The following is a 72,089-nucleotide window of genomic DNA, read 5'->3' as shown; positions in this document are numbered from 1 at the left end:
ATGTCCTAGGGAGGATAAAGTAAGCACCTTGTACAAAGAGAATAGGAATAATTGTGCAACCTATGGAATAGGAGAGAGAGCAACACACATTTTGAAAACTAAAAAGAAGTTCAGTGTAGCTGTATGGGATGTACTCTGTGTGGTGTCTGTGGGGACCTGAACAGCAGCAGGCAGCATCCAGAAATGAAAAATTAGAAATCTGAGATTAACTTATGAAGATAATAAGGAGGCTTTGAAAGCCATGATAGCAAATTTGAAATTATTTCCAGCATCACAAAAATGTCATGACACATTTTTAAAGGGGAGTGTGTGTATGTATTGAGGGCAGGGTGATCAAATTTTTATTTTAGAAATATTGCTGAAGATGCTCCTGAAAGAGATGGAGAGGGTCCCTGAAGTTAGAAGGTCTTGTACTAACCCAGGACAAAGTCACAGTCGAAGTCTTAGCAGGACTGTGATGAGTGGGGTCCAGGCATGGGACTTGAAATCCTAGGCAGTTGCCTTTTCTTTAATCATCTTTATTAGAAGGAGGCATGTGGCCCCACCTGAATTTATATCTTTAGGCTTAAGAAAAATTTATCCTGATGTAGAAATAGACTAGCTGTCTAGAAATTCCCAGGATACTTTTTATGCACACAAACTCATAGGTATTCACTCCAGTATATGATTTATAAACAAGTTTTAACTTGATATTTTGTGGAATAAGCAAGAGTATTTTAAGAGAAGTCAAAATGTCCTGCTTCTGTTTCCACCCTATTATTGAATTGCTGCCAACCTCAGAAAAAATTCAAATCCTTTCTGGGCTCCTGTTATCATTTTGGGGAGATTAGACAAATTGGATTTGATAGTCTAGGTTAAATTAAATAAAATTGGCAATATTTGATCGATTTCAGTTTATAAAACTAGCAAATGTATATGGCTCTGCTTACTATTTTTCTTTTCATTTAAAAAAATTCCACATGTAATTTTTCAAAATGTAGAGAACCCCAAGTTTTTACTCTGAAGGTTAGTGGAAAACAAAGCCAACATGCTTTTGTATTTACTGAAAAATGATTGCTGAAGACATATCTAAATATCTATAAATTAAAAGTATGTTTTGCAATTACAAATAACTCATAACACCAGCTCTTTACTTCTGCCACAATTGCATATGCCTTAGGCACATCTCTAAGGATAGGATATTGTTTAATAAACATGTACTATATTCATAATTAGAGGAATGAAAAGTTAAAATTAATTTCTTGGACATTTTTTTCCTTTTTGTAATCTTATCAATGTGAAGCCCCATGTTCATTATTTCTTACAATAAAAGCATTCCTGAATGCCTTAGGTAATTGACCTAAAATGATGATAATTTTCTCTTTGCCTGAGAAAATTACTTTTAATTTTAAATTTCTTCTTAATCTTATGGGAATTCTTCACCTTGGCAATTCACTTGTTTTTTATTTTCCATTTTAATTAGTCTCAATTTAATTACAATTGATTGAGCTGAAATATCAAACATAAACTACATGCATGAATAGAAAAATCTCATTTTCTCAGTAGGCATCAACTTACATGTTAGAGAGAAATATACAAGGAACTCCTTTGCATGTGCTTGCGTACATGAACTTCCACGCTTATTTTCCAGAGATTTTAATAAATAGATTTTTTGGAATAACTATAACATCATCCCTGGAGCCTAAGTTACTCTTCCTCACTCTTCTTTTGCAGACAGAAAGCAAGAGCAAGAGAGAGAGAGAAAACTTACAGGTGATTCTTATATATGATCAAAGTTAAGAAGCAGAAATTCTATACATTTACTCTCTGTCATTAATTTCCTCCTCCATTTCTTAGTCTAATTACAATATATTGATATAGTTAAGCACCTTTTAAAAAACATAACTGCAATTAGACAGTGTTAGAAAATTAGGTTTAATTTTTTTTTCCCCAGTTGATTATCAGAATAGCTGTCATTTATCCTTATTCCATGTTCATCCAGTTTTCCCTGTTGTATAAATGAGATTTAAGAGATTAATGCCAAAATAATATTTTAAAGAGGAAGTCTTATTAAACATTGCCACGTGGGAGACATAAATCCAGGGCAATTCTATCAGGACAGCAACCTCTCTTTATTCCCTATCCTGCCTCAATACCAATTTATCCACTTAGTGTTCATTCCCAATTGTGAAAGAATATTTTAAGTTTTATTATAATAGTTTTTATAAGATTCCCAAGTGATAAGAGTATAAAATTTTTAGTAAATTACAGTATATGTGAATATTAGCATTTAATATCTGGTTAAAACAAAAGTACAACTATGAAATTATAATTAAAATTGCAGCTGACTTTCATACTATTAGGCAGTGAACATTCTTAATATACAATATATTTTTAAATTCTTATAAATATGATCAGTTTTCAATTAAACACTTTAAAAATTTCAGAAATGATTAAACAATCTGCTAAAATGAAAAACATTATGAATCAAAAAAATATAGTACAACAGAATTTGAGTTGAATGTGTATTTTTCTGTAAGTGATGTATTTTGTATTATGTAAGTATAAAATAAGGGGCTTATTATAAATTACCTTTTCCACTGTCATGTGTCTAAGTTAATGTCATGCATTTTATAATGTTTCCTTTGGAAGTATATGTCTGTGTGTTTTTTTTTTTTAAAGTATGGCCAACTAGCTTTTGAGAACTCTTCAACTGAATGGTCCTTAAATATTTTACTTGTTTTCAACAACAGGCAAGCAGAGAGCCAAATAATGAATGAACTCTCATTCACAATTGCCACAAAAAGAATAAAAGACTTAGAAATACAGTTAACAAGGGAAGTGAAGGACATTTTCAAGGAGAACTATAAGCCACTGCTTAAAGAAATTCGAGATGATACAAACAAATAGAAAATAATTCTGTGCTCATGGATGGAAAGAATATGGTGAAAATGGCCATATTGCCCAAAGGAATTTATAGCTTCAATGCTATTCTGATTAAACTATCATTAACATTCTTCACAAAATTAGAAAAAAATTGTTTAAAAATTTATATGGAACCAAAGACAATCCTAAGCAAAAGGATCAAAGCTGGAGGCAACATACTACCCAACTTCAAGGTGTGTTACAAGGCTACAGTAACCAAAATAGCATGGTACTGGTACAAGAAAAGACACATAAATAAAGAAAACAGAAATAAGAGAACCCAGAAATAAGACTGCACACCTGTAACTACCTGATCTTCAACAACCCTGACAAAAACATGTAATGTGGGAAAGGATTCCCTATTTAATAAATGATTCTGCCTAACTAACATGGCAAAACCCCACCTCTACTAAAAATACAAAAAATTTAGCCAGGCATGGTGGTGTGCTCCTCTAATCCCAGCTTCTGGAAACTGAGGCAGAAGGATTACTTGAACCCAGGACACAGAGGTTGCAGTGAGTGGAGATAGCATCACTTCTCTCTAGTCTGGGAGAAAAAGCAAGATTCTGTTTCAAATAAATAAATAAATGGTTCCAGAGAACTGGCTTGCTAAATGCAAAAAAATGAAACTGGACCCTTTTCTTCCACCCTATGCAAAAATCAATCAAGATACATTAAAGACTTAAATGTAAAACTCAAAACTATAAAGACCCTAGAAAAAATTTGTACAATGTCATTAAGGACATAGGCGGGGCAAAAATTTCATTATATAGACACAAAAAACAATTGTAATAAAAGCAAAAATTGACAAATGGGATTTAATTAAATTAAAGAGCTTCTGCACAGCAAAAGTAACTATCATGAGAATGAACAGAAAACCTGCAGAATGGGAAAAAATGTTTGCAGTCTATCCATCTGACAAAAGTCTAATATTCAGCATCTATAAATAATTTAAACAAATTTGCAATAAAAAAAACAAACAACCCTATTAAAAAGTGGGCATGGACATGAACAGACACTTCTCAAAATAAGACAAACATGTAGCCAGTAAACATGAAAAAAAGCTCAACATCACTGCTGACTAGAGAAATGCAAATGAATACCACAATGAGGTGCCATCTCATACCAGCCAGAATAGCAATTTAAAAAGTCAAGAAAAAACAGATGCTGGCAAGGTTATGAAGAAAAAAAAAACACTTATACTGTTGGTAAGAATCTATATTAGTTTACCCACTGTGAAAGACATTGTGTGTGGCAATTCCTCAAAGGCCTATAGGCAGAAATAGCATTTGAACCAGCAATCCCATCACTGGTATACACTCAGGGGAATATAAATCATTCTATTATAAAGATACATGCATGTGTATGTTCTTGCAGCACTATTCACAATAGCAAAGACATGAAACCTACCTATATACCCATCAGGGATAGAGTAAATAGAGAAAATGTGTTACATATAAACCATGGAATACTATGCAGCCATAAAAAGGAAAGAGATTGTATCCTTTGTACTAACACCAATGGAGTTGGAAACCACTATGCTCAGCAAACATACACAGGAAGAGAAAACCAAATACTGCATTTTCTTACTTACAAATGGGATCTGAACAATGAGAACACATGAACACATGGGGGTAAACAACACACACTGGGGCCCTTCAGAGGGTGGTGGTTGGGAGGTGGGAGGGGGTCAAAAAGAATAGCTAATAGATGCTGGGTTTGATACCTAGGTAATGGGATGATCTGTGCTGCAAATCACCATGGCACAGGTTTATCTATGTAACAAACCTGCACATGCTGCAATGTACCCCTGAACTTAAAAGTTGGAAGAAAAACAAACAAAAACATTGTAAGTAGGTCCTTTTTAGAAAAAGGCATTCATTTTAAAAATTATGTGTTGAGACATATGTTTCTGGCATGAGGGATTCAACAGAACAAATCCTACCCTTCTAGTACTCTTTGTTTAGTAGAAACAAATAAAAACTTAATTTTGCAAATTTTCTACAGTAGTAGATTGTTTGAAAAGTAATTATAAGACAGAAAATAGAGTTCTGGTTGCCAGGGGCAAATACATCAAATAAATCTAACCAAAAATAGCATAATCTATACAAAGAAAACTATAGAATGCTGGTGAAAGAAATAAAAATCACAAAAGGAAAAGATATTTCATGCTCATAGAATGGAACAAAGTTAATATTGTTAAAATAAAGAAACTACCTGAAATAATGTACAGATTCAATGTATTACATATCAAAATAATAATACTCCTCACAGAAATTATCAATAAAGTTCTAAAATTTACCTGGAATTACAAAATACTCCAGATAGCCAAAATAATCCTGAGAAAAAGAAACAAACCTGGTAGCATCAAACCAACTAACATCAAAATTTACTACAAATCTATATAATAATCAAAACAGCTGGTACTGTCATCAAACAGATACATAGACCAATGGGACAGAATAGAGGACTTAAATAAAAATCTATGCATTTACAGCCAAGTCTTCTTTGACAAAGCCACCAAGAAAAATGTAGAGAATCAAAACATACAAAAGGCATAGGAAAGCTATGTATATTGATTAACGACACTGAGGATAACCTGGGGAATTTTATTATATTCACTTTACCACCTACCATTTCAATCAATAAGAAATTTTTGCATTACCTTTTCCAAAGCCAAAACTATGGCTTCGGAAAAAAAAAAAGTAACAAAAACCAACAAACATCAAAAAATTAAAGAAAAACCAAGAATGTGCTGATAAATGATACAAAATTATTTTAATGAATAATTCATTGAAAAATATTTTCACAATGACACTATTATAGACTCATTAGTACATAATCCTTAAGTTGTCTTAATTTTGATCATGACATATTGTTATTAGTAATCGTGGTGATTCAATGCACCATAGCATTCATTTAAAAAATATATAGTCATCTTATTAGTTGTATATATATTTTTGATAAAGAATGTTGATCAAATTCTAAAAATGAGACAAAAATAGTCAAACAAAAATTATACACTTTTAGTAAATAAGAGATAGATGCATAATTAATTACTCTCTGAATTGCAATTGCCATGCAAAAATGTTACTTTTTGTGTCTCCTCACATCTCTAGGACTGCCCCAGTATCAGCCCCAGCTACACTGCACAACTTCCTGTGAGCCCAATCATTGTGACACTGCTTTACCTCTACTTCTTACCATCAATGTCTTGCTTTTTTAAAAATTTCACAGTCTTTTCCAAAGTCTAGGGAGCCTTCTTGATCAACACTGAAGGACAGCTTAGAAGCACAGGAAAGTTAAGATTTCCAGGGCAATCCTCAACTAACAGAGGAGAGGAGCCAGTGAATGTAGGTCCAGGTCTTTTCTTTAGGATGAACAATTCTTAGGGGCATTCTTTATGTTTCCAAATAATTTTCCAAGAATTGAGATATTCTTTACAAGGCAAACAATCCCCAAAATGCAATCCACTATTAGCTTTGTATTATGCCTTTTCTCAGTTTTTCTGTTTCCTCATTCCTATATGGGATCACCTTGCAAATTCAAACAAATAGGTGATGTGGAACTTAAATATCCACGCAAATCTTTGTCTCAGAAATTATTTTCAGGGAATCCAAATAAAATAAGTGGCAACAAACTAGCCTTAGGAAAGAGATCATCAATATGGAATTCTGAAACTAGATCTCTTTGGCTAGGTGACATGTTCCTATTATTATTGGTAAGTGAGTAGTGATGTCTCCTTTATTATTTCAAAATTACAAAGACTTTACATTTTAGTCCTTTGACTCATATATGGAAGAAAAGTTTTGGGTTGTCTAGAAACTATAACAGTTCAACAGTTTTAGAGCAACAGGAATTATAAATATTGTAGAATGAGATAACTTTTGTCAACGTACCTTAAAAGCCTTGAAGAAAGCAAATGGCAGATTCATATCAGCCAACTAGTAACTCAAAGTTGGCAGTGGAATGCAGAATCTCTCCATGACAGTTTACAGAGTCTCTTGTCTTTTACAGTCATAAGGCAGATTATTAAAACCAGGCATGCAACTTTGCACATTCATTGTCTGGAGACATTAGAAATACTAATCTGAGGCAGATGTTCCTGTTCTCCTAGGAGGACAAGAAGATGATGCTTGTCCTCCTAAACTTTGTCCCTAACTCTCCAGATATATTAGCAGGAGCACAAAAAAAGTGTGTAGGAGCGAATTTTTAGAATTTTTGACCAGAAGTGGGAGGTATGGCTCAGATAATCATTTTCCTGAGAATTCAAACAAGGTTCAGGCAAGATCACCAGGGGAGGAATTTTTAAAATGTTGCTGCTGATATGGCTTTTAGTAGATGTGTTGGAGATGCTGTTCCCATTTCACAAAGGCTATCAGAATGCACTATTGATTAGGACGTCCAATGTCTCGATGACTGTTGTCATGGCTTGGCCAAATTTGTTAGTAAGAAAAAAGTGACAAGAAACTAGTCTGCTAAGTGACAATGGGACAATGCAATTCTAACTATCTCAGACTAGGTGGTAACATCTAGTTATTAGATTTAATGTGGGTATGGTAACTGGATTTAACAGCAATGCCAGAGGGAGAAGCAGGATGTCTTTTATGTAAGAGTTTTTTTTATGATACAAAACAGACTGTGATTTTCCTACGGGTGAAATGAATAGCCAATCAGGGTGTTTCTGGTTTTACAATCAGCACAAATCCTGAACTGGCAAGCAGAAGACTGGAATTAGCTGCTGTGATGAAAAATCACAATCTCTCACCCATCTACCCAGTCTAAGCTGGTTCTCAGAACCAGAGTCCATCTGTTGAAGTGGAGTCATAATAACCTTGAGGAAGGACTCTACGATAACAGCACAAGTACCAATAATAAATATTAAGAACCTAGAGCCATGCACCATAGTGACTGCCTACAAGGTAAATAAGACTATCCAGAGCTCTTAAGAGCTGCTGGATTTGAAGTCTGAGATTATATAGATACAAGCATATCCAAATTCCCTCTTGGGCTAGATGGAGTGCTCATGAAGAACAACTACTTAACAGACACATTATTGAAGTCAGATTCCAGTCCATAGTTATCGCCCAAGATGCTGAGTGCATAATTGAGATAGATAGACTTAGTTATTCGGAGAGCCTACACACTGGTTACCTGATTTCTGTAATAGTAATATGTACTCATAGGAGTCACTATGTATTGCATATTAAAAATGATCAAATATAAATCCTTGAAATTTCCCTAACCCTTTCCTAGCCAGGACAATAAGTCAGAAACAATATTTAATTCCAGAATTGAATTACAGAGATTGACACTACTTTCAAACAATTAATGAATTGGTGGTGGTAGTGATTCCCTTTATTCCCTTGTTCAACTTATCTGTAAGATCCCTGGAAAAAAGAAAAAAAAAAAGAAAGATTTGGTAGATGACAGTGGACTACTGTAAACTTAACCAAGGGAGAGTCTAATTTATTACTCTTATACTAGATTTGGGATCTTTATTGGAACAGATCAATTTTAGTACTTTATATGTGGTGTTAGTCTGGAAAATGTTCTTTTAGATCTTTGTTAATAATAATGATTTTTAAAAACATTTTATGTATATGTGGAAGGACAGTATTACCAGGAGCATAGGAAAAGTGTGTGAACATACATTTTCTCCTAGGTCTTAGGTATATATCAACTCCTCTGCACTCTGATAGAGTACAGTCCACACAGACCTTGATCAACTCTCCATTCCGAGAAATGCTATGATAATTCAATAAATTGATGGCATTGTGCTAATTGAACCTAGTGAATAGAAAGTGGCAAGTGCTCTGAATATCTTAGCAAGCTACAACACTAACACAAGTGAGAGGAAAACTTCAGGGCCCAACAATCTCTGGCATTATGGAGGTGTCCATTCTAAGGTGAAGGTTATATTATATGCTTTGCATGGCCTACTACTAGGAAATATATACAGGATTTTGTAAATATATTTGGCTGTTGGAGGCAGCATCTATAACTTTTGGGAATGTTGCTTAAATGTTTATATTAGATTGCTTAGAAGAAAATATGATTTGAAGTGGGTCATTTGGAAAAAGAGGGCTTTGCAGCAGGATTAGGCTACAGTGAAAATGGTTCTTTCCTTTAGGATATAGTATGATGCTAGAGGTACATATGGTAGCCAAGACCCTGTGAGAAACCGCCTGTCGAAGAGTTGCAGCACAAACCACCAGGGTTCTTGAGTCAAGGCTATGTTCTCTGCAATAGATAACTCCTTGCTATTTGAAATGGTGCTTCTGATATACTACAAGACCTTAGTAGAGACTGGCTGCTGGATCTTAGAATATCAAGAGATTATGAGACAACAACTTCCATCATGAACCAAGAATCAGTCTATCCCATAATAAAAATAATGCATTTTGGATATTCTCAAAGTATATACAGAGGTGCTCATAACCTAGACCCCCATGTCACCAGACATTGTTTCATTGTAATCTCTTCCTCTGAACACAACATGACCTCATGGGGAATTCATTTTGATTAACTAGGGAAAAGTTTTGTACCTGGTTTGTGGATGGATTGATTGAATATGTTAGTGCTAGATGATAATTGGACCATTGGCACACACAACCATAATGAGAATTAGCCTTAAAAGACTTTTGTGGGCCAAGCTATGAGCATCACATTTGGCTTTCCATTTATATGGAAGAAAATTTATTGCAATTACAATATATTTAAATTCTTGATATGGATGAATGGCTGATCTGATTGCACACAGGCCTGGATAGAAAGATAAGATGTTTGAAGAAGGGACATGTGGATGAAATTAGAAAGGTAGAAATAAAAATTACACCCATCTTTGGTTTTCTTTTCCTTCAGTGTTTGCCTGAGAGCATGCATAACATTGGCCACTGGACAACTGAAACTATGTGCTCAACCTGTCAGTAGAAACTGGGATTAAGCCTTTGATAATATTCCAATTGTTATGTAAGAACAAGCAACCACTTAGAATAAGTTAGATACTGGACTCTTTCAATTGTAGAAGTGGGTCATAATTCATCTTTGCTGAAACAAACTCTTATATATGTTTTAGTCACAATGACTTTGCTAATACTATGATCTGAGGGCTTACTGAAAGCCAATTTATTTATGAAATGTCCTGCATAATATCACTTAAGGCCAAGCAATGCATTTTATGGTAGAAGAGGTATAACAATAGGCATATAATGATGGGATCTTCTGTTCAAACCATATACCATATCTATCAGCATCAGCCAGCCTAATGAGGTAATGGAATGATATACTAAGTTTTCAGCAGGGATGTCAGCTCAGGGAAGGTACAGTGCAGAGAGTTCCAGTCTCTAGGATGCAAAATATACAGTGGGTTGTTAGCATATACAGTTTGAGAAACCAAAACACTAAAAGGAATAACCAATCTTTGTATTAGTGTTCTTATGCAATAGACCTGAATCAAATAAATGAAATATGACATTGGAAGACAAAATCATACATCAGTATTTTGAAATACTAAGATGATCAATGTTCTCTCATTATAATTCTGTAAAATCAAAGCAGCTTAACCAATGTGTCCCTGGCAGTAAGAATGAATAAGCAACTATTGCATCAAAAGCTGACTAAGACTAGGCAACCATGCCTGGTTTATGTCAAAAGGTGGAAAATTCAGAATAGCTGCAACAGTGGCCAAGTTCATGGAAGAGATGGAAATATGGTAAAGAAAAGGAGATAGTAGGATATCAATTTCTGACTTGGGCCCAGTCTATAACAGCACCTACTGTGGTGTATTTATTTAACATTTTGGTATTTTCAGAGCATAGACCCAGATACCAGTTTAAAAAAGTGTAACAGAGAAGAATCTACTTTGTAGTAGCATGATCAAACTCTGAGAGCCCTCACATTTGATACTCAATATCACCTCCCAGTGGTCCTTTTCAATTTCAGCAACAATAGAGGTGGACAGCTACTGGGGAACAAAAACTTCTGTTTATTACTTAAAGACCAAAACAAATGTTTCCCTGCTTTTTGTCCTCAGGACCATTCCCAAAGCTGAGAATAGTCTGCATGAATACAGTCCACAACTAGTAAAGTTAATGCCCCCAAAGGTAACCATCAGATAATGAAAGATGGAAGTCGTTGGAGAAAAACTCTAGCCTCTGCCTTTGGATTTCTGGCAGAATTATGCTCTCATTGCCTACAAACAGTGACCTTGATAACAGAGCCTTATATTTTTCATTCTTACCTATATAACACTCTTCTCTGTCACTCCTCCTTCTTCAGAGTATTTATCAAGCTATCTGCAACTAAGTTCTTGTTTCAGGTTCTGCTTTTAAAGAAACATAAACTCATTGTTCAACACCCGCCTATGAGTGAGAACCTGCGGTGTTTGATTTTCTGTTCTTGTGTCAGTTTGCTGAGAATGTAAAATGCAATAAAAAAATAAAATAAAATGAAATAAACATAAAATAATATATCTGTGTTGTATACTGCAATCTTTTCTAATTCAAGAAGAGTAACTAACATGTAGCAGTATTCATGAACATTTTATTGAACAAATAAGGTTAAGTTACATCATTCAACACCAAAGCTAGAAGTGTACTTAATGGCCAAACGCTAAAAGTGTTTCCACTTATTTCAGAAGTGAGAGAAATATGCTTACTATTATCACTATTTTTAATATTATTTTGGAATTAATAGTAAATACAACTAAAAATATAATTGATATATAATGTTATGATATGACAAAGCATCCCAAAATATTGTCTCTTTAAATAATAAAAATTAATTGTTTCCCAGAGTCTTCAATTTGGATTATACTTTTGCTCTTCATGATGGCTGCTGAGATTAGAATATCCAAGACAGCTTCTCCACTCACAAGACGTGCTTCTGCCCTTCGCCCCCCAAGATGGAGGGGCAGAAACAGCTGGAGGTTAGTCAGGTCTTTCACCTCTCTCCATGGGTGACTTTTCTATGTGGCAGTTAGATAACCCTAGCTCATACTATGGTGGTCTCATGATGGTACATTTCTTGCATGGCAGTTGATTTCCAGAATAGAGAAAGCAAATGCTTGTTCATATGACAGAGGAATGTGTACACAGAGGAGAGAGGAATGGATGACGGCCATCTCTAAGGATTATCTATAGAAATTCTTTTTGAAAGAAGACATTTCACCATTGCTTTTTAGAAAACAAGTTGAAAAACCAAGAAATTCAAAATGTAGAATTTAAAATAACTTTTGTATGGCAGCTGGACAAATTGTATATAGAATTGTGGATGCACTTAATAAAAATATAACTAAAAGGAATATTGAAGGAGACTTTGGTTTACACATGATAGATTAAGCATAACTCATGGCATTTCTTTTGCAATTGAAATGACAGATTTAAAAACTTTCAAAGCAATCATGTTTCTTAAAATATTTGAAAGAAATAGGGGATATCAGTGGAGCAATGATATTGATAAATTTCTGAGAAAATTTGAATTATATTGATTAATAATCCACACAGGAGATCCCATGTAAGGCACATTCACAAAGTTTTAACAGCTTCATTTTATACCAAAACTCTCACATTTTGAGCACTATAGACACTATAGAGAGAAGGAAAGAGGTAAATCAAGGGGATTAATCGAAGGGACTGACAAAATTAAAATTATCCTTAGGGTAAAATCAGAGAAATACTGCCAAATGAAGTTTATCAAACTTCTTTGAGAAGTCTGCAGTTGTTATCCCAATTCAGTTTTATCGAATATGTATTACCGTTGTTTTCTCAAACCAGGGTTCCAGAGAAGAACGAATGCTGTGTTTGGTTGCTCTGTCTTACAGAGCTCATTAAATTACAACTGTTCTCTGTTTCTCCATGTCCTTTTTACCCCATGCTATTTATTTGTTAAAGAAATTATACATGTTTGTAAATGTGGATGGATTTTTATAATCTGAAATTTTTCTTTTATATTCCCATGTACTTAGCATGTTCTCAATTCATCCCTATTTCTTTTAAATAGGCTTGCAGAGACTTGATTAGATCCAAGTTATTCTCTTGCTTTTGTTGTTTTGATAAGATAAATGTATAGGTGATTCTTTGTTCTGTCATTTTTGTTTTTCCCTCCATCGGTGATATAAAGACTGGTTAGTGATTTCATGCAGTTTCACTGTGCCAACCTTTCAATGAATGGTTTATATAACATTAATGATTGTTTCCTGTATTCATTATTTATTTTTGTTAAAATATATTAATTTTCTAATTCTGGCATTCATTATGACCTTATTATTTTTGGTTCCTAAATAGGAAAAAAAAATTCTCATCAACTATTTTAATATCCTGAAACAAAACAAAGACAGAAAAATGTTTGATACTTACCCAACTTTCAGAATAGTGAGTCTGTGCTCTAGTAACCTCCCAAAGGTGATATTCTTTGAAGTGCTACTGTGAACTTATAAATAATTATATATGTAATTCTATTATATTCACTATAGTTATTCTTCTTCTTTATAGTTAAAATGTTTCATCTTTGTCAAGCAAGACCTACTTTACATTGGTTTATATATCTTATATCAATATAAGCTGATTATATATATATATATATATATATATATATGCTTATGTATCTTATACAGACCCTAATGTTTTTAATATTATTTTGCTTTCAAGCATGACATTCCCATTTTTGCAGCTAGTGCTGGACTTACAACTACGCTTGGTCCCTACAGACTGGTCGTAACACGATTTGGTAGTAAGTAGAGTAGGCTATATGGACAGTACTGTGAAATGATGTTATAAAAATCTTTAAGTCATATTTTATCATAATTTTCTTTCATTATTATTATATATCATAATTTTCTTGTTCATTTTATGCCATTTGTATCATCTCTACACCATTTTGTTTCTTATTTTTACATTCGTCAGGTTTAAGTAAAACTCTGCATTACCAGTACAACTGGTTTAATATTTGCAAAACATACAAAATTACAAAATACAGGCGCATACAAAAATACAAAATACAGGTGTAAAAAATACCATAGGAAACAGTTTCCCAATTACAAAACATATCAAAATATATAAACATGTACGAAACATTTTATTGGCCGCTGGTGCTTGGCTGTGGATCGTTGATGTCGTCATCTGAGGCAGCAGTTGGGGTTACCGGAGCTGGCTTTTTCATAAACATGGTGAGCTTTGTCTGAATTGTATGTTTCTTTTTTTCTTCATAAATTTCACGATATGGACAAAACACATCATGCACCATCCGTTCAATCCTTGCAAATCATTCTATGTTTGGGTCCGTTGCTTTGAAATGTATAAGAAGTTTATTCAGTAAAGATAAACCGCCTGACAATCCCTTAGTGGTGAACTTTCTTTCCGGCTCCTCCTCTTCTTTCTCTGCTTCTCTTCTTTCTTCTTCCGCCACTCTTTCTTCTTCCAGTTCGATTAGCTCTTCATTTGTAAGTTCTCCGGATTCTTTGTTTAGCAACTCTCCGACATCTTCCATTTCACACTCCAAAGAAAGGCCTTTAGCGAGTTTTACTATTTTTTCCCAAATCGTTTCAAGTTCATGTTCACTGTCAAATCTATCAAAATCATTAACATAGTGCTTAACACAATTTTTCCAGATGCCATTCATGCACTTTGTCGTCACAGCCTCCCAGGTGGTAGCGATATTCTTGATACACATCAAAATGTTGTAGTGTTTCCAAAAATCTACAGCAGAGCAGTCGTGGCTACCGAATGTGGTAGTAAAGTCGAACAGTCGTAAGTTGCATAGGTTGTAAGTCAATCAATACCTGTATTACAGTTGGCCTGATTATTTGTATAAAGTGTAGGAAGAATGATTATTTTTTTGCATAGGCTTTTAAAATGGCTTTGTTGGATCTTGGTTCCATAAAAGAAATCTTGGATAAGACATTTTTAAAGCTGAGGCTAGCCATGGATATGTACCATCAAATATCTATGAGGTGGGTGAATATCTCTCCCCTTAAGGTTCCAAGATAAACTTGGGGCTTCTGGGCCCCAAGAATGTCAGACAGTGACATTCTTTACTCTTTACGGGGCCCATGTAGGCAAGTTATGTGGACAGTTTTCTCAAGGGGTTTTGATCTGATCCATAAATCAAGTTTGATTCCTTAAAGGAAAGCACAACATTCCAGTCAAAGCTTTGGTAAAATAACCAGTTTGTGCAATTGTGTCCTGTAATAAATGAAAACATTATTTTTGCACTTAGGCAAATAGCTGCATTGCCATAAGTTAACAATATGCAGTTTCCAAATTCTGGAGAAATCAGCTAGAGAGAAACAAATATGTTATAAATTTTGTCTATAGATGTATATTAAATTGTTAAAAGCTGTCAGTTGCTCAAAAGAAAAGTTTCCTTGACTCTGAAAAAAAATTAAAGGATCAGCAACATTTTAAGCAAAAAGTCAAGATTACTTCAGTCTTCTATTAGTTCAGTCCGCATAGTTAATTCCTGTTCTGCCCCATATTTACAAACATTTCAGTTCTCTATGAGTCCTAAAAGATTTTCTTATATTTTGATTTTGCAGTCTCCAAAGTTGTCAGAAACTTGTATTCAAGAGGACCTGCTAGAGTTTTATAGCTGACTATAAAACCTAAAGAGGACCAAAACAAGAAAACGATTGTCCATGTCTGAGAAAAAGATTCAGGGCTGCCATAATCAAGGAAACAATTGACAAGAAAATTTGTTATATCTGTGGCACACAATGATTTAACAATTATAATTATTACTGATAATGTACAATATACATTAAGTCCTATCAGAATTGTAGTTTTCCATAATTTTGGAATGCATATCAATAACATTTATATAAATGTAGCCCAAAGAAAACCAAACACTATTTCCTATTTGACAATGTTTCCTCTACATACGTATACTTTGGATTATTTTATATCATATATAATTTGGCTTATTTGATTTTTGTTCTTTAGGAAACCTAATGTCTTAAAAGATTAATTAGGTTTTTAAAAGACATAATTTTTAATTTAATTTTTGAAAGTCTGTCAAATATCAAAACTTTAAAACATTTGAAATCACTGTTCATTGTGAAATAAGTTATTCATTTGACCAAAGTGATAACTCAAGGGTTTTTTACAAAGGCAAAAACCTTCTTTCTTTGAGAGAGTAGACTTAATTTTCTAAAATTAAGTCTAGTCTAATAAAAACAGCATGAAGCAACTGAATTTGTTTTTAGAAATTTTATAATCAATCTATAAAATTTTAATCTTGACCATAAGGTATAACCTTCGTAATACTTTTATTATCTTTATAATCTTTATTAAGAAGTCAGTTAATGTTTCAAGAAAACTTTGTTAATCTGACGTAGAAGCCCGCATTCTGGTTTCGCCAGTAGGCTGGTCTTGCATCAGTGTCCTTTGACAATAATGATTAATTTATACAGAAACTGAACTTATTATAATGGTCAAAATCAGCGCTTACGACTCTCACATGCTCACTTTTGCCATGATAGTCCCTGGGTCTGGAGTTGTTGAATTGCTTTAATTTTTGGCCCTGTGTCTCAATAATGCAGTTTATTTTGATTGGTAGTTTCCAGTGAGTCTGAAGATGAGGCTTTAACTGTTATCAATATTTCTGATTTAGCAGGACTTGGAGTTCTTTTTAGACTCAGGAGTCAAAGCTCTGTAACTCAATGTCACCAGTAATTTAAAAGCACATATAGAAAGATACATAGATTTAATAACTTTAAGTAAAATAAAATTTTTATTTCAGTTTTTTTTCTCCTTAGCAAACCAAAACTTAATAACGGCATAGGAATTGTTTCGATAAAATGTAAAATCTGTTAGGCCAGTTACATAAAGACAGAAGAAGAGAGTTTCTGTACTAAACAGAATATTATGTTTAAAGAAAACATTTCCTTTAGTCCTTTCAGAAAATATTGTTAGCATCAGACCACACCAAACAAATTGAGTGAAAAAAACATATATGAGCTGAAAATGATAATGCTCATTATTATTTTGTGCCCTTTAAAAGGGGAGAAAAAAACTGAAAATGGCATGATGCAATAAAAGTTAAACATGGGTAAAAAATTAATATCTCCTATAATTTATTAAGAGTAAATCATTTTCTTAAGAAAAATTCATTGTTCTAACCAATTATTTAGTGTATGTGTTTTGTTTTACATCTCTAAAAAGAACATAATAATTTCCCTTTGATTAATAATAACTAGATTATATGTAAGTTTATGGTTTCATTTTTAATGTAAATCCTCTTATTGTGACTTGCACAGACCCTTCGTAACATGCTTTAACTTTCTTATTTGTCCTCTTTCTTAAACAACCAGTCATTTTATTCTAGGACTAAATCTACTATATGATATTCTCAAATGAAAGTATTTCTCTTTAAGATTTCTTACCAAAAAATAACTATTTTTATAAGTTTCTTTACATCTCTCTTATTTACTGGTTCCTTTTATCTAGTTTTTACTTAGCTTTAAATAAGCAATGAATTAGGCAAAAAATGGTTAATCTTTTAAAAAGGACACACCTTTTTTTAGGAAGAATGTTTTCTAAATATATATTTAGAAATATATATTTTTATAATGTATAAAATAATTTGGGTATTTAAAGTATATAATATATTTTTATAATATATATTTTTGGTATTTATAATATATAATATGTTTCATTAAAAATATCCAAATAATGAAATATCTAGTATTAAATTTAATATAACTTTAGATTCTAAATTATGACTAGTTTATCTACATGTATTTATTGCATTACATTTATCTAATTATTTAATTTTAATCATTTATCTACTTTATTTGTGAAAACTGTGATAGTCATTATTTAAAGTTATGAAACTGCCATTGCAAAATTGTAACTGAGACAGTGAAAAAGATCTGACCTAACTCCCTCCATCTTGCTTCTAACCGCCAGGCTGATCTTGTTCATTACTAGGCCTAGGCTGAACTAACTTTGGGAGTAAATTAATTTATAGTTTAGCTTTGAAACAAAGACGATAATAGTCCCTTCTCAAAACAAACTTTACTGACTGTGGACTAGACTGCCTGAAGCCACAAGATTAGAAGTTATGTTAATCTTACTGAATACAAGATGTAACTATTGTTGTTAAACCAATATCAATGTCTTATTTATTAAATATTGCACAAGCAAAGATCATTCTGCTTTGGGCTGGGTTTATAGTTTTGTAAACCCTATATAACACCTTGTATTATTTGGCAGGGATAAGCATAAAATTGCTTGATTAAATGTAAATAACAATGTCTGCGGGCAATTTTTAAGACAATTCTAACATTACTTAACATAATTTTAAAGCTAGCTTATTTATTAAAAATTTTACTTGTTACGTTAACTTGAAAAAGCATTTGACTAGTCTTTTCCTTTTTCCTAATTACATTTAAGTGCTTTTATTTTCTTAAGCCAATTAATTACAGCGCTATTGTATTTTATTAGTAATTAAACAATGTGTACCCAACACATAAATATATACATTTATTAGGCATGCCAGCTAATAGAAATACATCTTATAGATTCATAATAAACTCTTTTTCTTAAATTTTCAGTCTTGATAACCTGTTTTACTACCCTAGGCAGTATTTAGCTAAATAGCCTTAAATGTGTATATTAAAGGAAAATATGAGAGCAAAATTTACATTATAAGGTATAGAGAGAAAAAGTCTGATGTGCTAGAGGGAAATTAAAATAGATTTAATTGCCAATTGAATATAAAACAATAGAAATTATGAACACGCACACACACACACAAAGATACTAAATCTTTTACTGCGTAACTTTAGTTATGAGATAAATACAAATTCACTGGCTTGCACGAAGAACCTGTTGAATGCAAAGAGTGGTTTTTATATTAATAGAAAAATAACAGCAGATTTAAAATAGAAAAGAAAAATAGAGAAAAAGAGAACTTAGGAAGTCTAGAGTTTGCAGGTAGACTTTAGGGCTCTTTTACTTTAATGTAAATGTGCACAAAGACCATATTACTTCCATTTTATGTAAACTCTGGCAAGTAGAAGCACCATAAAACCTATGGAGCGTTTGAAAGGGGGTAATTCTCCTTGTTTTCTCCCCATTCTTAGATTATTTGTTTCCCACTATTTTATTAAAAGGAGGAACTGAGCTGTGGCCTAGGTTTTTTGTGTGGTGGATCAATATGTGCTGCTTGTGGGCAGGACTCCACAGTGTATCAACACTGAGTCATGTCCAACCTCTTACATACCTCAGTTTCTCTCTTCAGAGGTCTATGACTTCAGAGAAGACTCAAAATACCGGGTAGTCAGCCCTTATATGCATTTCCTGGACAAGTGTTTATTTTTCTGTTGTTGTTGTTGTATATTTGCTTTGAATTATTTTTTGTTGTGGATTTTCCTGTGGGGCTGCTGTACAATGTGGGAGGTCAACCCTCTAGACACCTCCACAAGGCTCCTAGTCACCCAGCAGTGCCTTTTGGCTGGGAGGAGTAAATGCCCTTTCTCTTTGGGGCTAAGATAACTCAGTCTCTCATTTAGCTATGAAAACAACGGCTCAGTTCGTCACACCAATGCACACAGACAGCCAATTGAGATTAATTTCGGGAGAAAGTGCATTACAGGGGACTCCTTAGAATGCATCTCCAAACTAGAATTAGAATTCTTAAACAACAACTTCCTAGGAGAGAGAAAAAACAACAGACTAGACCACTTTAATTTTAACTCCTGCTCAGCCACCCCTACTTTGTAGCTCTTTTCTGCCATTATACATGCCAAGGTCAAATCCTCTCACGGTACAAGGTAATCTTTGTGACCCTCAATTCCAAAGAGTCCAGGTCATGCAATACAGGAAAACAGAGCTTTAGACTAAAGAGGAATCTGCCCGCGACTCTTGAAATTCCACAAAGAAAACAGAACACCCCAAAACCGGTGAGTGGCACCTTTTTTCTGAATTATTTAAAGGGGCTCAAGTCATTAGAAGCCTTCTCTAGATTTTTTGGTACAGCAGATGGCAAGGGAGTGAGAGGTATAGGGTGGAAGAAAAGTAAATGAAAGGACATTTTTTTTTTTAAGACAGGAAACAAACTCAGAAACTAAGTGCATTTTTTCCCTCTTTGGCAGTTGCAAGAAATTTTGTCCAAAGTAGAGAGGCTTTGTTACCCATAACTTGGAATTCTCACTCGGATTTGACTAAGTCAGTTAAAATTGGTCTAATCTGATGGGGGAAAGTTCAGAGCAAACAACAATAACAAAACCTCAACAATATGATCACTGAGTGCTCTAATGGTAAGTAGAAATTAAGACCAGCTGGTGGTTGAACTTGACCAAAGACAAAACCCCAATTCAAGCTACTTACCTAGGGAAGGATCTCAGGCTGAAGACTGCTTTCTATCATCCTATAATCAGGAAAAACAACAACAACAACAACAACTCAAACTCTTCTTCCCTGCTAAGAGTGAGCTCAAACTCCAGAAAGGAGTTACCTGCCTTCCATTGTGATGGACACAGGAAATCTTGCCTTCCTTGTTGGAAGCAAGTAAAACTCCAAAAAGAAGGGAGGTATACAGCAAAATACACTTTAGATCTTAACCAAATTTTTGGACATCAGAGATTCTCTGGAGGCTGTGCTCCCAGGCCTCAGCAAATTCTCCCCCTGGTTTGAGCCATAACGTTAGCTCATGCTGGTACCAAGCACTGATAGGAGATTTGTCAAGTCAGGGGTATCCCCACTCAGAATCCCTCTGTGGTTACCAAAATAGGAACCCCCAAAATCTGAGACAGGTCTCAGTTAATTTAGAAACATTATTTTGCCAAGGTTCCAGATGTTCACACATGACACAGTCTCAGGAGGTCCTGATGCCATGCACCCAAGGTGGCACAGCTTGGTTTTACACATTTTAGGGAGACATGGGACATCAATCAATATGTATATGTACACTTGTTCAGTCTGGAAAGATGGGGCAACTTGAGGGAGAGGCAGGACAATTCAAAGCTGAGAAGGGGCTTCCAGGTCACAGGTAGATAATAGAGGAATAGTTGCATTGTTTTGAGTTTCTGATTAGCCTCTCTAAATGAGGCAAAGAGATACAGATTCATCTCAGTGAGCAAAGGGGCGGCTGAATAGGAAGGGAGGCAGGCTTGCGCTAAGCAGTTTCTAGCTTGACTTTTCCCTTTAGCTTAGTGATTTGGGGGCCCTAAGATTTATTTTCCTTTTGCAATAGTACACTTACTGTTATCTAAGTTGCATTCATCATTGAACAATATATTTTGGAGTTAACTACTTAGTAAATTATAGAGTTTGTTCCATTTGCCAGCAGTACAGCATACTTCCTGATTTTTCATTGTTTACTCAGTTTCCTAAGCAACATAATTTATCCAACCAGTCAACCTAAATAGCATTTAGGTTGTTTATGGTCTTTTGCTACTTAAAATAATGCTGAAAAGAATGTTCATAAGTCATTTTCTATTTTTTGTCAATTTACCTTTGAATAGATTCCTAGGGTTCTGAAATAGGTTTGCTGGTTCAAAGGATAAAGGAATGTGCAATTTTGATAAACGTTGCCAAATCTCCCCTAAAGAGTGATATGCCAGTTTGCATTTCCATAGTGATATATAAATGTCTTCGTGATCTACAACTTCAACCTTTAGATTTTTAAATGCTTGAAAGATAATGAATGATAGCTAAATGAAGTTTTATTTGCTTTTCTCTTATTATTACTGAGGTTGAACATATTGTCATATGTATAAGAGCCACTGACATTTCTTTTTCTGGCATTTAGTATTCATATTATTTGCTCTCATTATCACATATTGTTGCTTTTTTCATGATTAATTTTGAAGCCCTTTATACATTTAACAGTCATTTTTTTAAAGAAGTTGCAATTTAATTTTTCAGTTGATTATTTGTCTTCCTGATCTATTTATGGTGTTTCTGAGATGAAATGTTTAGTATAATCAAATTTATACTTTCTATTACTGTACCAAATTTTAAATATTTATTAGATAAATTTTACTGCTTGTGCATTACTAAGAATCCACTCATTCACCCATTTTCATAGTAACTTCATATCTGAAATTTTATACATTTATATATTAATCTGAGATTAGAAATCTGAGATTAATCAGAGGTTAGAAATGGATCCAGTTTTTTCCCTCTAAAACTACCTAGTTATCAAAACATCAATTATCTTTTCCTCACTGATTTGAAATGCCTCATTAGCGTACACTGAATTTCCAAATATACTTTGTCTAATTCTAGAGTTTCTATCTTATTTCATTGGTATGCCTGTCAATTCTCATGTTGATACTAAACTGTTTTAACTACACAGACTTTATATTATATTTAAAAGCTTGGTATGGTTGGCGTCCCCACATTGCCTTTCTGGGTTTTCTAACTACTCTTTTAAACAATTCTTCTGAATAAAGTTTATAATCAACTTCTTCAGCTCTTAAAATCAAAGTGAAAACATTTACTGGAACTGAATAACTCATCGTTAACTTAGAGGAAATTTCTATCTGTGTTTTGTTTTGTTTGATACGTAATCTTACTCTGTTGCCAGGATGGAGTGCAGTGGCGGGATCTCACCTCACTGCAACCTCCACCTCCCAGGTTCAAGAGATTCTCCTGCTTCAGCCTCCTGAGTAGCTGGAACTATAGGTGCGCACAACCACGCCCAGCTAATTTTTGTACTTTTAGTAGACGGGTTTTCACCATGTTGGGCAGAATGGCCTTGATCTCGTGACCTCTTGATCCATTTGTCTTGGCCTCCCAAAGAGCTGGGATTACAGGTGTGAGCCACCACACCTGGCCATTTGTATCTTTTTAATATTAAGGCTTCCCATATGGAAACATGGTGTATCTCTCTCTCTTTATCTTTTTTTTTTTTTTGTGAGACAGAGTCTCACTCTGTCACCCAGGCTGGAGTGCAGTGGCATAATCTCGGCTTACTGCAACCTCCGCCTACCGGGTTCTAGTGATTTTCCTGCCTCAGCCTTCAGAGTAGCTGGGACTGCAGGAAGGAAAACTGAAGAAAATGCATTTCACTAGAGCAAAAATACCAAGACGTGGAAATCTCAAAGGAATGTTCAAATATGGGGCCAAAATAAGATTGTGCATATACTAAGTTCACAAAATCAAGAATAGTATAAGCCCATGAGTTTTAGGAATAGGAATAAAACAAAATACCCAGATATATCACTGGGATATTTCAGACCACCAAAGATCTTTTTTAAACCTTAAAAGAATCTGGTGCTTGTTGGTATTATGAATTTGATAACAAAATATAAGATTACTGAATAAGAAGCATTTTACTTGTTTGTATTAACATCGTGTTAATAATAAATCATGTCAATTGTTTTGATTAACAATTGTGTTAATGCAAAATTAATACTATTTTAGAAAAAAAATGAATCATTTATACTTCTTATTTCTAGTTACACAAATAACTGATCCTCAGCCAAGGACAAAAAGGATTCTAAGTTCAACACAACAATTCAACAAGAATTATAAAATGATAGCTACATAGCAAACATTAATAGCAGATTCATATGGAAAAGTCACTAGAATTTTTTTAAGTGTGCATAATTGTAGCCCTCTTAATGATTAATGATTAGGAAAAGGGGCAAAGAGAAGAAATCATGGGCGGGGAAGTAGGGAACAGCATTAAGCTATTTTGTACAACCGATGAAGTATGAGAAAATATAATCTGTTAGATCTCAATGCTTAAGAGACTCTCTCAATGATATGGATACATGGCTTTTTTGATAGATTGATTAAATTTGCCTGATTGTGCAGGAGGTAAATATAACATTAAAATTAAAATTTGAAATATTTAAAGTTAAAAACAATATAAAATCTTTTAAATTGATTTTCTATTCTTGGGATAAAAATAATAACAAAATATATAAATATATATATAGGTAATGTAACTATTATATACATTGAAATTATAATAGTATGGTTGACATATTTGCAAGTGGTGGATAGAAAAATAATGGGGAGTGTAAGCCTTCACGTTACCTTACAGAACACCAATCAAAGAGTAAGTTTTAAATTTTGCAGATAATAAAGCAGAGACTTTGTTTTAAAAGTAAAAACTTTATTAATAATCTTTGTGATCAAACAAAAGTGAAGAGAAGAATTAAAATTAAAGGTTTGCCGATGAAATTTGTGAAGAGAAGTTGGAGGAAACTAGTTTCTCAGTATAATTTTTTGTCTTTTATTGAGGCAAGATATTAAATACCATTTCATATTTTAGGAAGAAATCATGGTACAATAATATATTTAAGGATTTTATAACAAAAGTTGTAATATAGCCATGTATTGCTTAATGACAGGGATATGTTCTGATAAATGTGTTCTTGGTCAATGTTGTCACTGTGCAAACGCCATAGAGGATAATTACACAAAGTAGATAGGTTAGCCTATTACACACATAAGATACAGAGCATTGCCTATTGCTCCTATGCTATACATTTGTACAGCAGATTTCTGTGCTAGACAATTATAATACAATTATATTTATGTATTTTAAAATATCTAAATCTAGAAAAGATACAGTAAACATATAATATAAAAAACACGTTACACCTGTATAGGATACTTTTCGGGAATGAAGCTTGCAGGACTGGAAATACGGTGAGTGAGACACTGAGTGAGTGGTGTGTAAATGTGAAGCCCAGGACATTACTGTACACTTTATAAATACTGTACATGGAGTCAACGCTAAATTTATTTAGAAATATTTATTTCTCCAATAATAAATTAATCTTTAGTATAACATTTTTTCTTTAGAAACTTTATTTTTTAACATTTGACACTTCTGTAATAACACATCTTAACACACACACATTGTACAGGTATACAAAAATATTTTGTTTTTATTTCCTTATTATTTAAGCTTTTTTGCATTTGGAACATTTCGTATATTTTTTTAATATTTAAACTTTTTTGTTAAAAATGAATTTACTTCAGCCTAATCAGGGTCAGGATTATCCATATCACTGTCTTCCACCACCGCATCTTGTACCACTGGAAAATCTTCAAGGGCGGTAACATGAATGAAGCTGTCGTGTTTTATGACAATGATGCCTTCTTCTGGAACACCCCCTGAAGGACCTGCCTGAGGCTGCTGTACAGTTAATGTTTTTTTTTTTTAATAAGCAGAAAAGTATAACTTCTCAAAAATAACTCTAAATTGATGGAAAGTATAGCATAATAAATATATAAACCAGTAACACAGTCATTTATTATCATTATCAAGTATTATGTAATATACACAATGACATGTGTTATACTTATACAACTGGCAGTGCGGTAGGTTTGTTTATACCAGCATTGACAAAACATGTGTGTAATTCATTGAATTGAGATGTTACAATGGCTATGATATCACTAGATGATAAGAATTTTTCAGCTCCATTATTATCTTATGGGACCACTGTCCTGCACGTGGTCTGTTGTTCATTGAAATGTTTTTATACAGCATGTGACTGCACTTAAAAAAAAAAAAAAAGGTGACCATGCAGAGAGTGGCAAGGATATCAGGAAGAAAAAAGTGGATATTTGTAGAGAATAAACATACACAATTTTTATTTGTCAATTTAAAAATTCAATTAAAAATAAAAGAGTGGATGAGGGATATTGTTAAGACTGCTACAGATATATAGGGGAAAAATAAAGCTAATATGAACAAGAGTCATGTTAATAAAAATATAACCAAGTAAAGAAATTCAAGTGACAATTTGAGAATGGATTTTTTGGTATTTTTTGTTGGCGGATTCAATATAAGGGTAGAAGGGGATAGTAGATATTGCTTTCAGCACCTCAGTGGACAGGTGACATGGTGGGGGAGACAAAGGAATGAACAACAGATTTGGGGAAGGAAGACAACATGTTCAATTATAAACAGGTTTATACTGAGATCCTGTAACATATTTACTCCCATATAGTGAAGGTGGAAATTAGATACATATGTATGAAATGCAGAAAATCAAGCCTAAAATACAGATGAAAACTGAGATTTATATACATATTGATAGACTAAGATCTGCTAAGAAAAATGTGTAGGAAACAGATAAGTTTGGAGAAATTTCTGCCTCTACAAATTGAATCAAGACAGATGCCTTGCAAAAAACTTAGAAGAGGAAGCAAGGAAAATGTGGTGTCATGAAAGCGAAGGGAAGGCAATATTTTAAAGAAGAAAGAAAGATTAGTTCTAATGAGTTTCCTCAAGACCTACAGAGGTGAGGACACATATGTGTCACTTTTATTTGGCCACATATGGGTTGCCACTGCTTTAGAATTTTGTTTAATGTGGTATTATTCATAATAGTCAAAATATGGAACCAACCAAGTGTCCATCATTGAAGGAATGAATAAAAGAAATTTGGTGTATATATGTATATATACACACGCACACAGTGAAAAGGAAAAAGTTTTGCTATTTGCAACAATATGGATGGATCTGGAGAACGTTGCATTAAGCAAAATGATCCAGGCACAGATGTACAAATAACCCATGATTTCATTCATATGTGAAATATAAAAAAACCTAGACTCAAAACTGAACCCCTACCTCTAACTACATGTGAAAATTAACTAAAAGATGAATTAATGATTTAGATGCAAAATCTCAAACTACAAAAATAATAGGAGAAAATCTAGAAAATACCCTCTTAACATTGACTTTGGCAAATAATTTAGGGCTAAGTCCCTAGAAACAATTGCAACAAAAACAAAAGTTGAGAATTGGGACCTAATTCAACTATAAGAGCTTCTGCACAGCAAAATAAATTACCAAGAGAGTAAATACATAGTCTATAGATGGGAGACAGTATGTGTAGAACTATGCATCATCTAACAAAGATTTAATATCCAGAATCTATCAGGAAACTAAACAAATAAACAAGCAAACAATACAAAGTTCAATTAAAAGATGGGCAAAGGATGTGAACAGACATTTCTTAAAAGAATACATACCACATTTTCTTTATCCAGTTTATCTTTCATGGACATTTGGGTTGGTTCCAAGTCTTTGTTATTGTAAACAGTGCTGCAATAAACATACGTGTGCATGTGTCTTTATAATAGATCGATTTGTAATGATTTGGGTATATACCCAGGAACGTGATTGCTGGGTCAAATGGTATTCCTATTTCTAGAGAGCCTTGAGGAATCTCCACACTGTCTTCCACAATGGTTTAACCAATTTTCAATCCCACCAACAGCGTAAAAGCATTCCTATTTCTCCACATCTTCTCCAGCATATTATCTCCAGATTTTTTAATGATCACCACTCTAACTGGTGTGAGATGGTACTTAATGTGGTTTCGATTTGCATTTCTCTAATGAAAAATGTGGCACATATACACCATGGAATACTATGCAGTCATAAAAAAGGATGAGCTCGTGTCCTTTACAGGGACATGGATGAAGCTGGAAACGATCATTCTCAGCAAACTGACACGAGGACAAAAAACCAAACACCGCATGTTCTCATTCATAAGTGGGTGTTGAACAATGAGAACATAAGGATGCAAGGAGGGGAACATCAAACACTGGGATCTGTTGGGGGATGAGGGAGTTAGGGGAGGGATAGCAGGGGGTGAGGAGATTGGGGTGGGATAACATTAGGAGAAATACCTAACATAGGTGACGGGGGGATGAATGCAGCAAACCACCATGGCATGTGTATACCTATGTAACAATCCTGCAAGATCTGCACATGTACCCCAGAGCTTAAAGTAAAATTAAAAAAAAAAAAAGAAAAGAAAATGTGATACATTTGCACCATGAAATACCATGCAGCCATAGAAAGGAACGAGATCATATCCTTTTCAGGGACATGGATGGAGTTGGAAACCGTTATCTTCAGAAAACTAAATAGTGCAGGAACAGAAAACCAAATAGTACATGCTCTCATTTGTAAGTGGGAGCTGAATGATGAAAACACATGGACATACGCAGGGGAACAATACACACTGGGACCTGTTGTCAGGGGTGGGGGAAGAAGAGCATAAGGAAGAATAAGAAGAATAAGAATAAGGAAGAATAGCTAATAGATGCTGCATTTAATACCTACGTGATGGGATGATCTGTGCAGCAAACCCCCATGGCACACATTTACCTATGTCACAAAGCTACACATCCTACACTTGTACCCCTGACCTTAAAATAAAAGTTGAAAAGAAAATAATGGTCAAAGCCTTTCCAAATTTGATAGCTATCATTATTATGCAGCTCCAAGTAACTCAATAGAACCCAAAGCAGGATAAACTTAAAAAAAAAAGTATGCATACCAGTGGCCAACAAACATATGAAAAATTGCTTAACATCAGTAATCAGCATAGAAATGCAGATCAAAGCCACAATGAGATACCATCTTACACAAATCAGTATGGCAATTATGTAAAAAGTTAAAAAACAACAAATGTTGGTGAAACTGTAAAGAAAAAGGAATACTGTAGACTGTTAGTGGAAATACAAACTACTCCATCTACTGTGGAAAGCAGTTTAGAAATTTCTCAGAGAACTTAAAACAGAACTACCTCTCCATTTAGCAATCCCACTGCTGGGTACATACTCAAAAGAAAATAATTCATTCAATCAAAAAGACACATACATCCTCATATTCATTGCAGTGCTATTCACAATAGCAAATACATAAAATCAACCTAGGTACCCATGAACAGTGGATTGGATAAAAAAGAAATTTGGTACATATACACCATGGAATACTATGCAACCATAAAAAATAATGAAATCTCCTTTTTTGCAGCAACATGGATGAAGCTAGAGGACTTTATCTTAACTGAGCTACTGCAAGAACAGAAAACCAAATACCACGTTCTCACCTATAAGTGTGAGCAAAACATTTAATACACATGAAAGTAAAGATAGGATGGGAATAATAGAGATTGGGGACCACTAGATGAAGGAGGAGAAGAGGGAACTGGGCAGAAGAACCACCTGTTGAGAACTATGTTTGCTGCCTGAGTAATCAGTGGGTTGAACAACAAGCCTCAGTGCCACACAATTTACCTATGTAACAAACACACATGTGCACCCTTTAATCTATAATAAAAGTTGAAATTATATTTTTTAAAAATATCTACAGAGAATAATGGAGGTTACAAGAGGCTAGAGGGTAGATAGATTTAGGTAAATAAAGATATACAACATTTCAAATAGGTAGAAGGAAAGCAGTTTAGAGATTTCTCAAAGAACTTAAATAGAACTACCATTCAACTCAGCAATCCCACTTCTGGGTGTATACTCAAAGGAAAATAATTCATCCAATCATAGACCCCCAAGTAGGATAAACTTAACAAAAAGAGAAAAAGAAAAAGGAATACATACCAATGGCCAACAATAGGAGATCCAGTGTACATCATGGTGATTATATTAAATACCAACCTATTGTATACTTGAATATTGCTAAGAGGGTAGATTTTAAGTGCTCCCACCACAAAAATTTTAAGTATGCAAGAAAGTGTGTTAATAAGTTTGATTCGGTTATTTCACAATGTATACAATTATCAAAGCATCATGTTATATAGTAGAAATATGCATATATTTTTATTTACCAATAACTAATTAAATACATATCAATGGGCATTTAAGGCAAATGTCATATTTAAGTGGCATGCAAAATGAAAAGTAAAAGTAGTATTGCTTATCTACATGTAGATGTTTCAGAAATTTGTCCTTTACCTGTAAATGTAAAATTAGAGGCTCTATAGGAAAATTGCATTTAATTTTTGGTATTGGCAATTTTAGCTGTCTATATTTTTCTTTATCAATAGCTTATTATTTTATGAATCTCTTATGTTGTGTATAATTTATTTGGAAACTCCCTTATATTTTAATTTAATAATTTTCATTTTTGTGCTGAGTCTAGAATCTTGATTTGTATATAGATTTGTTTATTTTATGTCAAGTCTAAATATCCACTCAGGACATCCATTGTATGTCATAGTGAGTATGGTTAAAAACAACATATTGCCTATGCTTGTTTATGTTTATTATTTGATTACTTAAATAATATTTAAATATTCATATATTTTATTTTATCTTTTTAAACATACTAATTATTGCTAATGTTTCAACTCCTAACTGAATCACATTAAATACATTATTATTTTATCTGCTAACTCTCATATTTACAACAACTGCAGGTCTGCTTGCATTATTTTTATTGTATTGTTTTTCTGTAATATCATTTCTGTCTCTTAGCATGCCTAGTGTGTGCTTATTAATTAGATGTTAGAAGGTATATTTTTCCCCATTTAAAAATTCCCCATTTAAATTTAAACTTAAATTAAATTTAATATTAAGTTCATGTGCAGGATATGCAGGTTTGTTCCATAGGTAAACACGTGACATGGTGATTTCTGCATCTATCAACCCACCGCTTACATATTAGAACCAGTATGTATTAGCTATTTTTCCAGATGCTCTCCCTCCTGCGCCCCACCCCCCCCACAACAGGCCCCAGTGTGTGTTGTTTCCCTCCCTGTATCTATGTGTTCACATTGTTCAACTCCCAATTACAGGTGAGAACATGCCCTTTGGTTTTCTGTTCCTGCATTAGTTTGCTGAGGATAATGGCTTCTAGCTCCACCCATGTCCCTGCCAAGGACATGATCTTGCTCCTTTGTATGGCTGCATAGTATTCCATGGTGCTCCAACACACATATGAAAAAAAGCTGAACATTACTGATCGTTAGAGAAATGCAAATCAAAACCAAAATAAGATACCATCTCATGCCAGTCGGAATGGTGATTATTAAAAAGCCAAGAAACAACAGATGCTGGCAAGGTAGTGGAACAATAGGAGCACTTTTATACTGTTGGTGGGATTAAAAATTAGTTCAACCATTGTGGAAGACAGTGTGATGATTTCTCAAATACCGAGAACCAGAAATATTGTTTGACCCAGCAATCCCATTACTGAGTATATACTCAAAGGAATTTAAATCATTGTATTATAAAGATATATGCACACGTGTGTTCATTGCAATGGTATTCACAATAGCAAGGACATGGAGTCAACTCAAATGCCCATCAGTGGTAGACTGAATGAAGAAAATGTGGCCCATTTTTCTTCTGTTATGCAGCCAGACTAAGGACTGATTATCTTGATCCAACTAGGGATAGAATTTATTCAAATATAGATTGTAACTCTGGGAAGTTTGTGTCAGCTCCATTTCGCCTCTGTTCCTAGGGCATAGCTCTCATGGCCTTCACTAAGATGTTTATATATTTATTGCCTACATCTTCTCACCCCTGGCTAGTCCTGAATTCTAACACTTGTTTCCTCAGAACAGCTAGATCGGGGCAGCCTACTATTTGCTGTAATTATCTGTAGCCCCCTACATAGTTGCTTCTCTTTCTATCCCATGAAACGTCATAATTAATCACACCCCTGTGGCGAGGACCAGCCAAAGCGGGTTGTTATTCATTACTTTTTATCAGGCTCTGGTCCTTCCTACGGTCAATTTTGTCCATTTCTATCTTTGGTCAATTTCTGTCCTCATTAGGCCACAAAATAGTCTGCTAGCTAACTTGTTCCCTCTTCAGCTCTCTTCCAGGACAAAACATTAATTCTCAGCCTTTGATATTGTGTCATCATTTGGCAAACGCCAGCAGAGAAACTAAAATTTCAAAAAGTGAGTGTTATCACAAAGGAACTACAGTCAGTGAAAAAAGTTCAATCCCTAAAAAATACATAGTGTTTATTCCTTTTAATAACACTTACAAAATAACAAAATTTTTTCAAAGGTTAATTGTTGCCATCTGTGAGAGATGTTGGAGAATAACTATATGGCAATAGAAGAAAAGAAAGAGGGAGACTATTAGTGGAATTTCTTTGTATGTGGATTGTGGTGGTGGTGTATATGTTCATGTAACCACATTACATAGGACTATACATACACATTTGTGTGTACAAATGATTACATGTGAATTTATGAAGTCTGAATAAACTCTATGTATTTTGCTAGTGGGAATTTTATGGTTATATTGTTTTATAATAATGCAGATGTTACCAGTTGGAGAACCTGGGTGAAAAGTACATATGACATCTCTATATTTTTTGCAACTTCTTGTGAATCTACATTTATTTCAAAATAAAAATTTTTTAAATTGGCATCCTTCTCTCTCATATTTTTAAAAGTCTTTGTTGGTTATTTTTCATATAAATACTCTTTAAATTATATTTACATATAGAACTCATTTTTGTTGAATTTGTTTTCATCTTTCTACAAAAGTTCACAATATCATTTAATGTTGAATACATGGGGTGCTATATTGTTTATATTTGTATCTTTTAAAGTATCATTATTGTATTAACTGGATCCTCTGTGAATCTATTTCTATTTTGTCTGTCAATCTATCTATTTATCTATCTCATCTATCATCCATCAACTAGTTATCTATCTAGTAGCTAGTTTTCAATAAATTTTGTAAAATGTATAGATTATTGAATGACAGTGAGTTTCTCCAGAGCTTACAATCATAGGATGGGGAGTATCATCTCTTGGGGTAAGAACAAAATCCCTTAGATATTAGAATGGTTTATGCTTCTTGAAAGTTCACCATTACCCAGTGAAATACTATTCTTTTTTATTATTAATTTCATGAGGAGATTGTCATTAGCAAAAATATATTTTAAATGCTTCTTGGCATGATGATAATGAAGAAAAAATTGATAATCGCCGCTCTAGAGAAGAGCTATGTTTGCTATTGTCGGGCAGCTAACAAGAGCAGCGCTCTCAAAATGTGGTCTGGCAACCCATGAGGAAACAGATATCTGTCAAGAGGGCCACTGGCCTCAAATGATTGTCACAATAATACCAAGATGGATTTTGACATTTTGCACTCATTTTCTCATGAGTGTACAGCGGCATTTTCATTAAACTACATGAAATGTGATTTCACAACATGTCAAATGCAGGAGAAAATAAAGCCTAGCAGTCATCTATTACACCAGACTTTAAAGATATTTCAACCAATGTAAAACAATGCACTACCTCTCACTTGTGCTTTTTGAAATTATTTTTCCTAATAAAGTATGTTATTTATATTAATATGTGGTGGGTTTCTTGTTGTTATGTGTAAATAAGTTAATTATCTTTTAAAATTTATGTTTTAGTTTCTAATATAAATGTTGATAGATATCTATCAAATAAGAAAAGCTCTTTGGTGTACTAAACAATGTTTAAGAGAATAAAATATATTCTTCTGTTGAGGGGCAAACACCTAGATTAATGATGGCTTGATGACTTTGATGCACTGATAACGTACTCATCTATTTTGAGAGTCACTGAGGTAGCTACAGCAGCAATTCCAGACCAACTATAGCCAGTCAGAAATTCTGTTCTCATGAAACTTTTTTTTTTTTTTTTTTTTTTTTTGTCCTAGGAAAAATGCTCTATTTCTGGTTCACATTCACTCCTATAGTATTATCTATCAGAGTTTCCACTGCAAGTTGAGGAAGTGTGGTGTGGCTCTGCCTCTTTGATGGACCCTGATCTCCTTTTTTGTCCTCATGGATCTACTGAAATATCTACGCCTCAGAATCTTACTGCCTTTGAATTGGGAAAGACGTAACTCTAAAATAGTGATCTCACCTGATATGGTTTGGCTGTGTCCCCAACCATATCTCATTTTGAATTGTAGCTCCCTTCTTTCTGCATGTTGTGGGAGGGTTCTGGTGGGAGGCAAGGGAATCACAGGGCGGTTTCCTCTGTAGCAGTCTCATGGTGTGAATAAGTTTCACGAGAGCTGATAGATTTATAAGGGGTTTCCCCTCTCTCTTGGTTCTCTTTCTCTCTTTGCATGCTGCCCTGGAAGACATGACATTTTTCTCCTCCGTACACCGTGGTTATAAGGCTTCCCCAGCCATGTGGCACATTGAGTAAATTAAGCCTCTTTCCTTTATAAGGTACCCAGTCTCGGGTATGTCTTTATAAGAAGAGACTAATACATCATCTATCTAGGACTCTCTTCTGTTTGAAACCTTAGTCCCATGTTTTGTTTAATTTGAATTATAAATGATATGGTTTCAAAATAAGAAACATCTGAGTTTGAATTATAAGTGATAGGTTTCAAAATAGGAAAAACCTGCCTTTACATTTCAAAATAACACATTTTACTTAAACAATATAATTAAAATATTAATGCTAATTAAAAGACATTTCATAATATTATTTACTCAGAAAAATTGTTACTTTATGGAAAATTTGGTTTTCTATTGGAAAAAGCTATAATGTGAACCAGAAATAATATGAACCAGAAAATACACAATAAATATATTTAATAAGTTTCTAGCCATTGTTCTAAAACTTTTGCTGTAACTTGTCCTATAATTTTCTCAAAGCTATTGTTATTTGTCCTTATAGATTAAAAAATATATATTGAAACACCTGAGAAACTCTAAGTATTCCTCTCTTTTTGTCCTCCCTCTTCTCCCTGAATAGATTCTCTGCTCATGGTCTATCATTAAATTATACTATTCTTAAGTAATAAATGCCTATCTAACTCTTGGTCTGTCTCCCATTTAAAAAGCAACAGAGCAATTTTCTCTTGAGCAGCTGGTTCAGTGAAAAAGCGCTTACATATAAATGCACATGATATCTTAATGTTAGCAAATTTCCCTTGAAGAGATAAACACATAGGTAAATGATGGCTTGATGACTTTGATGCATTTAATAATTCACTCACCTAGTAACACTTTACTGATGCTAGATTCAAGTCTTGGATATTGCAATTCTGTAATCATATTAAGATAACATTAATTAGAATGAAATAATACCTATTATTTTTTTCGCACCGCACATGCAACTAAGTAAGCTTTATCAAATGAAGTTCAATAATCTTTTCTTAATAACATACACAAAGGCATATTCCAGCAACACCAGAGGGGTGCTTTCCCAATATAATAAGGAAAGTACAATATAGACATCTGCATTTAAAAGTGAATAAGAAAAATTATTCATAAGCAGGTGGAGAAAAGTAGAATAAGAAATGGATGGCTTGACTTGTTAAACTCTTCTCCATCCTTAATGTCTCCATCCAATGATTGTGAAAAGGAGAGAGAATTCTGAAGACTGAGGGAATATTACATGAAGGTCAGCAACAAATTTAGAGGTTCAAAAAATAGATAAATATTTATTTTTACTTATTTCTGAATATTTCTTTTATTATTATTATTATTATTATTATTATACTTTAAGTTCCGGGGTAGATGTGCAGATCTTGCAGGATTGCTACATAGGTAGACACATGCCATGGTGGTTTGCTCCCTCCATCCCCCTGTCATCTACATTAGGTATTTCTCCTAATGTTATCCCTCCCCAATCTCCTTACCCCCTGCTATCCCTTCCCTAGCCCCCCACCCCCAAACAGACACCAGTGTGTGATGTTCTCCTCCCTGTGTCCATGTGTTCTCATTGTTCAACACCCACCTATGAGTGAGAACATGCAGTGTTTGGTTTTCTGTTCTTGTGTCAGTTTGCTGAGAGTGATGGTTTCCAACTTCATCCATGTCCCTGCAAAGGACATGAACTCATCCTTTTTTATGGCAGCATAGTATTCCATGTTGTATATTTGCCGCATTTTCTTTATCCAGTCTATCATTGATGGGCATTTGTGTTGGTACCAAGTCCTTGGTATTGTAAACAGTGCCACAATGGACATATGTGTGCATGTGTCAAATGTTTATTTTTAACAAATATCAAATATATGCAAGCTACATATTGTTAAAGATGATTTTTATAATCAAAATTCATCTTGAATAAGTATGCAAAAACATATTTTTTTAAATTGAGTGAATACATTTTAAAAGGAATAACACAGATACATAACATATTAAAAATATACTTCATGCTGAGATATAATTATTATATATATATTTATTTTTTAAATTTTATTTTAAGTTCTGGTGCAGAATGTGCAGGTTTGTTACAAAGGTATATGTGTGCCATAGTGGTTTGCTGCACTTACTGACCTGTACTATAAATTCCCTCCACTTGGCCCCTATCCCCAACAGGCCCCCCCTGTTGTTACCCTCCCTGTGTTTATGTGTTCTCATTTTTCAACTCTCTTTATAAGTGAGAACATGCGTTGTTTGGTTTTCTCTTCCTGTGTTAGTTTGCAGAGGGTGATGGCTTCCAGCTTCATCCATATCCCTGCAAAGGAAATGATCTCATTAGCTTTTATGGCTGCATAGCATTCCATGGTGTATATGCACTACACTTTCTTTATCCAATCTGTCATTGATGGACACTGGGGTTGGTTCCATGTCTTTGCTATTGTAAATAGAGCAGCAATAGACATACCTGTGCATGTGATTTGCATATGTTGAACCAAACTTGCATCCCAGGGATGAAGCCAACTTAATTGTGGTGGATAAGTGTTTTGATGTGCTGTTATATTTGGTTTGCTAGTATTTCATTGAGGATTTTCGAATCAATATTCATCAGGGATATTGGCTTGAATTTTTCTTTTTTTAAATTGTGTTTCTTCCAGATTTTGGTATCAGGAGGATTTTGGCTTTGTGAAATGAGTAGGGGAGGAGTACCTTCTTTTCAATTGTTTGAAATAGTTTCAGAAGAAATGGTAGTAGCTCCTCTTTGTACCTCTGGTAGTGTTTGGCTCTGAGTCCATCTGGTCCTGGGCTTTTTTTTTTTTTTTTTTTTTTGGTTGTTAGGCTATTAATTTTTGCCTTAATTTCAGAGTTTGTATTGGTCTTTTCAGGAATTTGACTATTTCCTGTTTTAATTTTGGAAGGTTGTATGCAACCAGGAATTTATCCATTACTTCTAGATTTTCTTTTTTTTCAATTTTTTTTCTTTTTTTTTGAACGGAGTTTCACTCTTGTTACCCAGGCTGGAGTGCAATGGCGCGATCTCGGCTCACCGCAACCTCCGCCTCCTGGGTTCAGGCAATTCTCCTGCCTCAGCCTCCTGAGTAGCTGGGATTACAGGCACGCGCCACCATGCCCAGCTGATTTTTTGTATTTTTAGTAGAGATGGGGTTTCATCATGTTGACCACGATGGTCTCGATCTCTTGACCTCGTGATCCACCCGCCTCGGCCTCCCAAAGTGCCGGGATTACAGGCTTGAGCCACCGCGCCCGGCTACTTCTAGATTTTCTAGCTTATGTGTTTAGGGGTGTTTAAAGTATTCTCTGATGGTATTTTGTATTTCTGCAGTGTCAGTTGTGATATCCCCCTTATAATTTATTATTGTGTCTATTTGATTTTTCTTTCTTTTCTTTTTTATTCTTCTAGCAGTCTATCTTGCTATTTTTTAAAAAAATCAGCTCCTAGATTAATTGATCTTTTTTTGGAAAGTTTTCATGTCTCTGTTGCCTTCAATTCTGCCCTGATTTTAGTTACTTCTTCTGTTAGCTTCGGATTAGTTTTCTCTTACTTTTTTTTTTTTTTTTGAGACGGAGTTTCACTCATGTTACCCAGACTGGAGTGCAATGGCGCAATCTCGGCTCACCGCAACCTCCGCCTCCTGGGTTCAGGCAATTCTTCTGTCTCAGCCTCCTGAGTAGCTGGGATTACAGGCACGCACCACCATGCCCAGCTAATTTTTTGTATTTTTAGTAGAGACGGGGTTTCACCATGTTGACCAGGATGGTCTCAATCTCTTGACCTCGTGATCCACCTGCCTCGGCCTCCCAAAGTGCTGGGATTACAGGCTTGAGCCACCGTGCCCGGCCTTCTCTTACTTCTCTAGCTCTTTGACTGGTCATGTTTGTGTGTCAATTTGAGATTATTCTACCTTTCTGATGTGGGTATTTTAGTGCTATAAATTTCCATTTCCCTCTTAATACTGCTTTAGCTGTGTCCCAGTGATTCTGGTATGTTGTTTCTTGGTTCTCATTGGTTTCAAAGAAATTCTTTATTTCTTCCTTATTTTCTTTATTTACTTATAAGTCATTCAGGAGCAGCTTGTTCAATTTCCATGTAATTTTGTGGTCTTGACTCTATCCAATTTTCCAATATGTGTTTTTTAATTGGTGCATTTAGCCCATTTACATTTAAGGTTAGAATTGTTATGTGTGAATTAGATTCTGTCATCATCATGCCATCTAGTTATTTTGCACACTTACTGATGCAGTTACTTCATAGTGTCATTGGTCTTTATATTTTGGTGTGTTTTGCAGTGGCTGGTACTGCTTTTTTCTTTCCATATTTAGTGCTTCCTTTAAGAGCTCTTGCAAGGCTGGCCTGGTGGTGATGAAATCCCTCAGCATTTGCTTGACTAGAAAAGATTTGTATTTCTCCTTTGCTTATGAAGCTTAGTTTGGCTGGATATGAAATTCTGGGTTGACGTTTCTTTTCTTTAAGAATGTTGAATATTGACTCCCTCACTCTCTTCTGGCTTGTAAGATTTCTGCTGAGAGGTCCAATGTTAATCTGACGGGCTTCCCTTTGTAGGTGATCTGGTCTTTCTCTCTGGCTGCCCTTAACACTTTTTTCCTTCATTTTGACTTTGGAGAATCTGATGATTATGTGTCTTCGTGTTGATCTTCTGGTGGAATACCTTAGTGGTGTTCTCTGTATTTCCTGAATTTGAATGTCCTGTCTTGCTAGGATGGGGAATTTCTCCTGAATTACATCCTGAAGTGTGTTTTCCAGTTTGTTTGCATTATTCCTGTCTCCTTCATGTAGTCCAATCAATCACAGGATCAGTCTTTTTACCATAGTCCCATATTTCATGAAGGATTTGTTCATTCCTTTTCATTCTTTTCTCTCGAATCTTGTCTGCATGCCTTATTTCAGAAAGATGGTCTTCAAACTCTGATGTCTTGTCTTCTGCTTGTTTGATTTGGCTATTGACACATGTATATGTTTCGTGAAGTTCTTGTGGTGTATTTTTCAGCTCCATCAGGTCATTTATTTTCCTCTCTAAACTGGTTATTCTAGTTAGAAATTCCTCTAACCTTTCATCAAGGTTCAAGGTTCTTAGCTTCTTTGCGTTGGGTTAGAACAGGCTCCTTTAACTCAGCAGAGTTTGTTTTTCCTCATCTTCTGCAGCCTACTTCTGTGAGTTCATCCATCTCATCCTTTGTCCAGTTCTGTGCCCTTGCTGTAGAAATATTGCTATCGTTTGGAGGAGAAAAGGCACTCTGGTATTTTGGGTTTTCAGTGTTTCTTCATTGATACTTTCTCATCTTCATGAGTTTGTTTAGTTTTCATCTTTGAGACTGCCGACTCTTGGATGGGTTTTTGTGGGGACTTTTTGTTGTTGTTGATGCTATTGTTGTTGCTTTCTGTTTGTTTTTCTTTCAGTGGTTAGGTCCCTCTTCTGTAGGGCTACTGTGGTTTGCTGAGGGTTCACTTCAGTCCCTGTTTATATGGTTAATTCTCATGCCTAGAGATATCACTTAAGGGGGCTGGAGAACAGCAAACGTGGGTGCCTGCTTCTTCCTCTGGAATCTCTGATTTCAAGGGGTACCAACATGAGGCCAGTGGCATCACTCCTGCATAGGCTGTTTGACAACCCCTGCGGGCCTCACCCAGTTGAGTGGCATGAAGAACAGGACTCATTTAATGAAGCACTTTGACTGTCATTTGGTGAGAAGGAGTGTGCTTCACCGGAAGGGAAACCCACTTGTCTGGACTGCCTGGATTCCTCAGAACTATCTGTAGGAAAGGCTAAGTCTGCCACCCTTCTCCCGTGGGGTTCAGGCCCAGGGAGATCAGAGTTCTGTCACCGAACTCATGGCTGGAGTTGTTGGAGTTCTTGCAGGGAGGCCCTACCCAGTGAGGAGGTATGGGTCTGGGTCAGGCCTGAAGAAGTCCTCTGACTGTAGTCTGCCACAGCTGGTGTGTTGGACTGTTGGGGACACCTCTTGGGACCCAGCTGTCCAGCCTACTTGGCTCCAGCAGGAGAGAAGACCTGCCTGGAGCTATAGTGATGGCTGCTGTCCTTTCCCTGCCCAGGGAGCTTAGCATGTTAGGCAGCTGTCAGTCTCAGTGCTCGCTGCTGCCCCTCCCACAAAGAGCTGGAAGGGCTTAAAGAGCAGGCAGCCGCAGCTGTGGTGCTGATCATCCCTTCCCCTTAACTTGGAAAGCTTAAGCAGATTATAGTGGAGAGGCTGTTGAGAATCTGGATGGCTGGCAAGTTGGGACCCTCGGCACTGGTGGCATGGGTTCACAAGTGGGATCTTCTGATCCATGGGTTGTACAGTTCTGTGAAAAAAGCACAGCTTCCCAGCTGGGTAGCAGGCTCACTCATCACCTCTCTTGGCTGGGGAGGGCCGCTCCCATACCCCATGTTGCTCTCAGGTGGGCTGCTACACCACACTCCTCTTCCTTCCTCTCAGTGGGTCACAATATTGCTTAGTCAGTTTGAAGAGGGAATCTGGATACATCAGTTGCCAGTGCAGGATTCACACACTATTATTGTTCTTTTTAATGGGAGCCTCTGATCCCTGCTGCTTCTAATTGGCCATCTTGGCCCCTCCCCACACCCTCGCTGAGGTATAATTACTTTTAGTTATTTTTCCTTAATTTTAAGGCCTGGAAATTTAAACTATTTGTATTTAGTTTACAATTAAAATAGTTTATGACAATTAAACTTATATGTTGTTTTGGTTCTTCCCATGTTAATCATAGTTTAAATATTGTATGACAACTTTTTATTTTTAATACAAGCCTCTTAAGCTAAATTAAATGTATTCAGAATATTTCATTTTGTATTTATCTATTATATTGTTCTAGAAATTAAGGGAAGAAAAACCCAAAAATTTTGTCTAAGACCTCACATTTCTTAGATACCCATATGCTAAATAAATTTATAGTGAATAATTAATTATAACATAAGTGTAAAAAACATTAGTAAAAATACTATAAATAACTTACAGTTAAAGTTTAAACATTTTTCTATTATAATATTTTAAAATACAACTTAGATTTTAATGTATCTTATATTTTTACAAAATTTATGTTTATACTCTAAGGTATGCTAAGACCAGTGTTACAATTTACTAATTTTTTTCTCACATGTCCTTTTTAAACAATCATATTCTATTTACCTAATGCATATTCAAACAGATTATACTATACCTTTTGAGTGATTCATATAACTAGTACTATTTTTTGTTTGATCATTCCTGCTTTATTTTCAGTATCGATGCACTTTTAAATCTCCTTAATATTGACATTCAGAAGGTTGACTTCTATGCACAGCTTCAGCTGAGGTGTCTAATGTGGCTTTTCTAAGCCAACGTAATATAAGAGTAGAGAAAAGCAGAGTACACGCTACCTCGGTTCGTGTCCTTGATAGGCCATGGTTTGTTAGTGGCTGCTGGCTAAATCTTATGCCATAATGACTATTTTTTACTCTCTACTATAGCTTCTGCTCTAGCATAATGTGGAAGACTTCATTCTACATTTACCCTTCAGTTAAGGGTAATACGTTTTTTCCTTATAGCAGTCTTCTTAATTCTATTTCTTAAACCTTCTCATATCTAGTATAGAATGCTTTCATTAAACTATCTTCAACTATCCCCTTTTTCAATATGCCATCTGTTTCTTGCTGGGATGCTGACATTTTCAACTTATCTAATTTTGGAGAAGCTTAAGTTTAAGACGCATAGTAACATTATAGCATCTAGTGCTGTCTTAGATCAGCTGGCAATTTAAAAATAAGTCAATAGTACTTTGAAAATGATTAATGACACATATATTGAAGTCTTGAAACTATGAGCATATTAACGAAATTCTATTCAGGGAATTAAAATGAAAATAAAATACCTTAAAGGATTCTAATAAAATAATGTGTATGTGTCTTGGTTTTAGAAACACAGGTGAGTGATACCAATAGATTTTTTTGTAAAAAAAGTGACTAACCAAGAGTTGTTTTTTTTTTTTTTTTCTTATATCTGATTCCATTTGCAAATCATGGTAATGTGGTACCATTTCATTTATTTTAATTTTATTTTATTGTGTCAAGAACACTTACCATGAGATCTACCCTCTTAACAAATTTGAAAGTCTACAGTGCTGTACTATTGACTACAGGTACAGTGTTGTAGGGCAGATCTCTAGAACTCATTCATTTTACTTAACTGAAAATTTATGACCTTTGATTATAGTTCATTTCTGCATCCACCCACCCCCCGGCAACCAATATCCCACCCCCTGATTCTATGAATTTGGCTATTTTGGATACTTACTTATTTAAGTGGAATTGTGTAGTATTTGTCCTTCTGTGACTGCATTATTTCACATTATTTCTTAAGGTCCTCAAGGTTCATCCATGTAGTTCCATACTGCAAAATTTTCTTCTTCTAAACAGTGAATAATATTCTGTCATATATGTATATACCTCATTTCTTATTTTTTTATATATGGTAAGATGTTTAGGTTGTTTTTATATCTGCATTATTGTGAACAGTCCTGAGGTATTGTCATATGTAATTTTTATTTTGATGAGGTACATTCCTTATATGATTTAAAGTTGAGGGTTTCTTATCCCAAAAGTGTTTTGAGTTTTCTCAGATGCCTTTTCTGCATCTGTTTAGATGACCATTTGGTTCTGTCAATGTGGTGATTTACATTTATAGATTTGCATACATTGAACCATTTTTGCTTTCCAGCATTAAATCCCATTTAATCATGATATGACCCTTTTAATGTGCTGCTCAATTCGGATTGCTAGTATTTTGTTGAGAATTTTTACACATATGTTTATCAGGAAAATTGCTCTCTAATTTTCTTTTCTTCTAGTGTCTTAGTCAAACTTTCATATCAGGGAAATGAAGACCTCATAAAATCAGTATGGAAACATTTCTTAAATTTTTTGAAAAGTTTGAAAAGGATTTTCATTCTTTCTTCTTTAAAGGTTTCATAGAATTTAACCATGAAACCATTAGGTCGTACACTTTACTTTGATGTAGGATTTTTATTATTGATTCACTCTCCCTACTTGTTGTTGCTCTGTTCAGATTTTCTTCATTATTCAGGTTGTATGTTTCTCCGAACTTATCCGATTCTTGTAAGTTATCCAATTTGGTGGCCTATAATTGTTTACAGTAGTCTCTTATTTTTTTCATTTTTGTGGTGATATGGTATGGCTGTGTCCCCCCTGAAATCTCATCTTTAATTTTCACATGTGGGAAGGGCCTGGTAATAGAATCATGGGAGCAAGTCTTTCCCCCGCTGTTCTCAATATAGTGAGTAACTCTCACAAGACATGATGGTTTTATAAAGATAAGTTCCCCTGCATGCGTTATCTCTTTCTTTTTGCCTGCAGCCATCCATGTTAGATCTGATTTGTTCCTTCTTGCCTTGCACCACAATTGTGAAGCCTCACAGCCATGTGGAAATATAAGTCCACTTAACCTCTTTTTAATTCCCAGTCTCAGGTATGTCTTTATCTGCTGCATGAAAACGGACTAATACATGTGGTGTCAGGCATACTGTTTCCTCTTTATTCTCTAATCTTATTCATTTGAGATTTCTGTAATTTTTGTTAGTCTAGCTAAACTTTTGTCAATTTTCTTTATCTTTTTAAGTAACCATTTCTTTATTTATTTGATTTTTTTTCTATCAGTTTTCTAGTCTCTACTCCATTTACTAACTAGTCACTATTTCTTTGGCTTTTCTAGACTCTAAGTTTTTTATTCCTGGTCTGATCATTGTTAATTTTTTTTCTTCTACTAACATTGGGCTTTGTTTATACTTCTTTCTCTAGTTTCTTGAGACATAATGTTAGGTTATGATACTAGGGATGTTTCCCTTTTTAATGTTACTGTGTAGCACTGTAAAGTTCACTTGGAAAAATGGAACAAAATGGAGAGCCAGAAATAGACCCACACACATGTGGTTAATAGTTAATTTTTAACAAATGAACCAGGAATACACAATGGGGAAGTGATGGACTCTTTAATAAATAGGTTGACAAAACTGGATATCCACATGCAAAAAAAAAAAAAAATGAAATCAAACCCTTCTCTTACACCATACATGAAAACCAATTTAAAATGGATTAAAGGCTTAAATATAAAACCTGAAACCATAATACTCCTAGATGAAAATGTTGGAGATAATCTCCTTGACATTGGCCTCAGCAATGATATTTTAGATTTGACCTCAAAAACACCAGCAATAAAACAAAAATCAACAAAATGAATAGACAACCTGTGAAATGGGAAAAATATTTGTAAACTGTATGTCCAGTAAGTAATTTAATATCTGAAATTAAACAAGGGCAAAAAATCTTAATAGACCTTGTCCCAAAGACATACACATGCCCATCAGGTATATGAAATAATACTCAACTTTACAAATCATCAGGGAAATACAAACTAAAACCACAATGAAATACTACCTAGCACCTATTAGAATGGCCATTTTGCAAAACTTAAAAGATAAGTGTTGCTAAAAATGGAAAGAAAAGGGAAGTCTTTTACAGGCTGACTGTACAGTGATACTGCCATGATAGAAAACAGTATGGGTATTCCCCAAAAGGGTAAAAATAGATTTCCCATATGATATAGCAATCTTACTTTTAGGTGTATATGTAAAGGAAAATTAAACCACATCTTGTAGGGACATCTGAATTCCTGTGGGAGCATTATTCAAATAGCCAAGATACAGAAACAATCTAAATATCTATCAACAGATGAGTAGATAAAGAAAATATTTGTATACTTCCACTATGGAATATCATTGAGCCACAAAAAGATGAAAACTCTGCCATTTGCAAGCACATGGCTAAACTTGAGGAGATTATGTCAAGTGAAATAAGCCAGACACAGAAAGACAAATATTGCATGATCTCACTTATGTGGAATCTTAAAAAAAAAAGTTGAACTCATAATAAAGAAGAATAGAATGACAGTTACCAGAGATGGAAGGCTTGGGGGGAAGCAAAGATGTTGGACAAAAGGTACAAATCCTCAGCATAAGATAAATATGTACCGGAGACCTAATTCAGCCTGATGATTATAGTTATTAATAACATATTGCATATTTGTAATTTGTTAAGAGTAGATCTTAAGTATTCTCATTGCCCACACAAAAAAGTAACTATGTGAGATGATGGGTATTATTATTAGGTTATGGTAATCACGGCACAATGTATTCGTGTATCAAAATAGCAAGTCATACTCCCCAAATGTATGCAATTGTGATCTGATTTCTTAAGAAAATTGTAAAATCATATAATTATATAAAAGTTAGTAATAGAAAAAAATAGTTATGCTTGGTACATTCTTTCCTAAAGGCTTTAGTGTATGGCTTTCAAAGATTTGTAAATTTTGTTTTTGTTTTTTAATAGTTAATAAGAAAAAAGTGGAAGTAGAAAATTTCTCAAGTTAATTTCAAGAAAAGTAATTTGTTTATACCTGAAGTTCAATATATTTGATTATCCAACTTGTAAACACAACTTTAAAATATATTTACTATTGAAAGTAAAAGTTAAAAAAGCCTCTGTTCTAAAGTCTAATTTTAAATTAAAATTTAGTCAAAATTGTTTTGATTATATTTTTTCTATCTGCTCTAAGTAAAGTATATGAGAATGATGCAAATGGGAAAAAACACGTAAACATTTTGAGCAATCTCAAACACAGGGAGCACAGGAAAACAAACCATGCATTTAAAATATTCAGAATGCTTTGCAGTGTTTATTTATCCTAGGAGCCTCAGCTCTTCAAATCTAATGATGAAGCAGGTGACCAACTACCAGCAACGCTAATCTTTAATCAACCCATATTTGAAGCATGAAATTCTCACCCTAGAAAGATGATTAGCTAATTTAATGGCTGTAGGATTGTCAAATAGGAAATGTGTATAGAAGAGTAATTTAGAATATTGCTGTCTGTTACTACTCTCACAATTTGAAGAGTAAAATTTCTCTTTATCTGGAACTTACATGATTATTTTTCTAACAAAATAATTTCCCAATAGGTCACATAGAAAATGTCTCTTTTAATGTACTTTACAAAAGTAAAACTATAATGTCTCAAGTGATTTTTAAAAAATAAATCTAAACCATGGTTTAGATCATTTAATAAGTATCTTCTTGTAACTAATAAGATGAAACAAAGCTAAATAGGACCAATTAAGTATATGATTTAAATACGGATATGTGATGATTAAAGGAATAACCCAACTACCAGTAGAAGATTACTACATTAACTACTATAACAAGTATAACACTGTTCCTTAAAAACGTCCTTTATTATGTTTATTTAATATTTGTTTTAATGTCAAACACAAATAGATCTTTAAATGAACTACTTTGGAATTAAATCCATTGCTTCTGATTTTTATAGATTTTATGATCTAGGAAATCTATACTGCCTGATTTGATCCAATTTAACTGTAAGATTTTCACACATGTTGCACTCTACTATCTCCCAGAAAAATTATTATAATTGACTGAATGAAAGAAAACAAAAGTATTATTTCATATAAAAGTTTATTATGCGAAGAAAATTATTTAGGTCAGAAGTTAGAATCTATATAAAGTTAGCATTTACAAATAAATAAACACAAATCAAATTTTTTTACATTATTTTTAAAGGGATAATTTGTAAACAACTATCCTTGAGACCAGACCATTTCCTTCTGGAATGAAGTATGATATAAAGTTAATGTTACCAGTTTTGTGGCTTTATATTTTGGCATTTAATTATTGGGGAATTTTTAAACCATTGTGTAAACTGTGCAATAAATCTGGTCAGCTTAAACTATTAAACTATTTGAATGCACTATAATTAATGTCCTTAAAAATCTTCAATTTTTTGGAGGTGATATTTTTTATTTGATACAGATAAAGGTATACCTTAAAGAGTCTACTCTCCTTTTTGATTAATTATTGCTAATTAATAAAATTCAAAGGTACTGTTTTCATTTGATTTCAGTTTCTTAACATCATTTATTATGCTATTTATATAGGTGCAAACAATTATACGACAAGATTATGTTTAGAGTTCATGCATTAATATATGAAAGTGATATTTCTGAGTTTCTTTGAAACTTTTAACATACTGCTGCTATTTATACTTCATACCTGTTAAAATATTAACGTTTTCAACTCAAATTTTCAAGGCAATTTTCAAATAATTCTTTTGAGAGACAAGATATCACTCTATCACTCAGGCTGGAGTGCAGCAGGGATCACAGCTCACTGAAGCCTTGACCTCCTTGGCTCAAGCAACTCTTCCATCTCAGACCCCTGAGTAGCTGGGAAAAACAGCATGTGCCCATGCCTCACTAATTTTTTAATTTTTGTAGAGATGAGGTTTTGCTATGTTGCCTAGGGTATTTAGGTGATATTTTATGCTTTACAAAAGAGAAGAAGAAAAATAATTAGGCCCTCAACAACTTCTAAATTAAAATGAATACCTTACACTGCTGAGAAAAAAATGAGAAACCTTTGGCAAAGGATAATTTATAGTATAGAATTGAAACTAGAAATGAGTCATGTTTCTGTAACTGTATGTTTAAGACACAAAAACTAACATACTTTGCTTTATAAATTACTAATCAAAGTGTGCAGCTTTGTAATATTAAACTATGTTGCTGAAATTCAATATTAATAACATTAGAAAAAAGCTGAGTTGCTAGTACTCTGTGTATCTGATTTAAAACTAACCTATTTTATTTGATTGCGGTGTACAAGTATACTATGACTAATCACATTTTGCTTTTGCTTTTTTTTTTTGCAATTGTATTTAGATATTTACTTTAATATTTACTCTATTATTGAATAGATTATTGAAATATTTATTTTACCTTTACATAAGTAGTTTTGTGTGTGTTTGTGTGTATGTGAGAAGATAGAGTATTTGACTACATATATAATAAATAGGGAGTTGTATCTGATTATACTATTTCAAAGAAATCAGAGTTTTTATAAATGTTTACAGAATTTTGAAAACGTATAAGAAGTAACTAAGGCAAAATGGTTCTGTAAATAATTGGCTGAACGGAACATCTAGATTATGTTCTATTTTCTTTGCAGCAGGAACTCAAGAAAATGTCTACAAATCCCCATTCAACATTATAAAAAAATAGGGAATCACATATCAAGCCTTTAAAGATTTGGGAATCAACAAAGACCAACATGTCTGAAGCTTCTGTAATTTTCTAAATCTGTACTAAAAAACAAAGGAAGAAAAGAAACAGAGAGATTAAACTTTTCAATAAATATTTACATAAAATTTCAACTTTTAAGAGTTGACAATGAGAAAAGAAGACATCCTCAGCTGGCTTCTACTGCCTACTCTGGCTCTGAGGATGTCATAATGGAGATGCTTGTTGAGCACAAAAACAACACAAAACAAATGAACAAGAAAATATGAGAGACATTTAAGGAGACAGAATGTGGTTGTATCCCAACATGGAAGAAATGATCACAAGAATGACTACCTGGCAGGGTTATAGACAAGAGATAAATTACGGGTTATCTTTATAGTAATGTTTATTTGTGTTACTCATTTTGTCTTTAGAAGATCATCAGCTAAAAGCAAGAAAGAAGCCAAAAGAAAACCAAGCCATCATACCTCAAGCACTGCTTTAGAAAGGGCCAGAGAGAGACACTGACAGCGATAGCTACAGGTTGGCCTTGTAGCTTATTTACCATGAAAGATCCTAAAACACTAAACATTGCCCACTGTGACTCTTGCAATACTTCAGCCCGCACCTCTTCTTCTCACCCCTCTTAAACAAACTGACTTCAGCACTCCCTACCTCCAGTTCCATAACCAACACAATCTAAAATTCTTCAGACCTTCCAAGTGATTGAACAATAAACAACTCTCAGAAAAAAAAAAAAAAAAACAAACTTTATTTTCAAGTCAGAGACTGACTTTTTCCAATCTGGCACATGAAATCTTTGGGCTTCTTGTGTTTCTCCTACCTCCCTATCCACTTATTGATTCCAAACATTATTCGACTGACCAACTTTGTGAAATGTATTTATTACAAGTGAGGTATTTTGAGTTTATTAGGAGGCTGGGGCGACATGGATTTCAGGAGAGGTGAGGGATTGAAGCCAGAGTGTGAAAACAGTGGCTCTCTCACGGAATTGTATGGCAAAGAAAGATGTAGAAATACTACATGTAACCTAGACTTTTTCTCACTCTCTATGGAGACACAACCAGTTAACTAGTAGGTTTACAAAGAGCAATGATAGAGTTTCTAAGAACATTACCACTGTGAAATAAAGATAATCTAAAGCTATAATGGGTAAATGAGCAGCAGTCTCATTAGTGGAGCGGGGGATTGCTTAACTATTGTGGTTTGCACAGTGAGCTGGTTTTGTCTGTATTTAGAAAAGATGATGAAGTGGTCTCATTTCATCACCATTCATCACACCCTCCATAAACCAGCTCTTCAGAGTTTGAACAGATTTTAAAATGTGGAGACATAATGATTACTCACAAATTCTAATTCCATTTGCTACCTAAAAGAAGCAATTACTTACGCTCAGCTTTTCTCCACTCAGTTGAACTTTAGATAGTGTCCCTAGTTTCTTTGTAGTGATGTATGTGTATGTTCATGACACAGGGGTTTTGCGATGAATAATATTAGGCATCAACTTCATTGGATTGTAGAGATCCAGATGGCCTGTAACACATTGTTTCTGGGTATGTTTATGAGGATGTTGCCAGAGACTGACATTTGAGTTGGTGGACTGGGAGAGGAAGACTCAACTTCAGTGTGGGTGGACGGCATCCAATCAGCTGCCAGCATTGCTAGAACAAGCAGGTGGAGAAAACTGGGATCACTCTGCTTTGCTAAGTCTTCTGGCTGTCTCTTTCTTCTTTCTGTGCCTGATGATTGCTTTTGCTCCTGCTGACCTTGGACATCAGAATCCAGCTTCTTTGGCCTTTGGACTCTGGGACTTACATGAGTGGTTTCCCCCGGGCTCTCTGGCCTTTCACCACAGACTGAAGGCTGCACTGTCAGTTTTCCTGGTTTTCAGGCTTTCAAACTTGGTCTGAGAACTACTGGCTTCTCTCTTTCCTCAACTTGCAGATGGTCTATTGTGAGACTTTGTGTTGTAACCATGTGAGACAATTCTCCCTAATAATCTCCCTTTTGTATATTCTTATATTCTATTGGTTCTGCCCCTCTGGAGAACCTCAACAAATACAGGTGTGTGTGTGTGTCTGTGTGTTTTGGTGAATCTTTTTCTAACAATTTGCCATTATCTTTTGGTTTTCTTTCCTCCACTTGGGCTTTGGCCTTTGAGATGAGTTACACAGGCTAAATGTGTAGATGCCTCCTATTTACTTTGGGGCACTTACATCCTCCCTATGAGTAGGTTCTATAGGAACCCTAAAGAAGCTTCCATACTTTCTAGTTCCCTGATGTGAGAGATGCTTTCTGGTACATTTTCTCAAACTGCCTCTCAGCTGTCCTGGTAGGTTGCCTAGCCCTACTGTTCCATGCTGCTGGAAACCCCTCTCTAGCAATCAACTTTTGTAGCAAAGTGGCACAAACCCAAGTATACTCAAGGCTCATGGAGGACTCACAACCTTGCCCCAAATATTCACACTACAGGTTTCTCCCCTGCTTCAATTCTCTGCTGCAATGTTGTAATGCTTGTTCACTCCATTCCCTTTATAAAACACCTTATTAAACAGAAATAAATTAGCTGGGAGCGGTGGTTCACACCTGCAATCCCAGCACATTGGGAGGCTGAGGTAGGCGGATCACCCAAGATCAGCAGTTTGAGACCAACCTGACCACCATGGAGAAACCCTGTCTCTACTAAAAATACAAAATAGCCAGGTGTGGTGGCACATGCCTGTAATCCCAGCTACTTGGAGGCTAAGGCAGGAAAATCAGTTGAACCTGGGAGGCAGATGTCGCAGTGAGCGCAGCTCACACTATGGCACTCCAGCCTGGGCAACAACACTGAAACTCTGTCTCATAAAAAGGAAAGGCCAAAGGCACCACATGGTAGAGAAGACAGGGTAAAGAGCATATCCTTTTCTTGGCATAATAACAATTCTCTCCATTTTATTTCTGACATTTTTCTTTCTCTTTCATACACATCATGTACATTTATTTATATTTATATTATCCATTTCTGTATTTATGTGTGCATATCCATATAAACCTCTAAATGTCTCATTTATGGACACTCCAGCACTCTGGCTCAGATACTGTGCATTTCCCATAGTCTTTACAGCCCACAGACCAGGAGATTCCCTTTGAGGCCAGCTACACCAGCACCACAGGTTTCCAGCACAAATCTGGGCGGCTGTTTTAACTGGTGCCTGGAACACCTGTGAGACAGAACCACACATTCCCCTGAAAAAAAGGGGGCTGAAGGCAGGGAGCCAACTGATCTGGCTTGGTGGGTCCCACCCCCACAAAGACCAGCAAACTGAAACTCAGTGGCTTGAGATTTTTGCAGCCAGCACAGCATTTTGAGCTCAACATGGGACAGTGGAGCTCTCTGGGGGGAGGGGCGTCCACCATTACCAAGGAATTTCTATCCTTGCCTGTGTAAACAAAATCACAAGGAAGTTTACACAGCAGCTGGGCAGAGCCAGTGGCAGCTCAGCAAGCCTCTGCAGGCAGACTGTGACTAGATTTTCTCCTTGCTGGGCAGTGCATCTCTGAAAAAAGGCAGCAGCCTGTCAGGGACTTATACATAAAGCCCCACCTTCCCAGGACAGAGTATTTGGGAAAAGGGGTGGTTGTGAGTTCCACTGCAGCTGACTTAAACATCCCTGCCCACCACCTCTGAAGGGAACAACAGAGCTCCCAGCACAGCACTGGAGCTCTGATAAGGGTCAGACTGCCTCCTCAAGAGGCTCCCTGACTGCCATATATCCAAAGAGATACCTCATACAGGAGAATGCTGGCTGATATCTGGTGGGTACCCTTCTGGGATGAAGCTACCAGGGGAAGGAACAGGCAGTAATCCTTGCTGTTCTGCAGCCCTTGCAGTGATTCCCAGGCAAGCAGTGTCTGGAGTGTACCTCCAACAGTCTTGCAGGACAGGGACCTGACTGTTAGACGGAAAACTAGAAAACCGAAAGAAATAGCTTCAACATCAACAGAAATGACATCTACTCAGAGACTCCATCTGAAAGCCAACAACTTCAAAGACCAAAGGTAGATAAATCCACTAGGATGAGACAAAACGTAGGCAAAAGGCTGAAATCACTAAAAACCAGAAGGCCTCTCCTCCTCCAAGGAATCACAACTCCTCACCAGGAAGGGAACACAATTGGATGGAGAATGAGTTTAATGAATTGAAAGAAGCAAATTTCAGAAGGTGGGTAATAACAAACTTCTCTGAGCTAAAGGAACATATTCCAATACAATGCAAAGAAACTAAGAACCTTGAAAAAAGGTTAGATGAAATGTTCACTAAAATAACCAGCTTAGAGAAGAACATAAATGACTTGATGGAGCTGAAAAACACAGCGTGATAACTCCACTAAGCATACACAAGTTTCAATGGCCAAATCGATCAAGCAGAAGAAAGGATATCAGAGATTGAAGATCAACTCAATGAAACAAAGCAAGAAGGCAAGATTAGAGAAAAAAGAGTGAAAAAAAACCAAAACAAAGCCTCCAAGAAATATGGGATTATGTGAAAAGACCTAATCTACTCTTGAATGGTGTACCTGAATGTGATGGAGAGAATGAATCCAAGCTGGAAAACACTCTTCAGGATATTATCCGGGAGAACTTTCCGAACCTAGCAAGGCAGGCCAACATTCAAATCCTGGAAATACAGAGAACACCACAATGATATGCCTCAGGAAGAGCAATGCCAAGGCACGTAATCATCAGATTCACCAGGGTTGAAATGAAGGAAAAAATGCTAAGGGAAGCCAGAGAGAAAGACTGAGTTACCCACAAACGGAAGCCCATCAGATTCACAGTGGATCTCTCCACACAAACCCTACAGGCCAGAAGAGAGTGGAGGCCAATATTCAGCATCCTTAAAGAAAATAACTTTCAACCCAGAATTTCATATCCAGCCAAACTAAGCTTCATAAGTGAATGAGAAATAAGATCCTTTACAGACAAGTAATTGCTGAGAGATTTTCTCACCACCAGATCTGCCTTACAAGAGCTCCTGAAGGAAGCACTAAACATGGAAAGGAACAACCAGTACTGGCTACTGCAAAAACATACCAAATGGTAACGACAATTGACACAATGAAGAAAATGCATCAACTAACTGGCAAAACAACCAGCTAGTATCAAAATGGCAGGATAAAATTCACATGTAACAATATTCACCTTAAATGTAAATGGGCTAAATGTCCCAATCAAAAGACACAGACTGGCAAATTGGATAAAGAGTCAAGACCCATCAGTGTTCTGTATTCAGGAGACCCATCTCACATGCAAAGACACACACAGACTCAAAATAAAGGGATGGAGGAAGATTTACCAAGCAAATGGAGAGCAATAATAAAGCAGGAGTTGCAATCCTAGTTTCTGATAAAATGGACTTTAAACCAATAGAAGTCAAGAGAAACAAAGAGGGGCATTACATAATGGTAAAAGGATCAATGCAACAAGAAAAGCTAACTATGCTAAATATATATACACTCAATACAGTAGCTCCCAGATACATAAAGCAAGTTTTTAATGACCAACAAAGAGACTTAGGCTCCCACACAATAATAGTGGGAAACTTTAACACTCCAATGTGAATATTAGACAGATCAAAAAGACAGAATATTAACAAGGATATGCAAGACTTGAACTCAGATCTAGACCATGGGGACATAATAGACATCTACAGAACTCTCCATCCCAAATCCACAGAAATATACATTCTTCTCAGCACCACATCTCACTTACTCTAAAATTGACCACATAATTGGAAGTAAATCACTCCTCAGCAAATGCAAAAGATTGTATATCATAACAGTCTCTAAGATCACACTGCAATCAAATTAGAACTCAGGATTAAGAAACTCATTTAAAACTGCATGACTAATGGAAACTAAACAACCTGCTCCTGAATGGCTACTGGATAAATAATGAAATGAAGGCAGAAATAAAGATGTTCTTGGAAACCAATGAGAATGAAGACACAATGTACCAGATTCTCTGGGACACATTTAAAGACAAGGGTGCCCTCTCTCACCACCCCTATTCAACATAGTAGTGAAAATTCTAGCCAGAACAATCAAGCAAGAAAAAGAAATAAAGGGTATTCACTTAGGAAAAGAGAAAATCAAATTGTATCTATTTGCAGACAACATGATTGTATATTTAGAAGACCCCATTGTCTATGCCCCAAATCTCCTTAAGCTGATAAGCAACTTCAGCAAAGTCTCAGGATACAAAATCAATGTGCAAAAATCACAAGCATTCCTGTGCACCAATAACAGACAAATAGAGAACCAAATCATGAGCAAACTCCCTTTCACAATTGCTACAAAGGGATTAAGATACCTAGGGATACAACTAACAAGGGACGTGGGGACCTCTTCCCGGAGAACTACAAACCACTGCTCAATGAAATAAGAGAGGGCAAAAATAGATACAAAAACATTCCATGCTCATGGTTAGGAAGAATCAATATCGTGAAAATGGCCCTACCACCCAAAGTAATTTAGAGATTCCATGCCAACCCCATCAAGCTACAATTGATCTTCACAGAACTGCAAAAACCACCTTAAACTTAATATGAAACCAGAAAAGATTCCACATAGGCAAGACGGTCCTAAGCAAAAAGCACAAAGCTGGAGGCATCATGCTACATGACCTCAAACTATGCTACAAGGCTACAGTAATCAAAACAGCATGGTACTGGTACCAAAAGAGAGATATACAATAGAACAGAGGCCTCATAAGTAATGCCATATATCTACAACCATCTGATCCTTGACAAACCTGACAAAAATAATCAATGGGGAAAGGATTCCCTGTTTAATAAATGATAATGGGAAAACTGGCTAGCCATGTGCAGAAAGCAGAAACTGGACCCCTTCCTGACACCTTATACAAAATTAACTCCAGATGGATTAAAGACTTAAACATAAGAACTAACATCATAAAAACTCTAGAAGAAAACCTAGGCAAAACCATTCAAGACATAGGCACAGGCAAGAATTTCATGACTAAAACACCAAAAGCCATGGCAACAACAGCCAAAATATTCAAATGTGATCTAATTAAACTTAAGAACTACCACATAACAAAAGAAACAATCATCAGAGTGAACTGGCAACCAACAGAATGAGAAAAAAATATTTGCTATTTACTCATTAGACAAAGGGCTAATACCCAGAATCTACTAAGAACTAAAATAAATTTGCAAGAAGAAGACAAACAACCCCATCAAAATGTGGGCAAAGGATATGAAAAGACAATTTTCAAAAGAAGACATTTATGCAGCCAACAAACATATGAAAAAGTACACATCATTACTGGTCATTAGAGAAATGCAAATCAAAACCACATTGAGACACCATCTCACACCAGTTAGAATGGTGGTCATTAAAAAATCTGGAGACAACAGATGCTGGAGAGGATGTGGAGAAATAGGAACACTTTTACACTGTTGGTGGGAGAGAAAGTTAGTTCAACTATTGTGGAAGATGGTGTGGCAATTCCTCAAAGATCTAGAACTAGAAATACCATTTGACCCAGAAATCCTATTACTGAGTATATGCTCAAAGTATTATAAATCATTCTATTATAAAGACCCATGCACAGATGTGTTCATTGTGGCACTGTGTACAATAGCAAAGGCTTGGAAACAACCCAGATGCTCATCATGAATAGACTGAATAAAGAAAATGTGACACATATACACCATGAAATATTATGCAGCTATAAAAAAGGATGAGTTCATGTCCTTTGCAGGGACATAAATGAAGCTGGAAACCATCATTCTGAGCAAACAGACACGAGAACAGAAAACCAAACACCTCATGTTCTCACTCATAAGTGAGTGTTGAACAATGAGAACACATCCACACAGGGAGGGGAACATCACACACTGGGGACTTTTGGGGGAATGTAGGGGCTAGGGGAGGGATAGCAGGGGGTTGGGGGATTGGGAAGGATAGTATTAGGAGAAATGCCTAATGTAGGTGATGGGGGGATGGATGCAGCAAACCACCATGGCATGTGTATACCTATGTAACAATCCTGCATCATCTGCACATGTATCCTGGAATTTAAAGTATAATAAAAAAAAATAATTGTGACCCTAACATATTTGAGGGGATATCTCATTGTAGTTTTAATTTTCATTGCATTGCTGATTAGAGATGTTGAGTATTTTTTCATACACCTGTTGGCCATTTGTAGGGTTTTGAATTAAGGACTTGATTGATAAAGAGTGGAAACAGCCACCTTGGAGACCAGCAGAAAATTGTTATATTCCCATTAGAGAGGAGTTTCAATATGAGAGAAATATCAAAAACAAAAGCTCCAAAAAGAACACAGAATATACACATATTTAACTTGAATTGTATAAACTGTATAGAATCAGCAAAATCGGCTAACGACCAGGAAACAATTAATTTTAACATAACTATAACTTTTTGAAAATGTTACAAATGATAAATGTATCAATCCATCTAAGCTATAGGTACAAATAATTAATTCCTCTCCCAAATCGTAACTCAATTAGGAAATGCAGAGGATTCAATTGTACTCGTATTCACTTTCAACAAAATCTCAGTACTGTTACAGTGAATTCAGTATGCCCTCTATTTCATCCATTTCTTTGGACCCAAAGATCTCACACGCCTCACATTTTCTGTTTTCTTTTTTCCTTTTTTTTTTTTTTTAAAAACCAGTTCTATTCTTAACATCTTTATTTTCTCAGCTGATAGTGCAGTTTTGTTCTACTCTCAGAAAAATACCACTTTATATTCATAGGTTTCTATAGGTGGTGGGAAAGGATTTACCATAAATAGTTAAAGCGTGGTAAAGTACGTCTTTCCATTTATATATTAATCCCTTTGTTTCAAGGGGTTCTGGAATATTTCTCCATATGCCAGGTTTGATATAATTTGTGTAACATTACACTGTGCCTCCTTCATGTTGCCTTATCTGGAGGTAAAAGAACCAGGAACTAGTGTGTAATTCAGCTTCCAGACTATTTTCTACATATTGATTACTTTCATACAGTGGTCTATGATGTCCTAAGATTAATACACGTAAGTGTGCCTTGTAAGTAACTGTCAATTGACTTCATGCAAATAAATGTAAGTTCCCTGGCAGCCAGGACTACATATTTTTAATCATTAAAAATCTAGTTTTTGAAATTCTGCTATGATTATTCAGGTTTTGGGAAATGACGTTTACCCTTGTTAATATGCACATAGGTAGACAATTACACATTATTTTTTCAAAACTTTTTACTTTCTTTATAGAGAATTTTTCTGATTATCTAAGAAATTGTATATCTGAATATAATATGTATTTGTGTTAAAATACATAGAGAGAGGCCCCACAAAAACATGCACTAACACATGGACAACTATTGTTTTATCTGGCAATGATATAAAATATCGGTTACCTAATCCACAGGCAAATGCAGGGAACATCCTTGAGTTTAACCCACATAGAAAGATATTATGTATCTCAGGATTCTTTTATAAGATGCGATACTTCATATGATTTTGCTTAAGAGCTTATTGCTAAAACGTTAGCATATTTTTATTTCTTTTTAATTTGCTTAGATCATTATAGGGCTGCAGGCTGCCTAGGCTGCTGAGGTCAACCCAAGGATTGAGTTGTGCTGCTGTTGTCAGCACTTCAGTTTTCTCTGAGATCATTCAGTTCAATTTCATATTTAACCTTTGACTTCAAGCTTATCTTCCTCCAAAACGCTTTGCAGACACTTTGAAACAACACATCATTTACATATCATTGCCCCAGTACAAGCCCAAACCATAGTTATCAGGATGTAACAGCAGTGTGATTTCTTCTTCAAGGACACAGGATGATGTTCCTTTTGAGCAAATTAAAAAAGAGAGTTTTCTAATGGACTCGGGGACATTTAAGACATCAAAATAAATATGATAAAATCTTTGAATAAAAATTCTACTTTAATAAGAAGTGGAGAGCTAATAAAAAATTGAGTTGAATATCTTGATATTCATTATTACTACATTATATGAAATAACACAGTACTGATTTCATCTTTATAAAAATCAATAATTATATTCCTTCTCTTAAAACATTAATATTTTATACTAGGTTTAATATTTTGGATGTTCACCACAGCAGACAATGTTATTTGCTGATGGATAGTGAAGAAATACCTTAGCACATTAAATAACTTACTAATTGTTTCAAAGATGTTAATGATATTATGAACTGAAAATATCTTTATGCTATTACTAACATGTTTAAGATGCCTCTAATTTTACTGTAAATATTGTAATCTGTATAAAATGTCTAATTAGAAGAAATGTTCCGATTATTCTCCTACTTATGTTGAATTGCTGAATTGAAAATAATCAATTTATATTGGATTGAACAGGTAAAAACATAAATGGCACTTACTGGTCCATTCCTCTACCACATTTACAAAATGTATATATATTCCCCCTGAAAAAAATATTCAGATTCTAATAGTATTTCTACAGTAATTAGTCATCCTGGATTTTTATTAATTCATCTCTTAAAATTCTGTGGGTAATAGTTTTCTTAGAAATTACAATTTTGACTAATTTTTTTTTTTTTTTAAATGGAGTTTCGCTCTTGTTACCCAGGCTGGAGTGCAATGGCGCGATCTCGGCTCACCGCAACCTCCGCCTCCTGGGTTCAGGCAATTCTCCTGCCTCAATCTCCTGAGCTGGGATTATAGGCATGCGCCACCATGCCCAGCTAATTTTTTGTATTTTTAGTAGAGACGGGGTTTCACCATGTTGACCAGGATGGTCTTGATCTCTTGACCTCGTGATCCACCCGCCTCGGTCTCCCAAAGCGCTGGGATTACAGGCCTGAACCACCGCGCCCGGCCAATTTTGACTAATTTTAAACAAAATGCATTAAATGATAATATTGGGTATATTTTCTCCTAAAGTTATATAGGCATATTTAAATTTTAATCACTTGGATCATACAGCCTAATGACCATATTACTTCCATGACAATGTTTTGAATGACTTCTTAATAAAAATTTTAAGTAAATTTTATTTTTTACAATTGTTTTTGATATGCAGAATAATTATGAAGCAAGTACAGACAGTTCTAATACACCCAATTCCCTACCTTTTTTTCTCTATTATTAACATCTTACATCATCATGGTATCTTCATTCTAATTAATGAACAAAAGTTAACGCTTATTATTGACTAACCACATTTTATTCAGGTTTCTTTGGTTTTTACCTATAGTCCTTTTCTGTTCCAGGGTTCTACCTAGGGTATGACATTATTTTGAGTTGTCATGTCTCATTAGGCTCCTCTCCTCTTGACAGTTTCTCACATTTTTCGCATTTTTGTTGACTTTGACAGTTTTGAAACAGATTGGTCAGGTGCTTTGTAGAATGCCCGTCTGTTGAGAGTTGTCTGGTACTTTATTCCTGATTAGAATGGAGTTACGCTTGTTTACTTTCTTTGCCCTAACCATAATACCCAACCAATCCAGTACATGTTTTTCACATTTTCTTACATATCTAACTTAGTCTTCCAGAAATTAAATAATTAAATCTGCTTCTAGTAGTCATATAATTTTACCTTAAATTTTACTTATTTGATTTGTTTTACAATGATAAAATGTTTTGCAACAATTTGGACAAGTTGAAATAAAGAGAAAGTCAGTTTAATTTGGTGTGTGTCTTTCTATGAGATATATATTACAGATAAATTTCTATGAGATATTTATTACAGATAAATTATTATTTATCTGTAATAATAATAATAAACAGATATTTATTATTATTTACAATGATAAAATGTTTTGCAACAATTTGGACAAATTGAAATAAAGAAAAAGTCAGTTTCATCTGATGTATGTCTTTCTATGAAATATTTATTACAGATAAATAATAATTTATCAGTAATAATAATAAACAGATATTTATTATTATTTATTTCTCATTAAATCATAGATGAAAGAGACAAATATTTCATATATTTGCATGTTTATTTCTCAAATTGACTAGTGATGCATACAGATTATTATTTTTAATGTGTAAAGCTAAATTTAATAGCCATGAAGCATTCTATTACTACAGTGAATATCTACGCACTTAGAATATAAATAAAGAAAAAAAAACATTATCTGTGTTGTTGAAGCTACCTGAAGAAGTCTCTCTGGTTGCACACATGTTCTTGCTTTCAGAGTTAGTCACTGTTTGAATTTGTTTGTTGAGTTGCATACACTTTTCTGTACCTTTATTACATGGTAGTTTTACTAAATAATCTATGTATTGTTTGCTTCTTTTAATCTGGATATAAGTGATGTCAGATGGATGTACACTATTGTAAAAAAATGTTGCTTTCTAAAATCTGCATTATATTTTAATGGCAAATCCTTTGCTTAACAGTCCTATAATAGCCTCAATCAAACTGTTGATTTGTAAGGCAATGCTGATTCGCATTAAGAACTACCCCTCAGTCTCACTGTCTCAAAACATGACTAGACTCACATTTCAGCCAGACCCACAAAGGAAGTCAGGTATTGGAATTCATGAGATGGTAGCATACATGCGAATAACGACAAAATAATAAACAGAAGTCTGAGAATAATCAAGAGAAACAATCTTGTGGGTGCCAACTTGGGGTGAAAGGGATGTAATGTTGGATCAGGCTGAAAATATTGACAGAAAAATGCTAAATAAACCAAAAAAATGGGTTCAATCTATTAACCTAGCGGCTGGCAGCAGCTATAATAATCAGTTGGTTGACTGAAATCTAAACCCAAAAGTAATCTCCATTAAAATTCAGATATTAGAACATCCTTAGAGTACCACAGAAGGAAGTATCCTCAAGTTTGAGGATATGAGAATGCTGAAGTTGATTTATTATGTTGAATCTACTCACTTATTACTAAATAAATCCCAGAGGGTACATAATATGTTCCCTTTACTCAGGTTTTGGGAAATGCATTTATAAGGCAAGAATCAGCATTTTTCAAAGGCTTTGTAGTGGTCTACAGGCCAACATTGTAGACCAGCGGATACGGATATATGCCCAGTTACCAATGAAAGACTGAAAAGTTTTATCAATATACTACTTCAGTAGAAATTTAAGATATTTGGTAAAGGGGTTCAAATATTAACATTAAATAATATTAGCATGTATTGTTCTCTAGTTAGATTTTTGTTGCTTTAGTTTTTTAATTTACAAATAATAATCACATATATTTATGGGCTGCATGGTGAGATTTCTATACACATAATGTATAGTGATTAGATAGGGTGCATAGCATATCCATCATCTCAAACTTTCATCATTTCTTTGTGTTGGGAATGTCCAATATCCTTCTCGTAGCTATTGCAAACTATATATTATTGTTACTTATAGTCATTCTACAGACTTACGAAACACCAGAAATTTTTCCCGCATCTAGCTATAATTTTATATTATTTAGAAAATCTCTCTATATATCTGATTTTGGGAGGCAATTTTCTTTTTGTCCACCTAAAAGCTGTATCTTTTCAACCTTCAGTAAATGTTTTTACCGTGGGTTGCTCAACTGCTTCCACTGAGGTAATGTTTTTATTATTTATTTTAATCCTAGCACTTGGTACTTCCATTTCTATAGGACACAGTCCTTAAGAGTAGAATTTTTTGGCCTGAGCTAGTCTGCCTTGTTGTTTGTTTTTGTTTTTACTTTAATAGGATTTCAAGACTGTGGTGCATTTTTATTTTGGTTTTCCCAAAATGGTTGCAGCAATTCATGCTTCTACCAGTAACACAAAAGACAGTTCTTCACGGGATGATACATTTCTGAAAACAGTTTGATTGGTGTTTTTATATATATATATATATATATATATATATACACACACACACATATATATATATATATATGTATATATATATATAAATACACATATGTATATATATATGTGTGTGTGTGTGCTATGTGTATATATAAAATATATATGTGTGTATCTATAAAATATATGTGATATATACACACACATAAATACACATATATATGCGTGTGTGTATCTATATTTTTCACTTTTGTTTTGCTTCTCCATGACTTCAAATGAATATTGCTGTTTATGTGTTTATGCTCCTTTTGGAAATTTGGTAGCTCGAGAAGCAGATCATGTTGTTCTCTTTTTGTTCTATTTGAGTGTTTTAAAATGAATTATAGAAACTTTCTGTACATGTCTCTTCATTTCATGCATGCATTTTTCTTTTATTCCCCTAATTGCACTATGGTCTATCCAATTAGTATGGTACCTTATTTCCTTACAAAAACTTTATTTTTGTATTATCAAATATTTTGCTTTTTATTATATAACTCAAATCATTAAAATCTTCACTATTAGAATGTTCCTCTGATTTCAGTTTTATATGTGTTCTGCTTGAATTTTCAACAATGGCTATTTTCTCTTAGTTTGTAGAACTATTTAATATGTTTGGAATTTTTAATTGTCAAATCCGATTACCTTTTCACTGACACTTCATTTTTATTTGTAAAAAATACTCAAGTTTCACTTTAAGTGCTTTAAGTATATGAAAAGTTTGAATGTGTCCACACAATACTTGCATAATGTTATTTCCTTGACAACAGCTGTTAAAATTTACTTATGTGTTTTAAAATTATGTACATTACCTATGTTTAGTTTGAAGATTTTGACTTTAGAGATCTATCGTAAAATTATTTTTTCTCTTTTTCAGTGACAATTATGCTTTGTCTGTCAAGCACACCTGCTGCACCACTCCTGACTTCAGAGCCTGGAAACTAAGGACATTAAACATTACTAGTAAAGACAATAGAATTTATCAGATCCCCTTCCGAGACTGTCATTATTCATAACTTTTTTTCTCTGTAGATAGATGTTAAGAATAATTATTTTAGTACACAATCAAACTTTTAATTATGTAGGTATTTAAATAAATATATCAAGAGAAATAAGATTAAAATCACTACCCTATGTTTCCTACATATGTAGATGTGATCATATCATCTTTTCTCTTTTATGATGTGTTTTTAACTTGTGTGATATAATTTAATATGTAACATAATATGTCAATATCAAATATAATTTTAGTGTTTGTGTATTATTATAACGTTTTTGCCAAAACAGTTTATACAGTAACTTTTATTAGATATTTATTATGTCTTAAATGATTCTCTGGGATAAAGATGTAAATTATTGTCCATATACTTAATTATTACTTTAAGAATAATTCTTAGATTCTGATTCCACAATCATTTTTCAGAATTTTGACATGCATTGTTAAATTTCTTCTACAAAAAACAGTATTACAGTGGCAACCTATGGTGGAAATAATTGCATGTTGTTGTCTACTTTATTTGGAACACCAGACTGGATATGTTAATAATAGCTTTTAAAATCACATGCTATTGAAAGATTGTGAATAGTAAATTCACATAAAATCAGAGTGACTTATAATTTTTTTCATTTCTTCCTACAAATATATATATATATATTTTTTTTTTTTTTTGAATTTAACCACATTTATATTTCTTGGCACAGAGTATATGTTCTACATATTTTGAGAGAATGAATATTTAACTTCTATGGTTCTGGATCTCACAAATTTTGTCTAAAAAGTAGTGACAGCTTCCTTTCGAAAGAGATACTGTATTTCCTACCTGAAAATTCAATGTTTTCTTGAGTTTAAAAATATGTATTTGAAAGACCTTCAGTTTTTATACAGTTTCGCAGTGGTACATGGGAAACAGAAGATGAGATAGACTTTTCATGTCATACAGAAACAGTTCCTGATAATCCTTTTGACTTACCTGATGCTTGCTTCTGCCTTCTGGATCAGCTCACTAAGTTTTTCAAGGCAGAAGCCTGGTGTATCTTTCTGGCATGAGACATTTTGAAGAAAAGGTTCTACTAACCACTGCAGGTGAAGCTGGCTGCCTGCTCTCATCAGCCTCTAACAGTGGGGCTCAAGGTATAGTACAATATGCTACTCATTTATTCAAGCTACACCGGCTTACAAAACCAAGCAGGTCACTCCCAAGTCACACATGGTGAAGGTGGCCTTATGTCAAAAACTGCTTAGCTCCAAGTCTTACTTTTCAGTACCTCCAATTCACACATGGGCACATACTTTTTAGAGACTCATTTTTTTTTTCTTAATACGTAGCTAACAGGTCTGTGAGCTATATGTGGCCGTTCTGTGACCAAATAATCACTCTTCATTGTTCATCTAACTGTAGTGAGGCACGTAATGGCTCAATCCTCCCTCACCTTTATGGCAAATTATTTCTCAGGCACTACATTTCCCCTTAGCTTTCATTCGCCTTGATCACTGTGACCCAATTCATTCAAAGAATTTCTTATTCAATAAAATTTCATTACGAAGAAGTGTAGCTGTGAAACCCTTGCCCTTCTTGGCAGATTTGTACTATTGCATTCCTGAAACAGCCAAGTTCTTTAGTGAGGAGTAACATGGAGGCATACGTTGATGGAATCTTTTCTGTGTCATCGGTGTGGCCTAATGTACATGCTCTTGCTAAAATGAGTACATTCTTGCCTTGCAAAAGAGAGTATTCACATGGTTATTTCCAGGCCAAAGGGAGAATTTTCCAAGATTAACTGGTGCTGTTATTCATGGTTAGAGAAAAAAAAATAATAATTTTTAAATGATAAAATGTAGTATTAAAGTTTCTTCTCAATATGTTTTTATTTTCTTTTAGACAATGAATTAATAAATAGAACTGCATTTTTCAAAAATAAAACAAAATAAAAAGTAATAGTAATAACAAAACTCTTATTGCTATTTGGCCAGAGAATTTGTGTATTTATTTGGTTAAAAAGATAAATGATTTGAATGAGAGAGAAACTCCGATAAACATAATAACTAGATTTTGAGACCATTTGTAGCTAAAGGTAACCAAGTACTTAGTGGAAACTTTTGTAGGCTTATGCCCATGTTTTCTTTATTTCTGTTCTTTGCCCTTCATGGGAGATGAAATTATTGCATAGTCACCCTGACAATAAGGAGCTCATCTATTAATGTCAATGGAAATTTTATTAATGTAGATGTTATATGGCTTACATCAACACACATCATATGACAAGATACTAATTGTTATAGAACTTTCCATGCTTACAGAGTATATGTATCAAAAACAAATTCTGTGAAAGATCATTTTCTGAGAAAAGTAATGTATTAAAATACTTAAGTAGATAAGGTAGACCTGTTTACAGAGCTATTTGCATCTTACAGTGAACATTGGAATAACAGCTTGGTTACTACAAGCAATGGTTTTACACCGTGGTAAATGGAATATTTTTCTGGATTACATTTAAGTCCAAAAAACAGATGAACAAACTAAATTTATAACTTTTGCAGCTGAATGACGTGGTAAACAAGATCAGAAATATAATATTCTTTACATTTCTGGAAAAAAAAGCTTTGTTTTTTGAATACCATGTAAGGATCGTAAGTTGAAACTAGTGCACTGCTTCCATTTGAGCACATATTCCTGGTATATTAAATATTATTCAGATAAATATTGGAACTCAGTAAAATACTCAATACAAAGATAAAAATAATGATAATTTGGGATTTGAGGAGCAATATGATTTTTTATTTGCACCTTTCAAATATGCACACCTGTTTTTTAATTGAATAAATCATTAAGAGACTAAATAAAATAAAATTACATGTTGAGATTTGTATAATGGTGAAAATTTTAAAAATATTTAAATGGTAATTTTCATGGAAAAATTAAAAATTCATAATTTCAAATTAGCATATGAATGCAACAAATGCTTTTAGGGCTTTATTAATTGACCTCCTTCTTTTATTTACTTGACCAATTATTACAATTTCCATAAAATGTATAAAGCATTAAATAGCAATTTGCTCTAGTGTAACTAAATAAATGCCATGAGTTAAACATGGGAAGCAAAAGTCAATTACTAAAAAAAGGAAAGAATAACAAATACACTCTTCTCTGAAAATCTGTAAGGTGTAATTATCCATTTTTTTTTTTTTTTTTGAGTCGGAGTTTCGCTCTTGTTACCCAGGCTGGAGTGCAATGGCACAATCTCGGCTCACCGCAACCTCCGTCTCCTGGGTTCAGGCAATTCTCCTGCCTCAGCCTCCTGAGTAGCTGGGATTACAGGCACGCGCCACCATGCCCAGCTAATTTTTTGTATTTTTAGTAGAGACGGGGTTTCACCATGTTGAGCAGGATGGTCTTGGTCTCTTTGACCTCGTGATCCACCCGCCTCGGCCTCCCAAAGTACTGGGATTACAGGCTGAGCCACCGCCCCTGGCCTAATTATCCATTTTAAATGGATTGGCTATAATAAATTAGTCAGTTTTGAAGGCTAGAATACCAAGGTTAGTATAATTCACATTTAAACATTTTTAGTTTTGGTTAAAGTGGCAAGATGGCTGACTACATACAGCCAGGATGAACATATGCCGCCAAGGGACCAGGATAATCGGATGACTGGCACACTTCTAGCAGATCTTCAGAGGTAAAGCATTGAGAGTGGATGGAGAGAAGACACAGATGCTGGATAGAAGGGGGAGAACCCAAAGACCACCAAGAACACTTGAATTTGAAATGAGAGATACTTAGACAACTGGTAAGAGCAGAATTCCAGCCAGTGCAGAGCCCAGAAAGTTTGATGTGGGAGTGTATGCAGTGGAACACAGCCAGGGACTCCTATCACCATAGGCATGACTTGCTCCCATAGGAGACTAGCCATAAGGAAAGTGTTGGACCTGAGCTCTTCAGAGTAATCTTGTCCATGAGATGAGGCCAGTCCAAAATGAGCACTTCTCGGTAGGCTGGCCTGTCCTGAAGCTCCAGACTGGCAACACCTGCTTGCAGTGCATCCTCAGGTACCTGGAGGGATACCTCCTGGGGGCCACATCATAGCTCATATGTTGGCAGACCTCATGTGACTGGCAGAGAGCACCAGGAGAGCAGTCCCCATGGACACCAGCCTGCCATCACCCTTATCCCTCTGCAGCCTCCCCGTGCCACTTTGCCCACTTGGCCTACATGCATTAATCCACGACAATCCCCATATAAATTTGCTCATGTCGATGTATGCAAGTTGACTTTTCCTCCCTTTCCTTACCAGCACACATGTGCAAGTAACCCTGCCATGCCACTGCTGATGGCATGACTGCACCCCACCCCTTGACCCCCACTGCACCTCTATTGCCATCAGAGTATTGATGAGCACAGAGCCTGCCAGCCACACTCCCACTGGTTCTCCATCCCTGTACCAACACTGCTTATGGTGCAAAACTAGGCACAGAGCACAACGCACTCACTCCCACCCTGAGAGGCCATGGTTGCCTGCAGGAAAGCATGCAGAAGGTACACATATTGTTGGACCCACAAGTGCTCCATCTACAATGTCATCAAGTAGGATAAAAGATAATTTTTTAAAAGCCCATCCAAAGAACAGCAACTTCAAAGATTGAAGGAAAATCAGCCCACAAAGATAAGAAAGAGCAAGTGCAAGAACTCTGACAACTCAAAAAGTCAGAGTGCCCTATTTCCTTCATAAAACCATACTAGTTGTCCAGCCAGGGTTCTTAACAAGCTGGCTGAATAGACAGGAATAAAATACAGAATATGGATATGAGCAAAGATCTAAAATCTAAACCTCACTGACATCTCAGGATAATGAAATCAAAACACATTTTCATGAGATATTATTCATGAGAACTTTCTTAACCTAGCTTGAGAGGCCAACATCCAAATTCAGGAATTGCAAAGAACCCTCACAAGATACTTCACAAGAAGGTTGTCTCCAAGGCACATAATTATTAGATTTTCCAAGGTCAAAATGAGAGCAAAAATGTTAAAGGCAGCTAGAGAGAAAGGACAGGTTGCCTACAAAGGGAAGTCCATCAGATCAGCAGTGAACCCCTCAAAAGAAACCTTACAAACCAGAAGAGACGGGGTGTATAATCAACATTCTTAAAGAAAATCATTTCAAAGAAGAATTGTATAACTGGCTAAACTATACTTCATAAGTGAAGGAGAAAAAAGTTCCTTTTCAGAAAAGCAAATGCTGAAGGAATTTATTGCCGTGAGACCTGCCTTTCAAGAGCTCCTGAAAGAAACGCTAACTATGGAAACGAAAGCCAGCCACTGCAAAAACACACTTAAGTACAAAGATCAATGACACTATAAATCAACCGTACATAAAAGTCTGCATAATAACCATCTAACGACACAATAATGGAATCAAATTCAAACATATTAATACTAATTTCGAATGTAAATGGCCTAAATGCCCCACTTCAAAGGCACAGAGTGGCAAGCTGGACAAAGAGCAAGGGTATGCTGTTTTCAAGAGACCCATCTCTCATGCAGTAACACTCACAGGCTCATAATAAAGGGACGGAATGAAATATGCCGAACTAATGGAAAACAGAAAAAGTAGGGATTGCAATCTTAATTTCAGACAAAAGAGACTTTAAGTCAACAAATAACAAAAAAGAAAAGGAAGGGCATTAGATAATGGTATGTGGTTACATTCAACAAGAAGGCCTAACTACCCTAAATGTATCTAACACAAGAACACCAGATTCATAAAGCAAGTTCTTAGGCACTTTCAAGGAGACTTAGACTCCCACACAACAATAGTGGGAGACTTCAACACCCCACTTGACAGATCATTAAGCAGAAAATTAACAAAGATATTAAGGATCTGAACTCAACACTGTTACTAATGGCCTTGATAGATATCTACAGAACTCTTCAACCAGAACAATAGAACATACATTCTTCTCATCACTGCATAGCACACACCATAAAATTGTCCACATAATATAATATAAAACAATCCTCATCAAATGCAAAGGAACCAAAAATATAGCAAACAAATCTCTTGGCTCACAGCACAAAAAAACATGTTAAAAAAGAAAACAAGACGAAGAATATTGCTCAAAACTATAGAATTACATGAATATCAACCAACCAGCTTCATAATGACTTTTGGATAAAAAATGAAAATAAGGCAGAAGCCAAGAACTTATCTGAAACTAACGAGAACACAGATACAACATGCCAGAATTTCTGGGACACAACTAAGGCGATATTAAGAAAGAAATTTATACCACTAACTACCCACAGCCAGAAGTTAGAAAGATTTCAAATTAACAACCTAACCTCACAAATCTAACAACTAGAGAAGCAAGAGCAAATTAACTCCAACGCTAGTAGAAGATAAGAAATAAAAATCAAAGATAACCTGAAGGAGATTGAGATAACAAGAAACATTCAAAAGATCAGCAAATCCGGGAGTTGCTATTTTGAAAAAAAATTAGTAAGACAAACCACTAGCTAGATTAATACAGAAGAAAGATCCAAATAAACACAAACAGAAGTGACAAATGGAATGTTGCCACTGACCATAGAGAAATAATAAAAGAAAAAAAATTGGGCACTACCTACTGACACCATGTCTATGAACAGAAACAAGAAAATATAGCATAAACTCTAAGTTCCTAGAAACATACACCCTCCCAAGACTAAACCCGGAAGAATTTGAATCCCTGAAAAGACAATAATAAGCTCTTAAATAGAATCAGTAATAAATAGCCTACCACCACCACCACCACCAATAAAAAAGCCCTGAACCAGATGGATTTACAGGTGAATTCTACCAGATGTACAAAGAAGAGCTGGTACCATTCCTACTGAACTACTCCAAATAATGGAGGAGGAGGGACTCCTCCACAACTCATTCAATGAGTCCCAGATTCATCATGATATCAGAAGCTTGCAGACACACACACACACACACGTGCACACACACATACACACACACACACATTTCAGACCAATATTCTTAATGTACATTGATGCAAAAATCATCAACAAAATACTAGATAATTGAATTTAGCAGGATATCAAAAACTAATCCAACATGATCAGTGTGCTCATCAGAGGTAGCTAAGGAGGATGATCGAGAGGAAAACACATCCATGAAGTGAAGCCAAAGGTTATGGAGAACATTCAGTTGAAGTGTTACTACATCCTTAAAGCTTTCTATTTATTTTATTGCTATGACAATACTGTCTTATAATTTTCTTTTTGGAAGGCTAATTTCCAACGTGGATGGCATGCTTAATTAAGTCTCAGGATTCCAGTTTTGCTCAACAGTTATCTTTACTTACTATTTAGGCTTTTCCTAGCTTGTCTCCAACAATGTGTGGTTTTCATATGCATAAGGTTGAGTTTCAAATTCAAATAGCTCCCAGCCAAACTACTTTCAAGCATGTATATTCACTTGAATGTTTAAAAAAGAACTTACTGTAAAAAGTTACAAAATTACTTTTGATATCTCCTTTTCTCTTTCCCCTTCTCCTACACACACATACACACACACACACAGGCTCATATCCACAAAACCTTACAAGTATTGTACATATACAGGCTTCGCATACACTAAAAAATGCAAATATGTACTATGCTTTTTTTAAATCTTTTATTGAATGTCAAACTATTAAACAGGCAACTATAATTTTATCTTAAAATTTTAAATTAGTTTTAACGATTAATATTGTTACCGTTAGTTTTAGTGGAATTACAGTAAGAGAAACAGAGGTTTAATGGTAGTAGGTAAGAAATGCATTCAAACAGAATAAAAATGACAAAGGTATAAAAAGGAGTATACATGTTGAAAAATAATTGCATTCATTATTTAAAAATTGTTAAGATGATATTAAAAGTTGGTATGAAAAAGAGGCTAAATGCATAAAATAAGATTTCTGAGCACATGAATGGGAAGCCATTAGTCATAACAGTATTTCTGGAAAGAAATTTTATGATCTTCTCACAGCTGACTAAAGAACATTATATTTATGCTTACATTATGCAAAGAAGAGAATATAAGTCTTCAAATAAAACATTTAAGCAAAATCAGTCTATAAATTGTGGTAGCTTTTAGTAGCTATGTAAAACTTTATTTAATTAATAAAATGTTTATTTAGTGGCTTACAATTTCAGGTTCTCAGAATTATGACTGCTATTGACATTAAGAAAAATTATAAAATAAAAATTGTAAAATAAAAGATAATTGAATAATCTTGCCTAGCAATAATATTGGAAAATACTGTTTTTTGAAAGTTTCTGTTAACCTCCTTGTCTTACAGTTGATTTTTGGAATAGATCATAAAGTTACAAATTATTATACCTTTTCATGTAATAATTATCGACACAGCATATTAAAAAACAGAAAAAGTAGAGGCCTGGTGCTGTGGCTTACACCTATAATCTCAGCACTTTGGGAGGTCAAGGTGGGCAGATCATGAAGTCAGGAGATCAAGACCATCCTGGCCAACGTGGTGAAACCCTGTTTTTACTAAAAATACAAAAATTAACTGGGCGTGGAGGCACTTGCCTGTAATCTCAGCTACTGGGGAGGCTGAGGCAGGAGAATTACTTGAACCAGGGAGTGGGAGGTTGCAGTGAGAAGAGATCACGCCACTGCACTCCAGCCTGGCGACAGAGTGAGAATCGGCCTCAAAAAAAAAAAAAAAAAAGAAAAAGAAAAAGAAAAAGTTAATCAAATATGGATTTTTGATAATGTAAAATCACTAGATTTTCTTAAAAAGTCCCATTTATCTGTTTATGATTCTTACAGTTTTTTAAAAGAAACTTATAGAAACCTGTAAAATTATGAGAAGAAAATATAAATTATAACAAGAACAAACTTTAAAATCATCCAGGCTAATATTCCTGTTGTAATTAATCATCATCTTTAACACACCTGTCAAACATGGCAAAATATAAGATATAATATGGTTTGCAACTTTTATAGATACTTCAAAACACACTAGTTTGTCCACAGGAAATGTGTAGCATTTTATCTTCATGAGTTTTTGCAAAATCATTATGATCATATCACTATATGCAGAAAAAGCATTTCATAAAATACAACACCCAATTCCGATAATTCTCAATAAACTTGAAATAGAGAACTTCCTCAATCTGAAACAGAATATTTATAAAATCCCTATAGCTAACTCTGTTCTTAATGTTGAGAAACTTGCAGTTCTCCTACTATGATTGAGAGAAAAGCAAGACTATCTTCTTCTCACCA

The 72,089-nt window shown here is 34.7% G+C and overlaps 1 long non-coding RNA gene across 1 annotated transcript; it reads left to right on the top strand.

The window, feature by feature from the left end:
* Window positions 1-47,881: 47,881 nt before the first annotated feature.
* On the top strand, window positions 47,882-63,421 carry LOC116552327. The gene is made up of 2 exons (XR_004269327.1): window positions 47,882-49,027; window positions 62,689-63,421. It is a non-coding gene; the product is annotated as an uncharacterized LOC116552327 (long non-coding RNA).
* Window positions 63,422-72,089: the final 8,668 nt, after the last annotated feature.

This window comes from Sapajus apella, unplaced genomic scaffold, assembly GCF_009761245.1.
Source record: "Sapajus apella isolate SASKATOON/1434 unplaced genomic scaffold, GSC_monkey_1.0 scaffold11, whole genome shotgun sequence".
Classification (NCBI taxonomy): Eukaryota; Metazoa; Chordata; class Mammalia; order Primates; family Cebidae; genus Sapajus; species Sapajus apella.
Note: the sequence above shows the minus strand (reverse complement) of the source record. Positions and strands in the feature narration are given on the sequence as shown.